The 55,954-nt window shown below is 42.0% G+C and overlaps 2 protein-coding genes and 1 long non-coding RNA gene across 4 annotated transcripts; 1 reads left to right on the top strand and 2 right to left on the bottom strand.

The window, feature by feature from the left end:
* Positions 1–2,840: 2,840 nt before the first annotated feature.
* On the bottom strand, positions 2,841–4,278 carry LOC112262350. The gene is made up of 3 exons (XR_002955341.2): positions 3,811–4,278; positions 3,504–3,656; positions 2,841–3,259 (listed from the first exon to the last, which is right to left on the bottom strand). It is a non-coding gene; the product is annotated as an uncharacterized LOC112262350 (long non-coding RNA).
* A 6,292-nt stretch (positions 4,279–10,570) lies between these two features.
* dcdc2b (doublecortin domain containing 2B) lies at positions 10,571–28,443 on the top strand. Its single transcript, XM_042330191.1, has 15 exons — positions 10,571–11,084; positions 13,016–13,070; positions 20,289–20,359; positions 20,442–20,573; positions 20,705–20,839; positions 22,052–22,091; positions 22,226–22,291; positions 22,420–22,588; positions 22,918–23,024; positions 23,565–23,636; positions 23,781–23,834; positions 24,016–24,126; positions 27,064–27,171; positions 27,313–27,453; positions 28,108–28,443. The coding sequence occupies exons 1-14, from the start codon at positions 10,801–10,803 to the stop codon at positions 27,433–27,435; spliced, it is 1,527 nt and encodes a 508-aa protein (XP_042186125.1). The 5' UTR covers positions 10,571–10,800; the 3' UTR covers positions 27,436–27,453; positions 28,108–28,443.
* Positions 28,444–30,506: 2,063 nt separating this feature from the next.
* LOC112262081 (transmembrane protein 234-like) lies at positions 30,507–34,779 on the bottom strand. Of its 2 annotated transcripts, none has more exons than XR_002955286.2 (4): positions 34,498–34,779; positions 33,928–34,055; positions 32,215–32,323; positions 30,507–30,707 (listed from the first exon to the last, which is right to left on the bottom strand). XR_002955286.2 is itself a non-coding variant. In XM_024437775.2 (4 exons), the coding sequence occupies exons 1-4, from the start codon at positions 34,508–34,510 to the stop codon at positions 30,589–30,591; spliced, it is 300 nt and encodes a 99-aa protein (XP_024293543.1). In that variant the 5' UTR covers positions 34,511–34,767; the 3' UTR covers positions 30,507–30,588. The 2 variants fall into 2 exon arrangements, 1 of the variants encoding a protein (XP_024293543.1); XM_024437775.2 differs by having other exon boundaries at positions 32,215–32,254; positions 34,498–34,767.
* Positions 34,780–55,954: the final 21,175 nt, after the last annotated feature.

Genomic DNA, 55,954 nt, shown 5'->3' with positions numbered 1-55,954 from the left:
CATTTTTCAGTGTTTTTCATAAAAGTGTACTGTACAGAAAAACATTTGAAATGCAATGACGAAAGCTACTATGGATTTCTTGATTGTTTTTGTTAAAATGTTGTTTCCTTTAAGAAATAAAAATGATATTAAATCTGTGGGCCTTCGTGTGATTCTAGCAAGGATGGTGGGGATAGATATTTCCCTATAAAATATACAATCCTATACAATATACAAAAATAATAACCTAGACTACCACTTTTATACAAAAAAAGTTTCATTAGTCAAGTCCAAACATACAAAAACAGATCAACATCTGTAAAGTCTGGCTTTGAACCGATATGGTGCCAGTGAGCACAGAAATGGCACCAGACTACAAATGAGGCTATTGAAACCTGAATGTTTGGAGGCATGAGGTTACTAGACCCCAGCTCAGTGTTGTGCCTGAGGGAGCAGGAATCACCAGAGGAAACATCCTGAAAAATGACCCGATTCACACCGACATCAAGTGTGTACATTTCTTTCATGAGATCAAAATGCATAGTCTACAAAAGAGGACAAGGGGCACACCCTTTTTTTCTTGGGAACAAATATTCTTCCCCCATGACAAGGGAACAATTGGGGGCTCAGCTACAATCAGTTACATAAACCCTAACAAAAGGGAACCATGCACCATTTATCACCATATCAGGCTGTTACATGGATATTATGCAATGCCCAGGGAGAGGCAAACCTATGTAGGTTACACCAGTTGCCCTCAACATTGAGTAAGACAATGAAGGAGATGCTTGCTGAGGCAAACTTATGTTGTGGCCATGGCATCTTGTCTAGACCATCATCCAAGAGACTTCCTTACAGGGAAACTGAACCGGCCACGCTCAAATAGAACTTGCATCTATTTGAGAAGCTAGACTCAAAATCAAATTTATTTATATAGCCCTTCTTACATCAAAGTGCTGTACAGAAACCCAGCCTAAAACCCCAAACAGCAAGCAATGCAGGTGTAGAAGCACACGCTGCAAGTCCCGCCTATCCTATCTCATTGGTTTTCACGAGCATACAAACCCAGGAGAGATTCATCAAAGATAACTAAAAACTAACTAGGTTTCCACTTTTATCGCTGGAGTAGAGAAACACACAACTCTGTATGACTCCGGCTCAACATTCTGCAAAGAACCAGGAAAAATATATAAGACCATAGCAGTGGAGGTTTGATGGGAGGAGCTACACGAGGACAGGCTCAATGTAATGGCTGGAATGGAATAAATGGAACGGTATCAAACACAAACATGGAAACAACATGTTTGACTCAGTTCCATCTATTCCATTCCAGCCATTACAATGAGCCCGTTGTATAGTATCTGCCTCCACTGGAACATAGGCGTGTCGGGTTAAATAACAACCCAACGTTCATCTCCCAAGTCAAACTTAGCGAGCTAAATGTCCATTGAATGTTTCGTGTGTTTCGACCCTTCCCGAAATGAATATAATTGATTCATAGTTGGTTTTAGTATTTCAACCTGCGTGTCATGATCACATCTGGTGTAGATGGACAAAAATCAACATGCACATGATGGCGCATACAACTGCGTGGCCAGTTTGGTCAGGGTGTTAAGAAATGCAGCACTTCAGACTAGAGTTGGTGCACTAACTAGGGCCTGTTATTCAGCAGCACCACAAGGGTCCAGTCTCCTCCTGGCTGAGAATTAATTTCTCCGATTCCCCTAGCAACCAGTCACTTCAGCTCCAGTGGCTTGATGGCTGTTGACAGTGGTTGAGGAGTAGTTTATAGCCGGATAACATCTTCTCCATTTTAGTTTAAGGTTTTACTTGAAACCACCCCCCTTTTTTTTAACATAAAAACAACCAAATTGGACATTCTAAGTCTAAAATGCTTAAACCACATCGGGAGACCACTTTTGAGGTCTGGGTAAAATCAAACATTGTAATATTTGGTTGTAGATACCCTTTAATTAAACTGTGCACCAGTCAAACACTTGTTTGGTTAGTGGTGTTTCTGTAGCAAACGTGATTGCAGAGCTTACTAAACAAATCGTCACTGAATTTATGCAAATAATCATGATATCATTGATTGATGTATTGATTGTTACAAATAATCATGATCATCATTCTGCCAGGTAGGCTATGCTTGTAGTTAGCATTTAACCGAGAAAAACCTTTCCACCTACCAGAAGACGATTAGCATTATCGCTAACTGCTACACAAAACTCCCAAACACGGGCAATATGAATCACTGATGCATTTTGTTAATGTCTTATGATAAATCTTGGACAAATTAATACACTATTCAATAGATTTAGTTGATTTCAAGACAATTTTGAATATTGTTGAATTATGTTTTAATGTCTGGATTCCGTGAATCCATCCAAGTTCTCCACGTGGCAGATTTTATAGGACACTTGTAGTTGCTGGATTGGGCCTTTGCTCTCAAGCCAAAGCATTCTACTACTCCAGCCATTTGAGACAGAATAGTGAGATGGGTGCTACAGTACAGAGGCCTCCACTCCTGGGATTAGTCTCTAATGAGTGAACACTTCAGCGCACCGTGAACTCATTTGCACTGACAAGCAATTGTTTTAATTTATTTAACTAGGCAAGTCAGTTAAGAACAAATTCTTATTTACAATGACGGCCTACTAAAAGGCCTCTTGCAGGGACGGGGGCTGGGATAAAAAATATATATGACAAAACACACCACAGCACTACATAAAGAGAGACCTAAGACAACGACATAGCAAGGCAGCAACACATGACAACAACATGGTAGCAACACATGACAACAACATGGTAGCAACACATGACAACAACATGGTAGCAACACAACATGGCAGCAGCACAAAACATGGTACAAACATTATAGGGCACAGACAACAGCACAAAGGGCAAGCAGCCACAACTGTCAGTAAGAGTGTCCAGTGCACCCTGGGATGTAGATTTTTGTTATATCTTTAGAATGAATTATAATGAATTAAGTCATGTCACACAGAAGGAAAATGTACTTCCAAGAAGCGAAGAAAAAAAAAGAAAATCCTGCAATGACAAATCTCAGCCACAAGATGGAGGCATACCAAAACAAATCATGTCCCAGGGTCAAAAGGGAGGCCACTCCTTTAATGCAGGGTTCCTTTAATACGAGCATACAAACCCAGGAGAGATTCATCAAAGATAACTAAAAACTAACTAGGTTTCCCCTTTTATCCGTGGATTAATCGTTGGAGTTAGAGAAACACACAATTTTGTATGACTCCGGGTCAACATTCTGCAAAGAACCAGGAAAAATATATAAGACCATAGCAGTGGAGGCTGATGGGAGAAGCTATACGAGTATGGGCTCATTGTAAAGGCAGAATTGGAATTCATGGAAACAACATGTTTGACTTCGTTCCATTCCAGCCATTACAATGAGCTCGTCCTCCTATAGCTCCTCCCATCAGCCTCCACTGGTGCTAGGATAGATACCTGGCAATAGGCGTGATTCCCTAGCCTCGTCAATCTCCACACACCTGACCAGCAGCGTGGGGCAGGTGTCTCGAGACAGGTCGTTCACCAACACCTGAGGAGTGAAGAAGAAGATGTGCCTGGACCTCCATAGTGCCCGCCTCTGCAGTGACTGAGCGCTCCGTGGTGGACAAGGAATGGAAATGTCAGAGAAGACCCTGTTCAAACATGTCTTATATCCTTACCTCGGCCCTGTTCAAACACTTAAGATACATGTGTTGCAATTTACCTGTCAACTCAGCCTGGTTTTATAGACTAGACATAACATAGCAAATGTAAATTCGGGACACTCAAATTAGTATGATATGTTACCTTTGCTGATGAGCTGTCAAGGCTTGGGAAGTCATTGTAATATGTTGTTCTACTTGAGGTTGTCCCTGTGAGGCTATTAGTGTTCTCAATATTTGGTATATGTTGTTGTCCATAGCTAACTTATCAGCCTCGTAAACAGTAACTACCATTAAAACATAATGATCTTCATCAGCAGCAGCTTCCTCCTCAATATGTCTCAGCTCACTGTCAGTTGTGGAGCCTTGACCAAATTCACCCCGCTGAGAGTTACGGCGCATAGGGGGTGGCAAAGTTATGTCATTCACCTTCCGACTCTAGCCTGTGAATGCTGCGCTTCGGTTTGAGGTTGTTTTTCGCCAGCCCAACAAACTTACATTATTCATTATTGACCAACCTTTTGCGGTACTGATGCACCGCAAGTCATTTGGTTTGTAGCAGTCATTTTCACGTGTGGTGTCATAACGAAAATGGTAAACAATTAAATATATAAATAAGTACTTCCGGGGTCGCAGGTAAGCCTAATAATGGCTTTAAATAGTTTATGAAAAAACATTTCGGTTTTCATATCTTGCTAATACAGACGCATTTCCAACTTTTAATAGTTTAAAAAAAAGTTTTTTTACAAATTTCACTGGGGACTTTTGTTTTTTAGTTCATGTGGGCTGGGACACTGTAAAATAAATAAAAAGTTGGTTAAACTCCCACAAATGTTGACGTTCACACGTTTTCATGTAAAAGCAGCTAGCTAGGTAAATCACAACGTTTCCAAAAGTGTTGTTCCTCCTCTGCTTATCGTATGTGTTGTCTTGCTGTGCATATTGCTGTTAAGCAGCTTCAAAGCTACTGTTGTTAGTTAGCATTGCCAGCAGGGACTGTGTGGGGAGGGGGAGGGGGTGGTGTCCACCCACTGCTCAAAGGGTTAAAACGCACTTTGATGATGAAATGTAACTTCCTTGTGTTATAAAATACATTTTACCAAGACAAATATGATTATTCATGTTCTTAATCGTTCAGAGGCGTTTTTCTCTAACACTGCATATGGAATTGTTTTATGATGGTCATATAGTACCATGGATCATTTAGCTATTTGATTTTGAATTTTAGGACCCCTGTAGGTATCACATTTTAAAGTATTACATTTGGACTGTAGTACTATAGCTCATAGAAACTAATTGAAAAACATTAATTTAATGGCAAAACAGACAGCCCCCCCCAAAATCATAAGGAGTAAGGTTTTGAAGTCTTTGTCCTATATCTAGGAGATAAGAAAGCTCAGGAAATAATTTTGTTTTTTGGACACATATTTAACAAAAATGTTTTGTTGTTACAAAACTACCTCTGTACTTCCATCATTTTTTTATTCCTGGTATGACACTTGTGATTGTCATAGAGCAAAACGGAGAACACCATCATGTTCGTGAGAGTAGTGGGGTCATATTAGTTTGTAGCCCAAACGGTTCAGGCACCACAGACAGAAGTTGGCACATTGGAGGTATAAACTAAAGATGAGTCCAACGGGGGTAGCAGAGCAAAACTGGCGTTTTCGTGAGAAAACCGATTCTCGAGATGTCTCCTCCTCTGACAAACAGCACTGTAGCTCTGCCACTTTCACGCAGATGCGGACGGCCAACATAAAAGTAGCGGAAGGCCGACATGCAGATATCTCTATCTTAAACTGACGGATTTTGATGGGGATTCTTTTATTATGTTACCTAGTTTGACACACGGTGGATCAACATACTCTTTTAAGCACCGAGCTCTGTAGGTTTCTCCAAACTTTTGAGTATTTTACATTTTGTGGTCATTGTCTTCAAAGTTGTTTACATGTGTCGCAAAAAATACAATTAGAATCATGACATGAGCTGAATTAGGAACAAAAATATATATGAAATTTGCAACGATTTCAAAGATTTTACTGAGTTACAGTTCATATAAGGAAATCAATTTAAATAAACTCATTAGGCCCTAATCTATGTATTTCACATGACTGGGAATACAAATATGCATCTGTTGGTCAGAAAAAAAAAGGGAAAAAAAGTAGGGGCGTGGATCAGAAAACCAGTCCGTATCTGGTGTGACCACCATTTGCATCATGCAGCACGACACATCTCCTTCACATAGAGTTGATCAGGCTGTTATTTGTGGCCTGCGGAATGTTGTCCCACTCCTCTTCAATGGCTGTGCGAATTTGCTAGATATTGGCGGGAACTGGAGCACGCTGTCGTACACGTCGATCCAAAGCATCCCAAACATGCTCAATTGGTGACATGTTTGGTGAGTATGCAGGCCATGGAAGAACTGGGACATTTTCAGGATTAGGTACAGATCGTTGCGACATGGGGCCATGCATTATCATGCTGAAATATGAGGTGGTGGAGGCGGATGAATGGCATGACAATGGGCCTCGGGATCTCATCACGGTATCTCTGCATTCAAATTGCCTTCAATAAAATGCAATTGTGTTCGTTTGTCCGTATCTTATGCCTAACCATATCTTAATCCCACAGCCACCATGGGGCACTGTGTTCACAACGTTGATATCAGCAAACTGCTCGCCTATAAGACTCCATACACGTGGTCTGCGGTTGTGAGGCTGGTTGGACGTATTGCCAAATTCTCTAAACCGATATTGGTAAAGAACATCTTATGTGGTAAAGAAATTAACATTACATTATCTGGCAACAGCTCTGGTGGAGATTCCTGCAGTCAGCATGCCAATTGCATGCTCCCTCAAAACTTGAAACAACTGTGGAATTGTGTAGTGTGACAAAACTGAAGATTTTAGAGTGGCCTTTTATTGTACCCAGCACAAGGTGCGCCTGTGTAATGATCATGCTGTTTAATCGGCTTCTTGATATGCCACACCAGTCAGGTGGATGGATTATCTTGACAAAGGAGAAATGCTCACTAATAGAACAATAAAACAAATTTGTGCCCAACATTTGAGAGAAATAAGCTTTTTGTGCATATGGAAAATTCCTGGGATCTTTTATTTCAGCTCATGAAACATGGGACCAACACTTTACATGTTGTGTTTTATATTTGTGTTCGGTATAAAAGGCTTTGAAAATGAAAGGCTGGTATGAGCTCATTGCTCCAATGATATTTCATAGAGATGTACTGTTTTTGTGAGAAATCGTTAAAAAAAAAAAGTCATTTCTAATTAATATTTTAGTGTATACTAAAATATGAAAATACTACATGTTATGTCTCAATCGATATCCATCTTACCTCTAAATTGTTTTTTGTCCTGCGGATTCAAGAAGACAAGTTCATCGGGAAAGTGAGCCTGTCAGGTAGCCAGTATCGTTAGTTCTTATACAGAATCCAGCCTAGTTCACAGATGCAATTTTTCAGATTTTTGAACACGTTTTTTTCCCCTGGCCTCTATTGTTTTAGTCACCCTAATTCTGGCCTCTATTGTTTTAGTCACCCTAATTCTGGCCTCCATTGTTTTAGTCACCCTAATTCTGGCCTCCTACAAATGTAAAAACTCCAAGAACCTTTGAATGGATTATGATAGAGACATGAGGTTTGAACCATTGACCAATTATCCATTGGTCAAAAGATGCGTTTTTGATTGGACACCCTACACCTAGCTAATTGTGTTTAAGCTAAATGACGTTACAATGTTGTAGGCAGCAAACCTGTTATGAATGAATGCTCTGAATGCTCTGCCTAAATGGTCTGGATCATTAATGGCACAGACGTGCACAACATGATACTGGAACAACCGAGTTGCAGGTTCAAGACCTGTTCCCCTCTAACGTTACAGCGGTTATTTTCCCAGCATTCTTTTTTTGGATGGAAGCATTCCCATTTGTATTGGGGTTTGTGAGGGAGGTGACCACCCTGTATGACTGTACTACGGCCTCTGAACCGTCATGGCACAGCAGGTAGTTAGCTAATGTTCCTGCAATGCAAGGTTTCTGATTCAAGGTTTCTGTTTTCCCCTCAATTGCCTCATTAATGACAAGTTGTATCACACCTGGTTCTGTATTTAAGTGTTTCAGTGATTACCTGATCCCACAGGCACACACTCGTGAATATTTGGTGAGATAAGAGATTCACTGTTTGAAATTTGTAGACAGTGTGAGAGATATCGACGGAGACGTGAACCATTTAGATTGGAAGGGGAATATTATTCCCAAACCTCATTTCAAAGACTTTGTAAGTAGTGTTTGCCCTTCTCCCGAAGACCATGAGTTCTGCTAGTCATTTCTGCTCAGTTGGTGTCTCTAACCAACGTTATTGTACTCTACCAGCAGGATGGCACATCTTCACCAAAAAATTCACATTCTCACTATCTCTCTCTCTCTCACTCACTCACGCTCACTGAAAGAGAGACTGAATATTTCCTAATTGCAAGACCAAGGAAGACCAAGGAGAGGCTTTTGCTCTAAAATGGACATTATTTTATCATACTAACATTTTCCCTGTTTGGATAAATCCCTTTACTTTGTTTGAAATTATGTAAGTAAGTTTAGTCCAATATCCAATTAGTAGGGGAGAGTGGGGTAAGTTGAACCAAAGCCACCCCTGTTTCTAGGAAACCATACATAGTATTAATCATGTAACCACATTTTTAGAAAGAGGTCATCATTTCATGGAGTCTGTGAAGGAAGAAACCACATGGAAAAAGTGGTAAGTAATTTAGGCCCAAAATACAGATTTTCAAGTCAAATTAATTGATTGAATTATAGGTTTCATGATGTTTTTATCTAAACCAAAGTAGATCATTTTAAAATACTTTTGTACATCAGTTTGGGTCTCTATAAGCTACAATATGAGGTTCTAAAACTAGCATGAAAGTGCATCCTTGTAGCTGTGTGGGCTAATATAGTCAAAATGTTTGTCCTTGGGTAAGTTGAGACAATGGCCACCATACCCCATACAAATGAGGATTTCATTTTGTCAGTTTATGCATAACATCTATAGTATTTTTGCAATGTGTCATGCATATGAACTACAGATGTGTATTGTTACAGAGCAGACATCATAATGTCCCATGTTTATAAACATAAAACAAGCAGGGTTCTAGCCCCTCTTGAGTTTCTAGAGAGAGCAGCCAAGGAAGTGAGAAAAGGGAAGAAGTCCATTCAAGAACCAGCAAGGGATGTCAAAATAGACAGAATGACACTGAAGAGGGACATTGACGAAAAAGAAAACAAACATGTATCTGTGTGAAAGAGAGGCTTTTACAGAGTAGCAGAGGAACACAAGGTCTTATCTGAAGACATGGAGTCTGAGCTTGATAAACATATGAAGAATCTCGCGGACCAGCTGCCTACGAATTGGCACAGCGAAACAACATCCCTGTCCCGGACAACTGGTTAAGAACTGGAAGGGTAAGTGATATTGAACAGAGAGACCTATATCTGAATGTAAGCATGCATTTAAGATTTACAATACACCCCCATTTCATGAAATCAACTTTGACTCACCATCAGCATCACCCACTGTCACAGGACACCACCACCCATTTACCACAAGGCATATCAATTTACCCTGTCCCTTTGCTCAACTTACCCCGTAAAAGAGACCACATTTTTTGCACCAGCTATGTTTTCAAAACTGTTATATTTCCAGGGATACACGACATCTTGAAATATATGTAGATATCTTTGGTACATATTTCCCTTGAGGTAGTGATGCTGAATGTAAAAAACGTCTCAACATACCCCACTCTCCCCTAGCTTTTGTATATCTCAAATGGTCAGTAAGTTGTCCAGGAGGGCAGCCAGGTGTGTTTCGAAGCAGAGGATCACTGATTTGAGCCCGGTATGGGGCAGTTGGAGACTGGAGGAAGTTAATCTGTTAGCAGCACACTGACCCCCATTACAGGGGTGCCTGTGGCCCGGATTGGCAGCTGGGCTCAGCTCAACGGCCGGGGTAGCGAGTTTAGAAGGTGTGAGTGTAATAGAGTTAAGAACTTACTGTAAGCTCACTCCACATCTAGTTTGAAATGTTGCCGATGTAGCTATCCAATTGGTACATTTTGTTTAGCACAAACGGTTGGTATGTTGTCAAATACACATTGTCAAATTAAATATCAATTTAATAAAGATTATTTTTGTAAGTATCCATTGACAAAATTTGCTAATGTTTTTTTTAACTCGTAAATACTGTTGTTGCTACAGTACATGTGATGTTCCTCTACATCACTATAATTGTTGTCTGTATAACTGCATTTAACTATGGTGACCTCCATTGTTTTCAAAGAAGTTATGGAAAGGATTCAAGGGAACTCCCTGCCATAACCAGTTTATCCCAGGTGATTCACACAAATGTTTCACAGTGAGAGCACACACTCAACACAATCATTTCAAATAGTGCAGTAATATTATACAACATACTGTTCCTGTCTATGTGGGTATCAAAATAAACACAAATGCTGCATGTGCTTTCCTGACAGTCCATACAAGGTCAAGGGAGACTGTTTGAAATGGATGTATGGAAATGGTATTCCTAGACCCTCTTGTTCCCTCCCAGAGCATTAACTTCTATTGTAGAAGGGTTATCCCTGAGATTTTACTGTTAATACTACAGAACTAGCAGCCATTAGGCTACATATGTGAATTCAACAGGCTTTCGAATAGTTAAAAAAATATATGTAAAGATGATGCATAGGAGTTTTATGGTTTTTATCATTTATTCAGCTTACAACACTTGCATCTTCTGTCTCTCGCTCTCCCTCTTTTGTTGTCGTTCGTTGCTGCTAATGGTTTGGCCCACAAAGCCAGTCATTGCTGGCTCTGCTGCCATGGCTACCAGGAAATACTCTCGGCCGCCAGAGAGTAGTGTGTGGAGAGAGAGAGAGGAGAGAGAACGTGACAGTCCAGAGCTGTGAGAGACCACCTGAACACAACAGATTAATTAGAACAGGTTTGAGTAGTAGTGGTAGTAACCAGAACAGACAGGGACCGGAGACGGCAGACAGGGACCGGAGACTGCAGACAGGGACCGGAGACGGCAGACAGGAACCAGAGACGGGAGACAGTATCTGGAAAAATGGCTTCCTGTGGGTCAACAACCCTCCTCTTACCTCCAGTCAAGAGTGTGATGGTCTACAGGAACGGGGACCCCTTCTACTCTGGCAGGAGGTTTGTGGTCAACCATCGACAGGTGTCCACCATGGAGGCGTTTCTCAATGACGTGACCCACTGCATTCAGGCTCCGCTGGCCGTGAGGACCCTGTACACCCCCCGGCAGGGTCACCGGGTCAGGGAGCTGCATGACCTCCAGACCGGGGCCCAGTACGTGGCCGCAGGCTTCGAGAGGTTCAAGAAGCTTGAGTGAGTAGCCTATCAGGTAGAGTTGTCTAGATTAGAAAGGGCAATTAAAGGGCATTTCCACCACTTTTCCACAGTTTCATTATCTCCAGCACAATGCCAGTGTCTAACTTAAGTGAAAATGCGATGACATCATCAACATGTAAAACATTTTTAAAACAGTGATTTTCAAACACTGAGATTCGCGGTGATGTGAGTAGCAAGAAAATACCCTCCCTCTGGTTAGAAACTGGCAAAAAAAAAACATTTTTTCTACTTTTAATCCTACCCTATCATATCACAGATCATTATTTTTTAGGACCTTCTCAACTTTTTAACCGTATATCATAGAAACGTACCATTTTTACATAGACACTGGTACAGTGATGGAGTTAATGAATATGAGGTTGAAAAGTGGTGGAATTTCCCTTTAAGGTACTTTTAAATTGTTCAGATATGGTCCTATAGGGCTAACATGTACTGTATGTTTGTGTAAATGTCTAGATATGATGTTGTCAAAATATTTTCTTCGATATTTATTGCTGTGTGCAGTAGATAAATGTAGATAGTAACCATTATATAAATACAGTCAGTAATAAAGTCGGTAATAAAGTCGGTAATACAGTCGGTTATACAGTCAGTGATACAGTCGGTTATACAGTCAGTTATACAGTCGGTAATACAGTCTATAATACAGTCGGTTATACAGTCAGTAATAGTCAATAATACAGTCGGTAATACAGTCAGTAATACAGTCGGTAATGCAGTCGGTTATACAGTCAGTAATACAGTCAGTAATTCATACGGTAATACAGTCAGTCACACAGTCAGTAATTCATACGGTAATACAGTCGGTTATACAGTCAGTAATAGTCAGTAATTCATACAGTAATACAGTCAGTAACAGTCAGTAATTCATACAGTAATTCATACGGTAATACAGTCGGTAATACAGTCAGTAATACAGTCAGTAATTCATACGGTAATACAGTCAGTCACACAGTCAGTAACACAGTCAGTAATTCATACGGTAATACAGTCGGTTATACAGTCAGTAATAGTCAGTAATTCATACAGTAATACAGTCAGTAACAGTCAGTAATTCATACAGTAATTCATACGGTAATACAGTCGGTAATACAGTCAGTAATACAGTCAGTAATTCATACAGTAATACAGTCAGTAACAGTCAGTAATTCATACAGTAATTCATACGGTAATACAGTCGGTTATACAGTCAGTAATAGTCAGTAATTCATACAGTAATACAGTCAGTAACAGTCAGTAATTCATACAGTAATTCATACGGTAATACAGTCGGTTATACAGTCAATAATAGTCAATAACACCGTTGGTTATACAGTCAGTAATTCATACAGTAATACAGTCAGTAATACAGTCAGTAATAGTTAGTAATTCATACGGTAATTCATACGGTAATACAGTCGGTTATACAGTCAATAATAGTCAATAACACCGTTGGTTATACAGTCAGTAATTCATACGGTAATACAGTCGGTAATACAGTCAGTAATTCATACAGTAATTCATACGGTAATACAGTCAGTAATTCATACAGTAATTCATACGGTAATACAGTCGGTAACACAGTCGGTAATTCATACGGTAATACAGTCGGTTATACAGTCAATAATAGTCAATAACACCGTCGGTTATACAGTCAGTAATTCATACGGTAATACAGTCAGTAATACAGTCGGTTATACAGTCAATAATAGTCAATAACACTGTCGGTTATACAGTCAGTAATTCATACAGTAATACAGTCAGTAATTCATACAGTAATTCATACGGTAATACAGTCGGTAACACAGTCAGTAATTCATACGGTAATACAGTCAGTAATACAGTCGGTAATACAGTTATGTGTTAAGCTGTGTCTCACTGAGGATGACATGTGAACCTTTATCATGTCTATTTATTTGTTCATGCAGTTATTTGAACACAGGGCTGAAGAAGCAGCCTGTCCCCATGGGAGAAGGAGCTCGGGTAAGCTTCAATATGGTTTTCTGTCTCTGTCAGCGGTACAGTCCGTTACTCATTAATCTAACCTATCAGGGGTAGGTCATGCTGACACACACACACCCTCAAAATCAGGTAGATCTGAACTGGTAACAGTTGTAACAGAGAACAGGTTCTCTCACTGCGCTTTGGTTATTATTTATTTGACCACACTTCATATTCATTGTGTTTACATGGATTTCGATGTGCTTTGCATGTCATAATACAGGACACTGTGGTAGACCGAAGTATGATAGACCAAAGCAATAGCATAGCATTGGCATAGCATTGATTTTCAGATACATGTCATCTGGAAATAATGGTCCTCAGCACCAACACAAACTCACAGAGCATGTAGACCACACATCAATAATAACAAATCAATGTTCTGTACCGTATTTCAGTCTTACAGTGTCTCGTGTCATCCTTGGCCCATTTCAATAGATCTCTTGTTCATCATCGGATACATTCATATAAGGAAGATTGATCTTGTGTTAATGAGATCATGGACACATAAACCCATTTCAAGCGCAGCATCTCAATTGCCATTCACACAATGGAAAGTGCTTGCTTTGTATTCAGCCCAAATGGCTGGCTGGATGGATAGAGATTCATGTATTTCATTTTCAGCTGTGGAGCGTGTAGTGATTCAGAGCAATATCATAGTCCTATCTTTTACAGCAGTGGGCTAAATCAGGGTCACACGGAGTGTTTCTTGGTAGTCTTAAAACAAATCTACTTTGAAACGAAGGTATACACCTCACACACATGGTTATGGGCTTAGAAAAAAGAAGACACCTGTACCATATCAGATATATAGTTGAAATGTAGAACATTTTGAGTTTGCAACCCAATATTACACTATACATCACAGTTGACTGAAATATATCAATACTGTTTGACATAGAAACAAAGGTGAAAAAATGTGTTAATTTGGAAATTATGAAAAATCGGAATAATATTCCACCCATGAGGCCACTAGAGGGCGAATTTGTCATTTGACTGCAGGAAAGCTGTGAACATCCATTGTCTGACTGAGACCAGAAGGGCCACCATAACTAACCCATCAACATTCATATGAAATAGTAGAAAGGCAATTGTGTGGCACTTGAATTGGCACAGATATCGTTTTGCCATTGTGTGAGTGCCCTGCCTGTACTGTAGGTGTGCGCTCATATGGTGTTGTATATTAGCAGAGACAGCGTGATTTTTACAGCTAACAAACACTCACAACTTTAGAGAACGTTTCCTTAAAAACTCAGACACACCGGTAGGATTGTTAAGCGTTTGACTGCCGACAGTACTTAGCACCTCTGTACAGTGTCAGAACTCTCTCTTTTGTGTTTAATTTAAAAAATCTAGATTTTTTTTTAAAACTAGGCAAGACAGTTACTTACAATGACGGCCTACCTGGGAACAGTGGGTTAACTGCCTTGTTCAGGGCCAGAATGACAGATTTTTACCTTGTCAGCTCAGGGATTCAATCCAGCAACCTTTTGGTTACTGGCCCAACGCGCTAACAAGGCCTTGGAAGTCATCAGCCAATCAGCCTTGTTAAAATACTCCACAATACAAGGTGGCAGTAGCGCTGTTTGGCAATGCATATGTGTGGGTATTGCTTATGGTCTAGGTCAAAGCTATCTGCTCTAATGTTGCTATTTTGTAGAACGCCCTTGTTGATACTAGCCAGATGCCCATAGCTAGATAACTACCTAGCAAGATGACGAAGAAACAATTTAATTCACTCTCCATAATCTCATACTGCCAGTGACAGCCCATATCCAAATATTTAGCTAGTTAGCTAACGTTAGCATATTCGCTAGCTAGCACAACAACAGACAGGCGTTTCATGAAAACTAGCTAATCCATTGTAATTTAATTAGAATGTCAATACTAGCTACAGTGGTTAGCTAGCTTGGAGGAAGTATTTAGTGTTGTGTGCATTGCATCTCTGCACTTTGCTAGCTACCATCCCATATTGCCTACATTGCATATGAAGTGTGACTGGCACATCTGTGAATGTACCGAGAAACAATCCTATTTATAACTTTTTTGTTGTTGTCTCTTCCATGTGGGGGTTCGTGCTGTCTGATTGGCTCAAAATCAAGTTTTTGGCCACTGACGAGCATTGGGATTTGACAAGTATCGACGCTACCTAGTCGGCACCAATGACATATACAAACCCTGAAGCTATGTTTGGCCATTGAGAGGCTTTGAAGCCACCGGTTGGCCATATTGGCACTCCCTAGTTGGAGCAGTCCTCCATAGGAATGAATGGAATTCTACAGTATTTCAATTAAATGTTTCAAGAACAAAATTACACTTTAAGGAAAATGTGTTTATACATATATAATTTAAAAGTATGCATTGGCGTGTCTGTTATAGATTACACGTGTCAAAAACGAATGTAGACATGAATAAATGCCTTTCTATATCTTTCAAACAATTATTATTATTCTAAAACATTTTGGGCTCTTTTTCTCCCACATTTCATGATATCCAATTGGTAGTTACAGTCTTGTCCGATCGCTGCAACTCCCGTACCGACTCAGGAGAGGTGAAGGACGAGAGCTATGCATCCTCCGAAACACAACCCCGCCAAGCCACACTGCTTCTTGACACACTGCTTGCCTAACCCGGAAGCCAGCCGCACCAATGTGTCAGAGGAAACACTACAGATGGCGACCGAAGTCAGCGTGCATGCGCCCAGCCCACCACAAGGGGTCGCACGAGTGCAATGGGACAATGACATCCCAACCGGCCAAACCCTCCCTTAACCCGGATGATGCTTTGTCAACAGTGCTGCGACACAGCCTGGGATCGAACCAGGGTCTTTAGTGACCAATATCTTTTTTTTTTACAATTGAGGAGGAGTACCTAGATGTCTGTGAGGTGACTTCAATGCAGTGTCCTACTGTCAGTCATCCAGGGTTTATCCACGTCATCGGTCAGCACACAGCAGATACCCCTTGTTCCAGCAAGAGAAGGAGCAGCCTCCCACTGTGATAAGTACCTATCGGTAGTCTATCGGCAGCGAGGTTCTTGGTGTGTTTCATGCTTGAGAGTCTCATTGGGTCATTACCTAAAGTTTTCATAGGAATGTGTCAGTGAGGTGCAAGGAATGAATAAGAACTTGTTCTTTAACTGACTTGCCTAGTTAAATAAAGGTGAAATATATATTTTTTTTATAAATAAAAAAGGACTGTTTCCAGGAGACCATTTCCTCAAACAGAACTTCGCTACACTCAATATAACATCTGCTAACCATGTGTATGTGACCAATAAAATCTGATTTGAACTTACCCAGAATGTGTGTGGGGGGGAGGTGGGGGGTCTCTGTCCAGTACACACACTTGCTTGTGCAAAAAAATATAGGCCTAATAATAAAGACGTCATTTAAACAGGAAAAATGTATTACCTTTTAATGTGGCATGAACAGAACCAGTCATGTTATTTTCATCCAATTGTCAAACAAATCACAAAAAGTAGGCTACCTGTGCACGTTCTTCTTCCTTTTCTTGGGTGTGCTTATAACAGAGCTGAGATGTATCTGATGTCAAAACATGCTCAATTGGTTCTCAGGAGGTTTTTGTCAAACATCTGGGGAACACTACAGGTAACAATACAAAAACATTCTCTCTCACTAGAATTGTTAGCTTGGTAACTCTGTTTAGAGAACTAAGTCATACAGTGGCCCCATCCTGTGTTATAAGGGCTCTGAACAAGCCTGGGCAGGCCTGATTCCCAGCCTACCCAGCCCTTTGCTGCCAGCCCCATGCCTACCACTCTGTTTAAATACAAAAACAACGTTGCATAGTGGCTCTTCAAAGTGGAAACATTGAAGAAACATTAATTTTCTGGCTGTGGTTGGATTTTGTATTGATTTATTGTTATTATGTGGTCAGACACAATGAGTGATTCATAGGGCTTGACTTCATAGGGCTTGACTTAATAGGGCCTGACTTCATAGGGCTTGACTTTATAGAGCGTGAGTTTTTTTTATAGGGCTTGACTTAATAGGGCTTGACTTAATAGGGCTTGACTTCATAGGGCCTGACTTCATAGGGGCTGACTTCATAGGGCCTGACTTCATAGGGCTTGACTTCATAGGGCTTGACTTAATAGGGCATGACTTCATAGGGCCTGACTTCATAGGGCCTGACTTCATAGGGCTTGACTTCATATTGCTTGACTTAATAGGGCTTGAGTTTTTTTATAGGGCTTAACTTAATAGGGCTTTACTTAATAGGGCTTGACTTCATATTGCTTGACTTAATAGGGCTTTACTTCATATTGCTTGACTTAATAGGGCTTGACTTCATATTGCTTGACTTTATAGGGCTTGAGTTTTTTTTATAGGGCTTGACTTAATAGGGCTTGACTTAATAGGGCGTGAGTTTTTTTATAGGGCTTGACTTAATAGGGCTTGACTTAATAGGGCGTGAGTTTTTTTATAGGGCTTGACTTAATAGGGCTTGACTTAATAGGGCTTGACTTCATAGGGCTTGACTTCATAGGGCCTGACTTCATAGGGCCTGACTTCATAGGGCCTGACTTCATAGGGCTTGAGTTTTTTATAGGGCTTAACTTAATAGGGCTTAACTTAATAGGGCTTTACTTAATAGGGCCTGACTTCATAGGGCTTGACTTCATAGGGCCTGACTTCATAGGGCTTGACTTCATAGGGCCTGACTTCATAGGGCCTGACTTCATAGGGCCTGACTTCATAGGGCTTGACTTCATATTGCTTGACTTAATAGGGCTTGAGTTTTTTTATAGGGCTTAACTTAATAGGGCTTAACTTAATAGGGCTTTACTTAATAGGGCTTGACTTCATATTGCTTGACTTAATAGGGCTTTACTTCATATTGCTTGACTTAATAGGGCTTTACTTAATAGGGCTTGACTTCATATTGCTTGACTTTATAGGGCTTGAGTTTTTTTTATAGGGCTTGACTTAATAGGGCTTTACTTGATATGGCTTGACTTAATAGGGCTTGACTTCATATTGCTTGACTTAATAGGGCCTGACTTCATAGGGCTTGACTTCATAGGGCCTGACTTCATAGGGCTTGACTTCATATTGCTTGACTTAATAGGGCTTTACTTCATATTGCTTGACTTAATAGGGCTTTACTTAATAGGGCTTGACTTCATATTGCTTGACTTTATAGGGCTTGAGTTTTTTTTATAGGGCTTAACTTAATAGGGCTTTACTTAATAGGGCTTGACTTCATATTGCTTGACTTAATAGGGCTTTACTTCATATTGCTTGACTTAATAGGGCTTGACTTCATATTGCTTGACTTAATAGGGCCTGACTTCATAGGGCTTGACTTCATAGGGCCTGACTTCATAGGGCTTGACTTCATATTGCTTGACTTAATAGGGCTTTACTTCATATTGCTTGACTTAATAGGGCTTTACTTAATAGGGCTTGACTTCATATTGCTTGACTTTATAGGGCTTGAGTTTTTTTATAGGGCTTAACTTAATAGGGCTTGACTTAATAGGGCTTTACTTAATAGGGCTTGACTTCATATTGCTTGACTTAATAGGGCTTTACTTCATATTGCTTGACTTAATAGGGCTTTACTTAATAGGGCTTGACTTCATATTGCTTGACTTTATAGGGCTTGAGTTTTTTTTATAGGGCTTAACTTAATAGGGCTTTACTTAATAGGGCTTGACTTCATATTGCTTGACTTAATAGGGCTTTACTTCATATTGCTTGACTTAATAGGGATTTACTTAATAGGGCTTGACTTCATAGGGCTTGACTTAATAGGGCCTGACTTCATAGGGCCTGACTTCATAGGGCCTGACTTCATAGGGCTTGACTTCATATTGCTTGACTTAATAGGGCTTAACTTAATAGGGCTTGACTTAATAGGGCTTGACTTCATATTGCTTGACTTCATATTGCTTGACTTAATAGGGCTTTACTTCATATTGATTGACTTCATATTGCTTGACTTCATATTGCTTGACTTTATAGGGCTTGACTTAATAGGGCTTGACTTCATATTGCTTGACTTTATAGGGCCTGACTTCATAGGGCCTGACTTCATAGGGCCTGACTTCATATTGCTTGACTTCATAGGGCTTGACTTAATAGGACTTGACTTCATATTGCTTGACTTAATAGGGCTTTACTTAATAGGGCTTGACTTCATATTGCTTGACTTTATAGGGCTTGACTTTATAGGGCTTGACTTTATAGGGCTTTACTTCATATTGCTTGACTTAATAGGGCTTGACTTAATAGGGCTTGACTTCATATTGCTTGACTTAATAGGGCTTGAATTAATAGGGATTGACTTAATAGGGCTTGACTTAATAGGGCTTGACTTTATAGGGCTTGACTTAATATTGTTTGACTTCATATTGCTTGACTTAATATGGCTTGACTTAATAGGGCTTGACTTAATAGGGCTTGACTTAATATTGCTTGACTTCATATTGCTTGACTTAATATGCCTTGACTTAATAGGGCTTGACTTTATAGGGCTTGACTTAATATTGTTTGACTTCATATTGCTTGACTTAATAGGGCTTGACTTAATAGGGCTTGACTTCATAGGGCTTGACTTTATAGGGCTTGAGTTTATAGGGCTTGAGTTTATAGGGCTTGACTTAATAGGGCTTGACTTAATAGGGCCTGACTTAATAGGGCTTGACTTAATAGGGCCTGAGTTAATAGGGCCTGACTTAATAGGGCCTGACTTCATAGGGCTTGACTTAATAGGGCTTGAGTTAATAGGGCTTGACTTCATAGACCCTGGATGTAATAGAAAGGTCAGGGGAAGTTTTGTGGACAGAGTGGCTATATAAAGTTTAGGTATTCAATGAAGTGGAGCACTCAGTCTGTCTTTTTAGATACAGTATGTTTTTGGCCAAGATGATGATGTGTGTTGCCCTGGACACAGCCCTCTGACTGACAAGCTATAATAATAATAATCATAATAATAGATCATAACCGCTTATTGTGATGTTCTGGATGTTCTGTTCTGAAATTAATACAATTGGTATTTACTTTGTTTTGGTAAATTATATCAAATGGCACACTTGATATCAATGTTTAATTTGGTATTCACTGATCAGAAGAAGAAGAAGAATTTCTTTCTTGTATTTTTTTCTGACCGACAAATCTATCTAAAACTACAGTGCAGTATTATTTTGTAATGTCATGTCTTTCTTTCCTAGGCAAGATTACTTCACAGACCGAATGTGTCAGCAAAATGGAGAAAGTATATTCCTCTACCCTGTATCATACAGTAAGATTCCCTGTTAACACACTCCCATTCATCATCTCAAATACTACACACATAGAAACACACTACGCTTGTTCCTTTACAGTGTTTTCCGCAACGAAGATCTTCGCTGCTCGCCATTCCGTTTCATAATTCCCAGGACCTGGCAGCACGACCTGGATCAGATCCTCAGTCTAGTCACAGAGAAGGCCAGTTTACGCACTGGAGCAGTGCGCAGGTCAGATTCGTACACACACACACCCTCACACAGCATGTTTGACCTATTAATGGCAGCCCAATGACCCCTCAGGTACACAGATGACAGTCTCTCTGACCCCATTAGTGACCCCTGACCCTGTGACCCCTCAGGTTGTGCACTCTAGAGGGAGTAACTGTGTCCAGTGCAGACGAGCTGGTGAGTGGCCAGTTCTATGTGGCTGTGGGAGCAGAGAGGTTCAAGAAGCTTCCCTACGTGGAACTGTTGGTTCCTAAAGCCTCTGAGAGGTATGGATGGAGTTATCCTAGTACAGACATTGTTAGATAATATGAAAATAGAACAAACAGCTTTTAGGCAGCCAAGACAGAAAATACTTTTATGAACTCACTTGACTCCCCCCCCCCCCTTACTATCTCTGACTTTGCTGATAGCTACTTTAGTGAAGAACAATTTACTTACTATGACTAAGATATGTGGTTGTCCCACCTAGCTATCTTAAGATCAATGCACTAACTGTATGTCGCTCTGGATAAGAGTGTCTGGTAAATGACTAAAAGGTCAAATGTAAGACTGTGTGGGTATTATATTCTAAAGATATATTGGTCTCAATGGGACTCCCTGCTAAAATAAAGGTAAAATAAATATAATATATTATAATAAACATAATGAATATAATATGAAATTATATAATATAATAAATATCATATAATATCATATATTTTAATATAATATGATACAATATTACATAATACATATAATATGATATAATATATTAAATACATTATGCTATAATATGATATAATAAATATAATATGAAATAATATAATTAATATAATATCATATATTTTGATATAATATATATATATATTTTGATATATATGATATAATATTAGAATATAGCATGATATATAATATAATATGATATAAAAAAATACATATGATATAATATAATTTTTTGATATAATATAATATAGTATAATAAATATTATGATATAATATATTAGAATATAATATGATATAATCAATATAATAATAATATAATAATAATAATATAATATAATTTAATATAATATGATATAGTATAATAAATAATGTATGATATAATATAATATGATATAATCTGATATAATATAATATCATATATTTTAATATAATATGATATATTATATGATATAATATATTAGAATATAGTATGATATAATATAATATGATATATTTTACAATAATATGATATAATATAATAAATATGATATGATATAGTATATTGGAATATAGTATGATATAATAAAATACATACATAAATATCATATAGTATGATATAATATTATATTATACATTGAATATGATATGAAATTCTATAATATTATAAATATAATATATCATATATTTTAATATGATATAATACATATGATATAATATATTATATGTTATAATATAATATATAATATGATATAGTATAGTATATGATATAATATAGATATCTATATAATATTTTCCAGAAATTACCCTGGAAATAGAAGACTGTCAAGGAGATATAAGGTAAGCTACTGTCTGTCTAACACCTACTGTAGGTCTAACACTTCATAGTGTAATATTTTGTATATTTATTTTGGTCTGTAGGACAATTGATCTTGGTTATAAAGGTACACCTTGTCTCCCTTTGTCTTGCTCAGGGCAGGAAGGCAGCACGTGGCCCTGAGGACAGTTACAGTGACTCTGCTCTCCTGGACTCTCCAGAGGTACTGTCAAAAAACTTTAGTGGAAAATAAAGTTTCTTATTGGACAAGTCCAAGTAGTCCAGCCCGGTTTCAGTCTGTTTTCTTCCATTTGGTGCCTAATGAACACGACCCTGGTGTTGTGGTCCCAGTCGGATGGGCGGAGGGTGAAGTCCACTGGGGATGAGGTGGGGGAGACGGCTCTCCCATCCATCCAGAGAAGACCAGTGAAGGAGGAGAGCTCTATCTTCTACGCCAAACCAGTGAAAGTCCGAGTGAGGAACAGAGGCCATCCCAGGCCTCCACTAAGGACTGGACCAGGTAGGAGCACACAGACACACACTCCAATTACCTGGGGGCCAGTGTCAGACTTGCTGTTCTCACTGAGGACCTGAAGTTAATAGGAATTAGATACCAGAAGGGGAGCCACAAGAAAGCAGCTTGTGGGTCTGGTGTGGCCCCTGGCATATGGTCTGGTGTGGCCCCTGGCATATGGTCTGGTGTGGCCCCTGGCATATGGTCTGGTGTGGCCCCTGGCATATGGTCTGGTGTGGCCTCTGGCATATGGTCTGGAGTGGCCCCTGGCATATGGTCTGGTGTGGCCCTTGCCATAGTGTGAAATATTGCATTCATGATTGTGTGTGTTGTAGCCCAGGCCAGTGTGTTTAGAGCTGTACAGAAGAAGAGAGAGGAGGTGCAGGGGGCTGAGGAGGTGCTGGAGGATGAGAACACAGCAGTAGATGTTCCTGTTGACCAGGTAGGCCGACACCTCATTCTTTTCTCTCTCCCCCACTCTTTTATTGTCCTCTTACCCAAAGCTCTCCCTTCAAGCCCTCCACACTGAGATCCAGCTCCTACCCTCAGGTAGGACTAAACAGCAACAGATACAACAGATACGAACACTCCTTTGTACCCACCACCATGAACATGTTAAACACAAAGCCCTGGTATGGAAAGGGAATCAAATGATCCTGATTTGGATAATAATTATAATTAATGCCCCCCCCCTTCATATAATGATGTTTCTGTGTACTTTGTGGGTTATTGTTGTTTTTTAACTCTTTTGTATGTGCTCCAAGTTTTTTCATCATATTACCCCTGCCTATAACCAAATGTCCTTCTGGGTTACAATCAAGTTTAAATGGTTCTTTCTTCCCTAGTCCTTTACCAGTGCAATGGGACCATTTTCCATTTCTCTCCTTGAAATAATGTATATGAGGGTTATATGTAATGTGTTGAGGTGTGGATTACAGATAAGCAAACTTTAGCATTGTGGTGTTGTGTCTTTATCTTTTAGAGAGTGGCAGAGACAGTAGAGGACGAGGACCTTATTGGGAGAAATCCTCCTCATTACAACAGCCAAGATCAGGTGTGTATCTGTATGGGATAGTCTCATTCCTTGAGTGACATGAGGTTTTGTAGAAGTCGCAGATTGTTTATCATACATGTTTATCCAGGATGTATGGTTGGTAGTGTGAAGCTACGAGAGCTTCTTTGTATTGTTCTCCTCTAGATTTTGACCAAGGCTACAAAAGATCCCCTTCCTCACCCAGAACACCCAGACAAGGTTTGTCTGGTTGAGGATCATCGCTCATGATTTGCCAAATCATTCTCAACATGTTTACCCTACTGAGATATGCTGTTACATTTACCTTTGTACATTTCAATCTGCTGTTAGATGTACATTTTTGTCTGCTGTTACATGATAGAACCACTCAGATAATTGTGATTTTCGTCCAATCACAAAGTTGGAATCATTGACTGAGAAAGACAGGAACTCACCTGAAAATACCAGCTCTTCAATCTGCAAAGAGGCTGACATTGATGGGAGCCCTACGCTTGATACAGAAATGCCACAGGTACAGAAGGCTTTCATTCATTAAGTACAGTGCAATTATGAAAATAGCTCATACCTTTCACTACTTTGGGGCTCACCTGTCTGTCTGTAGTTAGAGACTGAGGAAAAGGTGTGTGCGTGCGTGCTTGCATGAGAGAGAGAGAGAGAGAGACACAGACAACAGTGATCATACTGTGTACACTGAGTGTACAAAACATTAGGAACACCTTCCTAATATTGAGTTGCACCCCCTTTTGCCCTCAGAACAGCCTCAATTCGTCTTGGGGAATGGACTCAACAAGGTGTCCAAAGCGTTCCACAGGGATGCCGGCCCAAGTTGACTCCAATGCTTCCCAAAGTTGTGTCAAGTTGGCTGGATATCCTTTGGGTGGTGGACCATTCCAGAAACACACGGGAAACTGTTGAGCGTGAAAAAGCCAGCAGCGTTGCAGTTCTTGACACAAACCGGTGCGCCTGACACCTACTACCATACCCCGTTCAAAGGCGCTTAAATATTTTGTCTTTCTCATTCACCTACTGAATGGCACACATACACAATCCATGTCTCAAGGGGTAAAAATGATTCAAACGGTCTCCTCCTCTTCATCTACACTGATCGAAGTGGATCAATAAGGGATCATAGCTTTCACCTGGATAGTCAAAAGTCTTGTTCACACCGCAGTCCTTAATGTTCAAATGCATTTTGTTTTGTTCCAAATCTGTTTTGAACTACTGACGGTCTAAACAGCTACAAGTTACAAGTGACCAAATCAGAAGTGTGTTCAGACAGAAGTCATTTGCTGACAAGGCTACGCTAGTTGTCATAGTAACAACGGGTATGTGCGCAGTGGTGTAGGCTGATAGGAAGCACGAGCACCACGACCAATCACTCAGAAGTTACAGTGGGGCAAGAAAGTATTTAGTCAGCCACCAATTGTGCAAGTTCTCCCACTCAAAAAGATGAGAGAGGCCTGTAATTTTCATCATAGGTACACTTCAACTAACTACTACATTGTAGGATTTTGAATGAATTTATTTGCAAATTATGGTGGAAAAAAAGTATTTGGTCAATAACAAAAGTTTATCTCAACACTTTGTTATATACCCTTTGTTGGCAATGACAGAGGTCAAACGTTTTCTGTAAGTCTTCACAAGGTTTTCACACACTGTTGCTGGTATTTTGGCCCATTCCTCCATGCAGATCTCCTCTAGAGCAGTGATGTTTTGGGGCTGTTGCTGGGCAACACGGACTATTAACTCCCTCCAAATATTTTCTATGGGGTTGAGATCTGGAGACTGGCTAGGCCACTCCAGGACCTTGAAATGCTTCTTACGAAGCCACTCCTTCGTTGCCCGGTCAGTGTGTTTGGGATCATTGTCATGCTGAAAGACCCAGCCAAGTTTCATCTTCAATGCCCTTGCTGATGGAAGGAGGTTTTCACTCAAAATCTCACGATACATGGCCCCATTCATTCTTTCCTTTACACGGATCAGTCGTACTGGTCCCTTTGCAGAAAAACCACAAAGCATGATGTTTCCACCCCCATGCTTCACAGTAAGTATGGTGTTCTTTGGATGCAACTCAGCATTCTTTGTCCTCCAAACACGATGAGTTGAGTTTTTACCAAAAAGTTATATTTTGGTTTCATCTGACCATATGACATTCTCCCAATCTTCTTCTGGATCATCCAAATGCTCTCTAGCAAACTTCAGACGGGCCTGGACATGTACTGGCTTAAGCAGGGGGACACGTCTGGCACTGCAGGATTTGAGTCCCTGGCGGCGTAGTGTGTTACTGATGGTAGGCTTTGTTACTTTGGTCCCAGCTCTCTGCAGGTCATTCTCTAGGTCCCCCTGTGTGGTTCTGGGATTTTTGCTCACCGTTCTTGTGATCATTTTGACCCCACGGGGTGAGATCTTGCGTGGAGCCCCAGATCGAGGGAGATTATCAGTGGTCTTGTATGTCTTCCATTTCCTAATAATTGCTCCTACAGTTGATTTCTTCAAACCAAGCTGCTTACCTATTTCAGATTCAGTCTTCCCAGCCTGGTGCAGGTCTACAATTTTGTTTCTGGTGTCCTTTGACAGCTCTTTGGTGTTGGCCATAGTGGAGTTTGGAGTGTGACTGTTTGAGGTTGTGGACAGATGTCTTTTATACTGATAACAAGTTCAAACAGGTGCCATTAATACAGGTAACGAGTGGAGGACAGAGGAGCCTCTTAAAGAAGAAGTTACAGGTCTGTGAGAGCCAGAAATCTTGCTTGTTTGTACGTGACCAAATACTTATTTTCCACCATAATTTGCAAATAAATTCAAAAAATCCTATAATGTGATTTTCTGGATTTTTTCTCATTTTGACTGTCATAGTTGAAGTGTACCTATGATGAAAATTACAGGCCTCTCTCATCTTTTTAAGTGGGAGAACTTGCACAATTGGTGGCTGACTAAATACTTTTTTGCCCCACTGTATGTAGCAAGCTAAGGTGACAACATGGACGTTTCCCAGTTGCTTTGAATGTTTCAAATCATAGTGTAAGAACACTTATAACGCCTCAAACGATAAGATACAACTTTCAAAACGAGTCCTTTTTGGCTAGCCACAACTAGCTAGTTAGTTAGCTGTTTAGCTTTCTAGCAAATAAATCAGATTTGACCGTTCAGACACAAGTCACATGGCCAGGAATCAGATTTGTATCCGACTTCAAACCACCTACAAATGTGGCATGAAATATCCAATTCCATGTGCTTTTTGGCTGTTCAGAATGCAGGAAAATGAACAGATTGGAATCGGATATGCCAATGTGAACATGGCTTATGTCATGGAAAGAGCAGGTGTTCATAATGTTTTGTACACTGATGGTGTGTGTTCTTGTACGATATACACTGATATAGTCATTCACTACCACACTGAGGATGTTGGATACATTTTCATGGTTTACATGTTCTTCGTCTAACAAAGGCCAACACATCCCTGGAGCATGAGATGAACTCTACCGCAGGTCCATCTGTCCACAAAAAAGAAGGCGCTGCCTTAGAGAGTTGTGTGTCTGCTACTGATACACCAGAGGTACACACACACACACACACACACACACACACACACACACACACACACAGTTATTCAGTACAGCATGAATACATAAATACAGAGACGAACACACTCAATGTCTAGAAATGAATTCTGTCTGTACACTCACCCCTATTCAAGGAGCCGAAGACGGAGCCAAAGCCAACCACTCCACACTCAAGGGCTTCTTCGTCATCAACATCCTCCGCATCTCAAAGTTCTCCGACAAGCGGGGGTATCCAGGGAAACCGTTCAAGTATTTGATCAGGCTCGATTGAATAGGTGAATTCAAACAGGGGCGCAAGTTTGGTTTTAGAAGTGGGGGAGGGGACAAATTATTATGATTTTCTTTATCCAGTCGGATAAAACACTCCAAACAGCCGACCCGACCGCTCGGAGGCGTCCGCATGGTCCTAAAGCACACCGCTGCCAGTGAAAGTTGCGCCCCTGGATTTAAATGATCATCCTAGAGTGGTTTAAAGACATGCTCTGGTACTTTGACCCCTAACAAGCATTTTTTTTTTTAAACCTCCAACTTTGGTCTGGATGTGTCAATTTTAGTTCTACATGCATAATCTATGAGCAGAATTACTCTCAATGTACCACAAAATCCCTAGTTTGAAAGCGACAGTTTTCTGGAAGCTGTGCAGCACCATTTGACCTACATTTACCCCCGTGTGGGCCAGCACCCTAGCAATTAGAGTTTCAACCAATGAGCTTCAGCCCATCCCCATTTGAGTGACAGCTAGCAAGACGCACACACACACACAGTGTGCACATATCTTCAGGTGACGTAGTACGCCATTTTCGGGGAGCACTTTTTGGCTCGTGGGCGCAACTTTCAGAACTACTGGCTAAAAAGTATACAAAAGTACCAGAGAATATCCTTAAAAGAAAATATATTTTGGCCCGGTCTGATTGTTTTTCTCTTTTAAGGGAGTCCTCATACCCTCCACCAGACACCGTAATGAAGCAGTCCTCATACCCTCCATCAGACACCGTAATGAAGCAGTCCGGTCCCTCCACCAGACACCGTAATGAAGCAGTCCAGTCCCTCCACCAGACACCGTAATGAAGCAGTCCTCATACCCTCCACCAGACACCGTAATGAAGCAGTCCTCATACCCTCCACCAGACACCGTAATGAAGCAGTCCTCATACCCTCCACCAGACACCGTAATGAAGCAGTCCTCATACCCTCCACCAGACACCGTAATGAAGCAGTCCTCATACCCTCCACCAGACACCGTAATGAAGCAGTCCTCATACCCTCCACCAGACACCGTAATGAAGCAGTCCTCATACCTCCACCAGACACCGTAATGAAGCAGTCCTCATACCCTCCACCAGACACCGTAATGAAGCAGTCCTCATACCCTCCACCAGACACCGTAATGAAGCAGTCCTCATACCCTCCACCAGACACCGTAATGAAGCAGTCCGGTCCCTCCACCAGACACCGTAATGAAGCAGTCCTCATACCCTCCACCAGACACTGTAATGAAGCAGTCCGTCCCTCCAAAAGTCCCTCCAAAAGACACCGTAATGAAGCAGTCCTCATACCCTCCACCAGACACCGTAATGAAGCAGTCCCCATACCCTCCACCAGACACCGTAATGAAGCAGTCCAGTCCCTCCACCAGACACCGTAATGAAGCAGTCCCAGTCCCTCCACCAGACACCGTAATGAAGCAGTCCTCACCCTCCACCAGACACTCCACCAGACACCGTAATGAAGCAGTCCTCATACCCTCCACCAGACACCGTAATGAAGCAGTCCTCATACCCTCCACCAGACACCGTAATGAAGCAGTCCAGTCCCTCCACCAGACACCGTAATGAAGCAGTCCGGTTCTCAGAATGGGCCTGTGGCTTATGAGGAGAGCGGAGGAGAGTAACAAGATCATTGTTTCTATAATCTACCATCTATTGTTTTCATTAGTAAACTAAGAATCCAAAAATGCAAATGTATTCTTTATGATATTGACATATTTTACAGGAAATACTGTGGTACAGTAATCAGGTAATCTATGTAATGTTTCTTTAAAAAATTAATATTCATGACACACAATGCTTTTACTTTGATGGAAAGCGGCAAACATATTGTAAACAGGAAGAAGTATTTTTGAGACAATAAGAGAACAAGTAGGATAGGGTTCTGTATTATTCAGTTATAGAACACATACAATGAATGTAAAGTATTCTGTTTGATCAAAATATACTTTAATATCTAATGGAAATATACAATATGAAATACTTCATATCTTACAAAAAAACTACCGCAATGTCCTCTGTGGTTGTACAGTACAAGCATTTTGACTCAAATAATTCATATGCTATTATTTCTGAATAAAACGTGCAATACAACAGTAAACAGAATACAGTTTTTCCCACAAAACATACACTACCAACATATCATTTTGCACCTAACACTTTGCCGTTTCATATCAAAATAAGCTCTTTACATACATAAAAAAACATGATGTCATGTTTGTGATCTAGATGCACAGTAGCAGCATTGATTAAAACAACTGAACTCCTGTTGGTCCGTTTTCCAAACCAACACATTGACTGTGGTCTTCTGCAGTCCTATAGTGTTTCTATGGGCATTCACACAGCATGGCATCAGAATGACTAGAATAGTTGGCTGGAATGAACCCTAATTGAACTCACAGTAGTTATAAGGTATGGGATTAGCCACAGCACTGTGCATGCTGAGTTCCCGCTAAGTTAATTTACATACTCATTCACACAATGTCCAATCCCTACTGCCTGGTTGGCAGAGGCCAGGGTTGTTGCAGAGGTCAGGTTTGTGGCAGAGGTCAGGTTTGTGGCAGAGGTCAGGTTTGTGGCAGAGGTCAGGGTTGGGGCAGAGGTCAGGGTTGGGGCAGAGAGGTCAGAGGGTTGGGGCAGAGGTCAGGGTTGGGGCAGAGGTCAGGGTTGGGGCAGAGGTCAGGGTTGGGGCAGAGGTCAGGGTTGGGGCAGAGGTCAGGGTGGGGCCGAGGTCAGGGTTGGGCAGAGGTCAGGGTTGGGGCAGAGGTCAGGGTTGGGGCCGAGGTCAGGGTTGGATCTACAGCAGGAATAAAACCTTTTGAAACGGGGGAGGGAGCCTACTACCCGAACAGTCTAACAAGAAGAGTTTGTTTTCATTCTCCGTTACAAAATGTTGTGAAATGTTTTGGACCCTATGGACAACCTAAATACTACTGTAGTTGAAGAAGTATGTTATGTAGTATGAAGCCACATCTATTGATGATATAACTAAGCCTATGGAAAGTACCTTAGACTAGAAACAATACCTTGAACTAGATTGTAGGAGATAAAACCTGTTAAAATGTGTCCAGACCTTTTTTTTTTTGTCATCGCGCAAGACACCCAGAGATAGATGCAATAGGAGTGCTGCTACATATACTGTTTCTAATTGTACGGTGAGAGCTGTGTACCATTCTGCTGTCCTGTGCTTTCAGGCTCAGTGATGGGGCTCACTATGCAGAGAGTGATGCCTACCATGGTGAGAACCATTCCTCCAACAGCTCCTGCATCAACAAACAAACACACACACACACGGCATGTGAAAAATATGATGACCAAAACAACCATAGGCCAGCATTGTATGCCCATACCAAATAACCAATCATTCTCAATGCAATGTGTACTAAAGCTAACCAAACTGTCCAGAGAGCAACAACAATGTTGTGTCATAATGTTTGGAAAGTGGTGACATTATAACAACATTTCCCTGCAACTCCTCCCCGCTTCCCAGTGAGCAGGGTGAACAGGAAGGAGAGGGAGTTGGTCACAGGCACAACCAGAGACAGATCTGAATGAGGGGAGGAGGAGGAGAGATGAACACTGAACCATTACAGCAGAGCTAGAACACTATTTGTGAAATGATGTAATGTGATTTTAAACTGTTTATTGAAAGAGAATCCAATTCCCTTTAAAGTTGAACTAAGTCATGCCCCATGAGCACAAACATTGATCTGGCGTTATGGGACAGCCCTTTTCCACAGTTACGAATATAACCCCCACCTGAAGGAATTCCCTTCAGACCATGCGTACCTCAATCACAGAGGGGGCGAAGATTTGAGTAGAGACCATAAAAAAATACAGTATACGCTAAGGTTGTAATGGTCGTTGAAACTCTGAGACTATCGATTCCGACAGAATAAGAGCAAATCTTCGATACTAATTACTAGTCTGCAGCTAGAAGTTTTGTCAACCTGAAATGTGAAGACCGACAACCGCCGAAACATCTGTCCTTTAAGAACATTTCTGAATGGGACTCTGAAGTATCCATTCTAACCGCGAAAGCCTCCAGGGACGCAAAGAGAAGTTCAGATGAACTTTCCAACAGAAAGACGATTCCAACAGAGATCATGACGACACACTGAGCGTAAATATATATATATATATCGATTGCAATTATTCCAGAAAGAGTGAACGTTCATGTGCAAAGGATTAGTATTTCTATCAATATAATTATCAACTGTGTAGTGTGCTCGGTCTTTTGCGCCCTTCTCAGTCCCTTTGTCTACCAAGCCGCCATACCGATTTAGCCCACTAGGGCACATCCCCTATCATTTCCAGGTAACCATATCTACTGTTTGTTTGTTATGCATTTCTGTGATTATTTAGTTAGTTAGTAAATAAATGATTAAGACAATTGATGTATGGATGATTTATAGTGAAGGCTGGGTTCGTGCAGATAACCAACAACTTATGACGTTTGGAATGAGACTAACGTGAGGTAAAGAAGAATTCATTAATTATAAGACTAATTGATCAGATATTAAAATATCTGAAAAGTAATATTAGAAAAATTATAACTTTGTAATCTGAAGATTGATTAGTTTAATCACGTAATAATAATTACAGAGAATTGATTTGATAAAATAACAGTCTTCAATTTAATGATGCCAAAGCTGTCAATCATGTGATTTTGAGATAAAAGAAACCTAGAGGATGACATTATGAGCAGTCGATGTGTAAAACAGTCATACTGTAGTTCAATTTGTCATATTAGTTAAAGATGTAGCTCACCTGTGGTGGCCAGAGTGAAGTAGTACACCAAGGACCCACTCTGATGCAGTAGGAATGCAATCAGGTACAGCAAATGTAAAGGGACATGTTGTTATAGGCTACATCTGCTCTACAAAGAACAGGATAAGCATGGAAAGTGAGGTCTTCAATTAACGTACATACACTGCATTCAGACAGTATTCAGACCCGGTCCTTTTTCCACATTTTGTTACCTGACAGCCTTATTCTAAAATGGATTAAATAAAATAATTTCCTCATCAATCTACCCTATAATGACATAGCAAAAACAGGGTTTTAGACATTTTGGCAAATGTATACAAAATAAATAAACAGAAATACTTTATTTAAATAAGTATTCAGACCCTTTGCTATGAGACTTTAGCTCAGGTGCATCCTGTTTCCATTGATCATCCTTGAGATGTTTCTACAACTTGATGGGAGTCCACCCGTGGTAAATTCAATTGATTGGAGATGATTTGGAGGAAGGAATTGTCCGTAGAGGTCTGAGACAGGATTGTGTCGAGGCACACCTTACCCTGGGGAAGGGTACAAACACTTTCTGCAGCATTGAAGGTCACGAAGAACACAGTGGCCTTCTAAATTCTTAAATGGAAGAAGTTTGGAACGACCAAGACTCTTCCTAGAGCTGGCTACCCGGCCAAACTGAGCAATCAGGGAGGTGACCAAGAACCCGATGGTCACTCTGACAGAGCTCCAGAGTATCTCTGTGGAGATGGGAGAACCTTCCAGAAGGACAACCATCTTTGCAGCACTCCACCAATCAGGCCTTTATGGTAGAGTGGCCAGACAGAAGCCACTCCTCAGTAAAGGGCACATGACAGCCCGCTTGGAGTTTGCCAAAAGGCACCTAAAGGACTCTTAGACCATGAAAAACAAGATTCTCTGGTCTGATGAAACCAACATTGAACTCTTTGACCTGAATGCCAAGCATCACGTCTGGAGGAAACCTGGTACAATCCCTACGGTGAAGCATGATGGTGGCAGCATAATGCTGTGGGGATGTTTTTCAGCCGCAGGGACTGGGAGACTAGTCAGGATCCGGGGAAAGATGAATGGAGCAAAGATCCTTGATGAAGGAGTGCTCAAGACCTCAGACTGGGGCGAAGGTTCACCTTTCAACAAGACAACGACCCTAAGCACCCAGTCAAGACAATGCAGGAGTGGCTTCGGGACAAGTCTCTGAATGTCCTTTGGCGGCCCAGCCAGAGCCCGGACTTGAACCCGATCGAACATCTCTGGAGAGACCTGAAAATAGCTGTACAGCAACGCTCCCCATCCAACCTGACAGAGCTTGAGAGGATCTGCAGAGAAGAATAGGAGAAACTCCCAAAATACAGGTGTGCCAAGCTTGTAGCTCATACCCAATAAGACTCGAGGCTGTAATTGCTGCCAAAGGTACTTCAACAAAGTACTGAGTAAAGCATCTGAATACTTATGTAAATGTGATATTAGCTTTTTATTTTAATTTTATACATGATCAAAAATTCCTGCAAATTTGTTTTTGCTTTGTCATTACAGGGTATTGTGTGTAGACTGATGAGGGGGGGAAAAAACTATTTAATCAACTTTAGAACAAGGCTGTAATGTGACAAAATGTGGAAAAAGTAAAGGGGTCTGAACACTTTCCGAATGCACTGTAGAATAATAAATGAAACTGTTTTAGTCTCTCTCCAAATACAGGTGTAAATTTACCTTAATGTTTAAAAACAGGAACTTAACGTCAGCCAGGAACTGATGAAACTTAATCTCCCTTTTAACATGTTCAATCCCCTCTGTGCTTCTCTTCGGATATGGGTTGGTGCAGCCCCACAGCACAGCTACTGTATCAGCAGGAGGCAAAGTACCTGTCTGTCAATAACCTGTCTGTCGACCATCTTTCTTAACTAGCCTAAATATGATTCAAAGTCACAGAAGTCTATGACCAACACAATTTCAGTTGAAATGGGTACTCATATTGGACAGACAGCACTGCTGGTGGTGTAAAATATAAAAAGAGGTGTTAGACATGTGTCCCCACATTCCACATGATAACACTAGCATGCCTTACCTTAGGTCTGTTGAACTGTTAAAAATGTGCAAGTTGAACAATCATGTAAATATATTCAAAGTATTATAATTTGCTTGAAAGCTAGTGTTAATTTTTTTAAAGTGAATACATTTTGACTTTAATTTGCTAGCTAAATTAATGATTAAATCCAGACTGCTTGAGGATTGATAGAGAGCAATACGGTAGTCTACTAGACATGCTAGCTAGCTACTTACCTACGGACACCATAAACAAAAGTACTGAGTAGCATTCAAGTCATCTACAGTATGGTAAACAGTTCTGCAACGTTGGCTGGATACTCCTTCAAAGCTAGTAATTATATCTGACAGTTCATTTCAGAAGCTAACTGCGGCTTCATAGAGCATACAACTAAAATAACTAAAATATCTATTTTGTTCAAGTGTGATGGTCTTAATCAATTTAATATAACATCGTAAACTACGCCCAAATGCATTGCAATTGCAGCTCATTAAGCTCAATTGCAGACTCAAAATTGCCTACTATTGCCTATTGTCTACTTTCCATCAGATGAGGGCGCCAAATCTTTCATTTGCCAGTCATCCAGGAAAAAATATACCTCCTGTTGACCTGCCGTTTAAAGTAAATACATACTGTGTACTTTTCTATTGTTTGATGTGTGCATCTTATAATTAGGCAAGTGTTATCTTTGCATGCTGTCTGGGGTTTTAGGCTGGGTTTCTGTATAGCCCTTTGTGGCATCGGCTGATGTGAAAAGGGCTTTTTAAATACGTTTGATTGATTGATCTTGTCATCGATCTTTTCATCAAAACTGATGTTGTTCTCAGGCTTGACAGAGGCTCCAGCCATTTCGCTATTTTCGGATATAGATTTACTACATCCAAGTGAATCCGTTCATTTTCTAACAAATTTAGGCAGTGATATAAAAAGTGAATATGAAGTGAAAAATGTCACCAACTCACCTAGTTGTTCTATACAACTGTCCGCTAAATAGTGAAATGCAGATTTAATCATGTTCAAGCTGAAACACGCAAACACTTTTAGAAATATCAACATTTATTTTCAGTATTCATTTCAATGAAAGAACAACAAACCAAACAATCACAGGACAGGATAGGTGTAAAGTGCAAACTAGTTAGGACTTCCTATTTTCATAATTTTCTGCTATCTAGAGCTCCACTGGGTTCAAACTATTATTGACTTTTCACAGAAACATTCTGGTGATTTTCGCCTGCATGGTGATAACCATAACAACATTATTGTTACAAAACACACATCAGAGTAATGTGAATCAATTCAAAACCCCTGTCAACAACTCCCTCCCGTAGAATTTTACACACAATTGTACACACAATAACTAGACATGTCTCCTCCAACGCTTATCCTCATGGTTGTTGGAAGCACAGCTATAAATGCACAGACAGCAGGATAATTGCTTCCATGTTCTGAACACTATAGTCAAGAAAGCAGTCGTTTATGTCCACAGGAGTGGCCACAGATGTCCATTGCCTCCCTATGGCACCACTTTGTTCATCATTTGTTTTCGAGCATGATATGCTGACTTTGTTACCTGTCCAATAAATTAGAGGCCTGCTATGTATTTCCCAGTGATGGAGTATCATGCATGGTGACCACTGTCGAATTGCTCCCCGTACTCTGCTGCTCCAAGTTGTTTTGGTCCAGGCTACTTAGTTCCACTCGGGGTAGCCGGAATCCATTTTCTGACAGAGCAAAGCTGCCAGACAGATAGCTGGCTCCTAGATTTCCCAAGGGTATGCTGGTCTGCACTGTAGAGGAAGACATCTTCTGACGAGGTGGTCCTTTGGAGCCCCCACCCAGCACTCTGGAAGCATGTGTCCGCCTAATGAAAGGGAAAGACGGTTGATATGTTAAAAAATTTTTTTATCCAAACGCCTTAAAAATAATTGTCCTAAATTATTCTATTCTAAAAGTCAACTTTAGGACCCAGAGATTTCCCTGACCTTGTCACCTGACCAGGAAAAACTCTAAGCCCACATACTGTAGTTATAAATTGCATTTTTAAATGTTAGTTCATTTCTAATGAATAATCAGGAAAAGTCAGCGACTTCTGCATTAAGACAACATATACAATCGATACCATCTAGATTAGGACAACATATACAGTTAAAACCATCTGGATTAGGACAACATATACAGTCAATACCATCTGGATTAGAACAACATATACAGTCAACACCATCTGGATTAGAACAACATATACAGTCAATACCATCTGCATTAGGACAACATATAAAATCAATGCCATCTGGATTAGGACAACATATACAGTCAATACCATCTGGATTAGGACAACATATACAGTCAATACCATCTGGATTAGAACAACATATACAGTCAATACCATCTGGATTAGAACAACATATACAGTCAATACCATCTGCATTAGGACAACATATACAGTCAATACCACCTGGATTAGGACAATATATACAATTCAATAGTAAATGTGCTAAAATGTTATTTGTTATAGCACAGATATTTTCTGAGACCCATGAAATGTTCAGAAGCATCAACATCACCAGTGTGCTGGAGTTTTATGGCAGGGGAAACGGTGTTGCAGTAGTCTAGTGTGAGGGGTTATGGCAGTAGTCTAGTGTGAGGGGTTATGGCAGTAGTCTAGTGTGAGGGGTTATGGCAGTGGGAAACAGTGTTGCAGTAGTCTAGTGTGAGGGGTTATGGCAGGGGAAACAGTGTTGCAGTAGTCTAGTGTGAGGGGTTATGGCAGTAGTCTAGTGTGAGGGGTTATGGCAGTGGGAAGTGGAGGGGTTGCAGTAGTCTAGTGTGAGGGGTTATGGCAGGGGAAACAGTGTTGCAGTAGTCTAGTGTGAGGGGTTATGGCAGTAGTCTAGTGTGAGGGGTTATGGCAGGGGAAACAGTGTTGCAGTAGTCTAGTGTGAGGGGTTATGGCAGTAGTCTAGTGTGAGGGGTTATGGCAGTAGTCTAGTGTGAGGGGTTATGGCAGTAGTCTAGTGTGAGGGGTTATGGCAGTAGTCTAGTGTGAGGGGTTATGGCAGTAGTCTAGTGTGAGGGGTTATGGCAGTAGTCTAGTGTGAGGGGTTATGGCAGTAGTCTAGTGTGAGGGGTTATGGCAGGGGAAACAGTGTTGCAGTAGTCTAGTGTGAGGGGTTATGGCAGTAGTCTAGTGTGAGGGGTTATGGCAGTAGTCTAGTGTGAGGGGTTATGGCAGTAGTCTAGTGTGAGGGTTTATGACAGGGGAAACGGTGTTGCAGTAATCTAGTGTGAGGGTTTATGACAGGGGAAACGGTGTTGCAGTAATCTAGTGTGAGGGTTTATGACAGGGGAAACGGTGTTGCAGTAATCTAGTGTGAGGGGTTATAGCAGGGGAAACAGTGTTGCAGTAATCTAGTGTGAGGGGTTATAGCAGGGGAAACAGTGTTGCAGTAATCTAGTGTGAGGGGTTATAGCAGGGGAAACAGTGTTGCAGTAATCTAGTGTGAGGGGTTATAGCAGGGGAAACAGTGTTGCAGTAATCTAGTGTGAGGTGTTATAGCAGGGGAAACAGTGTTGCAGTAATCTAGTGTGAGGTGCGGGAATAATGACAAGCGAACCTGGGGAGCTTTGTGTTCACATTGCCCTAAAAAAGGGACCCGGATCGAGAAATTCAAGCAAACTGAACTCAGACCAACTCCAGAGATGGTTTCAGTTCGGTTCACTTTTTAAAAAAATATTTTTTTGAGGGGTCTGAGTTCCTTTGGAATGTTCACCTGGAACAAAAAATGAAGTGAACCACAGTGAGTTCACAAGAATTGGCTGAAAGGAACTAAGTGTGAAAACACCCTGAGAATGTCAATGTCATGGAGGCCTATTTATATGGAATGCAGCCTGACCTGTTGTATGTCTTCAGGATGACAAGCAGTATAGTTAGGAGGATAATTATACCAATTACGATGACAGCAATCATAGCCCCTGAACCTGGAGGAAATGAGCAGAGCGGTAACATGTTATTTATTGGTGAGAGTGAATGGTAATTTAGTATATTGTCATCAACATTCCTTCGTCAGCCATCTTGCATACTGTGTTGAGCCTCTCATTGTTGATAGGTAGCATATTTAGGGGGGATTGTAGATGTATCCTTTAGTGAAAAGGTTAAGTATCAGTTGTTGCCCGTCCCTTACAGTACATCATGATTAGATGGTGTGACGCACTGGGATGTTATTTATCAGCACATGCTTATCTTAACTTAGGCCATACTATCCAATTGATTTGAACTTCCATAGGGGAAGAGTTTTGTTTTGACGATAACCACTTGGTGGAATTTAGAAAATATTCTGAATAGTTTCTGAACTACTGAATCTTTTTTAATTTGAACTCCAAATAAACTGACGTGAGAAAAAAACACACACACTAATTTACAGTCACTCACACACACACACACACACACACACACACACACACACACACACACACACACACACACACACACACACACACACACACACACACACACGCACGTGTCACACACACGCACTCATAGTACACATGTCACACACACACACACACACACACACACACACACACACACACACACACACACACACACACACACACACACACACACACACACACACACACACACACACACACACACACACACACACACACACACACACACACACACACACACACACACACACACACGCACGTTCACACACACGCACAGTACACATGTCACACACACGTCACACACACACACGCACTCACAGTACACATGTCACACACACACACACACACACACACACACACACACACACACACACACACACACACACACACACCAATGGAGGCCGCTGAGGGGAGGACGGCTCATTATAATGGCTAGAACTGAACGAATGGAATGGCATCAAACCATGTGTTTGATGTATCTGACAGCATTCCACCGATTCCCCTCCAGCTATTATAATGAGCGTGTCCTCCCCAATGAAGGTGGCACCAACCTCCTGTGACACCCTCTCCCACTTACTCTGGGTGAGTATTTGTTCTTTGGACTTGGTGGTGGTCGTGGTATTTGAGACGGCTATTGTGAAGTTGGTCTCAGGTGAGACAGTTGAAGTCATCTTCAACAACAATATCCTGTGCAGAGAGAGAAAACACGCAGTCACATGGTACATTCAAGACCTGCAGTAAACCTTCACATTGAGAAGATGTTTATTTCTTCTATTTTAGTGTTTTATTTCATCTTTATTTAACTAGTCAAGCCAGTTAAGAACAAATTATTGTTTACAATGAGGGCCTACCAAAATGCTAAAGGCCTCCTGCGGGAACCGGGGCTGGGATTAAAATATATATATGTAGGACAAAACACACATCATGACAAGAGAGACACCACAACACTACACAAATAGAGACTGAAGACATCAACATAGCATGACAGCAACACATGACAACACAGCACGGTAGCAACACAACATGACAACTATATGGTAGCAACACAACATGGCAGAAGCATCGCATGATAGCAGCAGAAAACATGGTACAAACATTATTGGGCACAGACAACAGCACAAAGGGCAAGAAGGTAAAGACAACAATATATCACGCAAAGCAGCTACAACTGTCAGTAAGTGTCCGTGATTTTTGGAAGGCAGGTAGCCTAGAGGTTAGGGCATTGCGCCTGTAACCGAAAGGTTGCTAAATCGAATCCCTGAGCTGACAAGGTAAAAATCTTTCATTCTACCCCTGAACAAGGCAGTTAACCTACTGTTCCTAGGCTGTCATTTTAAGTAAGAATTTGTTCTGAACTGACTTGCCTATTTAAATAAAAAAAGATGTAATGAAAAAATTGAGAGAAAACTGTCCAGTTTGAGTGTTTATTGTAGCTCTTCCAGTCGTGAGCTGCAGCGAACTGAAAAGAGGAGCGATCCAGGGGTGTGTGTGCTTTAGGGACCTTAAACAAAATTTAAGTGACAGAATGGGTGTTGTATGTGGAGGATGAAGGCTGCAGTAGGTATCTCAGATAGGGGGGAGTGAGGACTAAGAGGGTTTTTATAAATAAGCAGTATACAGAGATGAGTATACAGAGATGACCAGTTTACAGAGGAGTATAGAGTGCAGTGATGTGTCCTACAAGGAGCATTGGTGGCAAATCTGATGGCCAAATGGTAAAGAACATCTAGCCGCTCGAGAGCACCTTTACCTGCCAATCTATAAATTATGTATCTGTAATCTAGAATGGGTAGGATATCATCTGAATCAGGGTTAGTTTGGCAGCTGGGGTGAAAGAGGAGCGATTACGATAGAGGAAACTAGATTTAAACTAGTGGTGTGGGGGCTGTGCTTTGGCAATGTGGGTGGGGTTATATCCTGCCTGTTTGGCCCTATCTGGGGATATGATCGGATGGGGCCACAGTGTCTCCTGACCCCTCCTGTCTCAGCCTCCAGTATTTATGCTGCAGTAGTTTATGTGTCGGGGGGGGCTAGGGTCAGTCTGTTATATCTGGAGTATTTCTCCTGTCTTATCCTGTGTCCTGTGTGAATTTAAGTATGCTCCCTCTAATTCTCTCTTTCTCTCTTTCTTTCTTTCTCTCTCTCTCGGAGGACCTGAGCCCTAGGACCATGCCTCAGGACTACCTGGCATGATGACTCCTTGTTGTCCCCAGTCCACCTGGCCGTGCTGCTGCTCCAGTTTCAACTGTTCTGCCTGCGGCTATGGAAACCTGACCTGTTCACTGTGATTACTATTATTTGACCATGCTGGTCATTTATGAACATTTGAACATCTTGGCCATGTTCTGTTATAATCTCCACCCGGCACAACCAGAAGAGGACTGACCACCCCACATAGCCTGGTTCCTCTCTAGGATTCTTCCTAGGTTTTGGCCTTTCTAGGGAGTTTTTCCTAGCCACCGTGCTTCTACACCTGCATTGCTTGCTGTTTGGGGTTTTAGGCTGGGTTTCTGTACAGCACTTTGATATATCAACTGATGTAAGAAGGGCTATATAAATACATTTGATTTGATTTAACCTTAGCTTGCAGCTTTGATATGTGCTGAGAGAAGGACAGTGTATCCTCCAGCCATACTCCCAAGTACTTGTATGAGCTGACTACCTCAAGCTCTAAACCCTCAGAGGTAGTATTCACACCTGTGTGGAGAGGGGCATTCTTCTTACCAAACCACATGAGCTTTGTTTTGGAAGTGTTCAGAACAAAGTTAAGGGCAGAGAAATCTTGTTGGGCACTAAGAAAGCTTTGAGCATTTAACACAAAATCCTGGGAGGGGCCAGCTGAGTATAAGACTATCATCTGCATATAAATGGATGAGAGATCTTCCTACTGCCTGAGCTATGTTGTTGAGGTAAATTGAGAAGATTGTGGGTCCTAGGATCGAGACTTGGGGTACTCCCTTGGTGACAGGCAGTGGCTGAGACAGCAGATATTCTGACTTTATACACTGCACTCTTTGAGAGAGGTGGTTAGCAAACCAGGCCAAAGACCCCTCAGAGACACTAATACTCCTTAGCCGGCCCACAAGAATGAAATGGTCTACCGTATCAAAAACTATGGCCAAGTCAATAAAAATAGAAGCACAACATTGCTTAGAATCAAGGGCAATGGTAATATAATTTAGGACCTTTAAGGTTGCAGTGACACATCCATAACCTGAGCGGAAACCAGATTGCATACCAGATAGAATACTATAGACATCAAGAAAGCCAGTCAGTTGATTATTGACAAGTTTTTCCAACACTTTTGATAAACAGGGCAAAATAGAAATTGGCCAATAACAGTTAAGATCGGCTTGATCTCCCCTTTGAAATAAAGGATGCACCGTGGTTGTCTTCCAAACACCTGAGACTCAGTGACCGCTTGCAGGGAGAAACTTTGTAGCAGGGCAGGGGAAAAAGAGGGAGGAGCATCGGGGCTAGTCGCATGAGAAGGGGTGGGAGGTGAGGAAATGTTGGACAGGCAAGGAGGCATTGCTGAGTCAAATAGAAATCCTGACTTAATGAAGTGATGATTGAAGACTTCCGCATGTGCTCCTTGTCAGTAACAACCAAATCATTAATATTAAGTAACATGGGCAAGTGTAAAGAAGAGGGTTTATTCTTCAGCTTTTCAACCGTTTTCCAAAACTTCTTGGGGTTAGACCCACAAAGAGAGAACTCCTTAAAGTAACTAACTTTGGCCTTCTGGATAGCCTGAGAGCACTTATTTCTATTTTACCTGAACTAGAGCCAGTCAGCCTTAGTATGTGTGTGCCGAGCCTTTCGCCAAATGAAATTCTTGAGGTGGAGTAACTTTGCCAGATCACGGTTGAACCAGGGGCTGAACCTGTTTTTAATTCTCATTTTCTTTATGGGGGCGTGTTTGTTAACAATTTCACTGAAAATATCAAAAAAGAAGGTCCAGGCATCTTCGACAGAGGGGATCAAGCTGATTCTATACCAATTTACAGAGGCCAGGTCATGAAGGAAGGCTTGCTCATTAAAGTTATTTTAGCAAGCGTCTTTGACAAATCAGGACAGGTCGTTTCACTGAGCAGCCATTACGAACACAGGCTGTAAAACAGTGATCACTAAGGTCATTACAGAAAACACCAGACTGATATCTATCAGGATTATTTGTGAGGATAACATCAAGGAGAGTAGCCTTTTCTGGGTGTTTGGAGTCATACCTTGTGGGATTGGTAATACTCTGATAAAAATGTAGGGAGTCCCATTGCTTTAGGACTTGGTCAGGTGGTTTAAGCATGTCCCAGTTTAGGTCACTTAGCAGGTCAAATTCAGACTTAGTGTATGGGGCCAGGAGAGAGTTTAGGGCAGGTAGGGTACAGGCCGGTGCTGATGGAGGACGATAACACCAAGCAACAGTCAACAACGATATATTTGTTTCATGCTTAAAACCAGCAAATCAAATTGTTTGGGGACAGACTTGGTGGAGACAACGGAGCACTGAAGATGTTCCTTGATTGACACTCCACCAACTTTGGAAGATCTGTCTTGCCGAAAAACATTATAACCAGAAATGTTAACATCAGTGTTCAAAACACTCTTTCTTACCACATCTCAGTAATGACCAACACATCTGGATTAGAGCTGTGAACCCACACTTTCAATTGATACATTTTAAGTAACAAACTTCTAGTGATAACCAGCAGAAAACCCAGGTTTTTACTAGAGCAGTAATCAGAGAAGCAGAAATCAGAGCACAAGTCAGAATTGGGGCTAGCAACAGTAGATGGGCCAGGATGTACGTACACATTTCCAGATATCATCAGCAGTAATACAATCAGGGCATGGTAGAGGACAGGGAGAGCTCTGCAGTTTTAATTTTCTATGACATTTAAATGTGCATCAAATGGCAACGAGATCATATTGTACAGCAATTTCATAAAGTAACATGAATACAAAGCCAGTGAGAGGTGGTTAGAATAGGATGGGAGGCCAAGAGTCCGTGTAACCAATAGAGAGTCAGAGTCCCGAGTGTGGGAACAAACATAGTCTGTCCCACGGTCGGGTAAACAAGCAAGTTCATAGTCAACACGCAAGAGTCATGAGGCAAATAGCATAAAGCACAAGAAAGAAATATAACGACTTGGGGCTAGCCATTGTAAGTTCAAAGAGTCACTCGTCCCAACAGTGTGTATGTGCTGGAGGCGAGAGAAAGCTTGGGGGAGAGGGGGGAGTGTGGCTGGGTTTCCTGTACCAGACAGGGGGAGACAGGCCATGGCAGACAGTGAACGGATCACGAGGTGGAATCCAAGCAGCAGTCCAGCAGGCAACGGGAGTAGGTGTCACACCCACTTGGGAGAAGCTTTTTTCAGGAGGCAGATTCCTTATAGAAAATCCCAGCTAGCTAGCTAACGTAGCAAGCAAGTCTCTGTCTACTGTTTTTTTCCACATAGAAAAGGAAGTCGTTAGCTAGCTATATCTCTTCAGTTTCGGCGACGGGTCCTTTACGACGTCCAAACAAAGTTGTCCTGTGACTGTTGTGTTTTTGGCGATTGCAAGGAGGATATCTTCTGATGTGATCAAAGCAACAATATGGTTTCATAATGAGGTAATTTACAATTGAAGTGTCCTGGCTGCATATCAGTTCAAAATAGAGATTAATCCAAGGGGTACTGTATTATAATGACCTCTACACAGAGGGAAGGGGCTTCAAAGGATTGGAGGCTGTGAAACTCTCCTGCCATAGTTGGGCTCAATGGCTTTGACGTCTCTCACTTCACACCTCAGTGCTAATTGAAGTTGCAGCCGGATCTGTTCTGTCCAATAGCAAGTTTGGTAGCCTTAACTTAGCATTCAGTCCTTATAAAGTATAATATATCATTGTAATTTATTTTTCTTCTTGGCTTTAAAAGTAAACTCAAAAATCAAAAGTATCAGTCAGTATCTGGTGTGGCCACCAGCTGCATTAAGTACTGCAGTGCATCTCCTCCTCATGGACTGCACCAGACTTGCTGTGAGATGTTACCCCAGAATTCCACCAAGGCACCTGCAAGTTCCCGGATATTTCTGTGGGGAATGGCCCTAGCCCTCACCCTCCGATCCAATAGGTCCCAGACGTGCTCAATGGGATTGAGATCCGTGCTCTTCACTGGCCATGGCAGAACACTGACATTCCTGTCTTGCAGGACATCATGCACAGAACGAGCAGTTTGGCTGATGGCATTGTCATGCTGGAGGGTCATGTCAGGATGCGCCTGCAGGAAGGGTACTACATGAGGGAGGAGGATGTCTTCCCTTTAACGCACAGCGTTGAGATTGCCTGCAATGACAACAAGCTCAGTCCGATGATGCTGTGACACACCGCCCCAGACCATGACAGACCCTGCACCTCCAAATTGATCCTGTTCCACAGTACAGGCCTCGGCGTAACGCTCATTCCTTTGACGATAAACGTGAATCCGACCATCACCCCTGGTGAGACAAAACCGCAACTCGTCAGTGAATAGCACTTTTTGTCAGTCCTGTCTGGTCCAGCGACGGTGGGTTTGTGCCCATAGGCGACGTTGTTAGCGATGATGTCTGGTGAGGGCCTGCCTTACAACAGGCCTACAAGCTCTCAGTCCAGCTTCTCTCAGCCTATTGCGGACAGTCTGAGCACTGATGGAGGGATTGTGGGTTCCTGGTGTAACTCGGGCAGTTGTTGTTCCCATCCTGTACCTGTCCCGCAGGTGTGATGTTCGGATGTACTGATCCTGTGCAGGTGTTGTTATACGTGGTCTGCCACTGCGAGGACGATCAGCTGTCCATCCTGTCTCCCTGTAGCGCTGTCTTAGGCATCTCACAGTATGGACATTGCAATTTATTGCCCTGGCCACATCTGCAGTCCTCATGCCTCCCTGCAGCATGCCTAAGGCACATTCACGCAGATAAGCAGGGACCATGAGCCTCTTTCTTTTGGTGTTTTTCAGAGTCAATACAAAGGCCTCTTTAGTGTCCTACGTTTTCATAACTGTGACCTTAATTGCCTACGGTCTATAAGCTGTTAGTGTCTTAACGACCGTTCCACAGGTGCATGTTCATGAATTGTTTGTGGTTCATTGAACAAGCATGGGAAGCCGTTTTAAACCCTTTACAATGAAGATCTGTGAAGTTATTTTGATTTTTACGAATGATCTTTGAAAGACAGGGTCCTGAAAAAGGGACGTTGTTTGTTGTTGCTGAGTTTAGCTTCAGACTAAACATTACTCACTCAGTTCCAGGCTGGATGGTGTTTTCAGGTTTCTGGTGTGCTTATTTGTGGTGATCGTTGCTGTATATTTGCTAGAGCATTTACTGTATAGACCTTGGAAATAAGAATCATTGGTAGTAGGACTACAGTTTGGCCCATAAAAACTGGCCCATAAAAACGGTAATAACATGTACTACAAAGTGGCTATATGTTCATTTTATTACCTAGGTTATTGTAAGATGATTGCTAATGAACTTGGTGCTTGGCGTCTCCCTGCGAGAAAGTCTGTCATATTAACGATGTACCTGCTGAACAGGTATTTTGAAATCTTAGCATGGAGGCTATTCAGTCATAGGAATGATATGAAACTTGACTTGAGTCAGAGTCATTCAATTGACATGAGTCAGAGTATGAGTCATGAATCATTTATGAGTCCAAGAGCCACCTGAGTCATGCCTGCCATATCCTCACCAACAAAATGGGCGAGCCACAGGAATAAAGTTGGCCTACCTTGGGCAGTTGGCCTACCATGGGAAGTTACTCTACCTTGGGCAGATGGCCTACCTTGGGCAGATGGCCTACCTTGGGAAGTTGGCCTACCTTGGGAAGCTGGCCTACCTTGGGCAGCTGGCCTACCTTGGGAAGTCGCTCTACCTTTGGAAGTTGCTCTACCTTGGGAAGTTGCTCTACCTTGGTCAGTTGGCCTACCTTGGGAAGCCATTTAGACATTTCTGGGGGGAATGGCCCTAGCCCCATCCCCCACCCTCCGATCCAACAGGTCCCAGACGTGCTCAATGGGATTGAGATCCAGGCTCTTCGCTGGCCATGGCAGAACACTGACATTCCTGTCTTGCAGGAAATCATGCACAGAACGAGCAGTATGGCTGGTGGCATTGTCATGCTGGAGGGTCATGTCAGCATGAGCCTGCAGGAAGGGTACCACATGAGGGAGGAGGATGTCTTCCCTATAATGCCTGAGCATGAACTATTAATAGGACCAAGACAATAACGATGTGAGACGTTGTGTCTCTCCTTGTTCAACAATGTTGATTGTACAGTTTACAGAACAATGTAGATGGCACAGTCAGCACTATCTATTTCGGTACGGAACCTTCCCTTTACAAACCTTCCCTTTGCTCGCCCTAAATTAGAAACTGTTGCGTAGTTTGAGGTGCTCGCCCTAAATTAGAAACGGTTGCGTAGTTTGAGGTGCTCGCCCTAAATTAGAAACGGTTGCGTAGTTTGAGGTGCTCGCCCTAAATTAGAAACTGTTGCGTAGTTTGAGGTGCTCGCCCTAAATTAGAAACGGTTGCGTAGTTTGAGGTGCTCGCCCTAAATTAGAAACGGTTGCGTAGTTTGAGGTGCTCGCCCTAAATTAGAAACGGTTGCGTAGTTTGAGGTGCTCGCCCTAAATTAGAAACTGTTGCGTAGTTTGAGGTGCTCGCCCTAAATTAGAAACTGTTGTGTAGTTTGAGGTGCTCGCCCTAAATTAGAAACTGTTGCGTAGTTTGAGGTGCTCGCCCTAAATTAGAAACGGTTGCGTAGTTTGAGGTGCTCGCCCTAAATTAGAAACGGTTGCGTAGTTTGAGGTGCTCGCCCTAAATTAGAAACTGTTGTGTAGTTTGAGGTGCTCGCCCTAAATTAGAAACTGTTGCGTAGTTTGAGGTGCTCGTCCTAAATTAGAAACGGTTGCGTAGTTTGAGGTGCTCGCCCTAAATTAGAAACTGTTGCGTAGTTTGAGGTGCTCGCCCTAAATTAGAAACTGTTGCGTAGTTTGAGGTGCTCGCTCCATAAGCCTTTCAACAAACTAAGGAAGGAATAAGTGAGCAAAGCAAGCAATAGGGGCACCTGTTAATCTGTTAATGTCCTAACTGACCTACTGTAATAAACCCTAAGGGCTGTAATGTATATTTACTATACAGGGTGGAGAAATGCATAACGCTTGGAAAATGAGGATTCTTGACCAATCATGTATATGTGCAGGGTTACGAGGTAGTTTAGGTGATATATACATGTCAGTATGAGTACAGTATGAGGCAATCAGGATTTATAATAAACAGAGTAGCAGCAGCGTTTGTGAAAGTGTGTGTTCGTGTGTGTGTGTGTGTGTGTGTGTGTATGTGTGTGTGTGTGTGTGTGTGTGTGTGTGTGTGTGTGTGTGGGGGGGGGCATCATTCAAGGGTGAAAGTAAGGCGCTGTGGTCCAGAAAGGCTTCCCGCCAAAATTAATCCTTGGGAAAACATGAGCCTGTCACAATAATTAAAACAAAATGTAAAACTTAAAAAAAAAAAATTTAAACGGTAGGCTATTAAACTACACCATTATTCATCATTAGGCATGACAATTAGGGAATGGACTTGGAAACAGGTTGTATAGCCTACGTTCCAAAATGCGATGTGGTTCGATGAGAACACAGAAATTTAGCCAAGGCAGAGATGAATGTCTGACACCCGAGACACGAGAAGACAGCGGTGGAGGCATTCATTCTGGCCTCATGATGATTCGCCAAATGTCATGAGACTTTGTGGTGTTTTGTGTAACAGATGACTCTTTCCATTTACCATTGTTTAGAGGCTGGAAATATGTTGGATGAACGTATGCAGGCGCCTCGTAAAGGAGCCCTTTGAAGTGATGGTTAGACAATCAGATGAAAACATCATGACTGGTTGTGTTTATGCCACAATAAAAGGTCATACGTTTTTTTTTTTAAGTTAAATGAGAAATCTTTACAATGAGGCCCACAGATCCTATTGAATTAATAGAGGTTCTATATGGAATTCTATGATTGCATACATAGGAGGTCCCCAACCGGAAAGAAATTAAATCTACTTTCACCCTGTGAATATGCACATGTGTGTCTTTGGAGTGTCAATGTAAGTATGTGTGAGTGTGCATAGAGTCAGGGTATAGAGTCAGGGCATGGAGTCAGGGCATGGAGTCAGTGCATAGAGTCAGGGTATGGAGTCAGTGCATAGAGTCAGGGTATGGAGTCAGTGCATAGAGTCAGGGTATGGAGTCAGTGCATAGAGTCAGGGCATAGAGTCAGGGTATAGAGTCAGTGCATAGAGTCAGGGTATGGAGTCAGTGCATAGAGTCAGGGCATAGAGTCAGGGTATAGAGTCAGGGTATGGAGTCAGTGCATAGAGTCAGGGCATAGAGTCAGTGCATAGAGTCAGGGTATGGAGTCAGTGCATAGAGTCAGGGCATAGAGTCAGGGTATAGAGTCAGTGCATAGAGTCAGGGTATGGAGTCAGTGCATAGAGTCAGGGCATAGAGTCAGGGCATAGAGTCAGTGCATAGAGTCAGGGCATAGAGTCAGGGCATAGAGTCAGTGCATAGAGTCAGGGCATAGAGTCAGTGCATAGAGTCAGGGCATAGAGTCAGGGCATAGAGTCAGTGCATAGAGTCAGTGCATAGAGTCAGGGCATAGAGTCAGTGCATAGAGTCAGGGCATAGAGTCAGTGCATAGAGTCAGGGCATAGAGTCAGTGCATAGAGTCAGGGTATAGAGTCAGGGCATAGAGTCAGGGCATAGTGTCAGTGCATAGAGTCAGTGCATAGAGTCAGGGCATAGAGTCAGGGCATAGAGTCAGTGCATAGAGTCAGTGCATAGAGTCAGGGTATAGAGTCAGAGCATAGAGTCAGTGCATAGAGTCAGGGAATAGAGTCAGTGCAAAATAGCTACTCAGAGTAGCCATTTGATTAACTGATCAGCAGTCTTATGGCTTGGGGGTAGAAGCTGTTTAGGAGCCTGTTGGTCCCAGTTTTGGCGCTCCGGTACCGCTTACCATGCGGTAGCAGAGAGAACAGTCTATGGCTGGGGTGGCTGGGGCCTATGATAATTTACCTGGACTTCCTCTGACACAGCCTGGAATAGAAGTCCTAGATGGCAGGGAGCTCAGCCCCAGTGATGTACTGTGCAGTCCGTACCACCCTCTGTAGCGCCATGCGGTCGGATGCCAAGCAGTTGCCATACCAAGCGGTGATGCAGCCAGTCAAGATGCTCTCAATGGTGCAGCTGTAGAACATTTTGAGGATCTGAGGGCCAATGCCAAATCTTTTCAGTCTCCTGAGGGGGAAGAGGTGTTGTCGTACCTTCTTCACGACTGTGTTGATTTCAAAGCTAAAATGCCTTCAGAAAGTATTCATACCCCCTGACTTATTGCACATTTTGTTGTGTAACAGTCTGAATTCAAAATGGATTCAATATTTTTTTTTCTCAACCATCTACACACAATACCCCATAATGACAAAGTGTAACCGGTTCCCCTCTTTCCACTGGGATTCTCTGCCTCTAACCCTATTACAGGGGCTGGGTCACTGGCTTGCTGGGGCTCTCTCATGCCGTCCCTGGAGGGGGTGCGTCACCTGAGTGGGTTGATTCACTGTTGTGGTCATCCTGTCTGGGTTGGCGCCCCCCCCTTGGGTTGTGCCGTGGCGGAGATCTTTGTGGGCTATACTCAGCCTTGTCTCAGGATGGTAAGTTGGTGGTTGAAGGTATCCCTCTAGTGGTGTGGGGGCTGTGCTTTGGCAAAGTGGGTGGGGTTATATCCTTCCTGTTTGGCCCTGTCCGGGGTGACCTCGGATGGGGCCACAGTGTCTCCTGACCCCTCCTGTCTCAGCCTCCAGTATTTATGCTGCAGTAGTTTATGTGTCGGGGGCTGGGGTCAGTTTGTTATATCTGGAGTACTTCTCCTGTCCTATTCGGTGTCCTGTGTGAATCTAAGTGTGCGTTCTCTAATTCTCTCCTTCTCTCTTTCTTTCTCTCTCTCGGAGGACCTGAGCCCTAGGACCTGAGCTCCAGGACTACCTGACATGATGACTCCTTGCTGTCCCCAGTCCACCTGGCCATGCTGCTGTTCCAGTTTCAACTGACCTGAGCCCTAGGACCATGCCCCAGGACTACCTGACATGATGACTCCTTGCTGTCCCCAGTCCACCTGGCCATGCTGCTGCTCCAGTTTCAACTTCCACCTGACTGTGCTGCTGCTCCAGTTCAACTGTTCTGCCTTATTATTATTCGACCATGCTGGTCATTTATGAACATTTGAACATCTTGGCCATGTTCTGTTATAATCTCCACCCGGCACAGCCAGAAGAGGACTGGCCACCCCACATAGCCTGGTTCCTCTCTAGGTTTCTTCCTAGGTTTTGGCCTTTCTAGGGAGTTTTTCCTAGCCACCGTGCTTCTACACCTGCATTGCTTGCTGTTTGGGGTTTTAGGCTGGGTTTCTGTACAGCACTTTGAGATATCAGCTGATGTACGAAGGGCTATATAAATAAATTTGATTTGATTTTGATTTGATTTAACTTGGCACTCGAGAACATTCACTGTCTTCTTGGTAAGCAACTCAAGTGTAGATTTGGCCTTGTGTTTTAGGTTATTGTACTACTGAAAGTTGAATTCATCTCACAGTGTCTGGTGGAAATCAGACTGAACCAGGATTTACTCTACAATTTTGCCTGTGCTTAGCCTCATTCCGTTTCTTTTATATCCTGAGAAGCTCCTCAGTCCTTAACAATTACATGCATACCCATAACATGATGCAGCCACCACTATGTTTGAAAATATGGACATTGGTAATGTGTTGTATTAGATTTGGCCCAAACATAACACTTTGTATTCAGGACAAAAAGTGAATTGCTTTGCCACATTTTTTTAGGCATTACTTTAGTGCCTTGTTGCAAACAGGATGCATATTTTGGAACATTTGTATTCTGTACAGGATTCTTTCTTTTCACTCTGTCAATTAGGTTAGTATTGTGGAGTAACTACAATGTTGTTGATCCATCCTCTGTTGATTTCTCCTATCACAGCCATTAAACTCTGTAACTGTTTTAAAGTCACCATTGGCCTCATGATGAAATCCCTGAGAAGTTTCCTTCCTCTTCGGCAACTGAGTTAGTAAGGATGCCTGTATCTTTGTAGTGACTTGGTGTATTGATGCACCATCCAAAGTGTAATTACTAACTTCACCATGTTCAAAGGGATATGTAATGTCTGCTGTATGTATGAGGTACAGAGGTGAGGTAGCCATTAAAAAATTATGTTAAACACTATTATTGCACAAATAGTGAGTCCATGCAACCTTTTATGTGGTTTGTTAGGCACATTTTTACTCCTCAACTTATTTAGGCTGCCATAACAAAGGGGTTAAATACTCATTGACTCAAGACATTTCAGCTTTTCATTTTTTATTAATTTGTAAATATTTTGAGAAACATAATTCCACTTTGACATTATCGTGTATTTTGACATTATGGGGTGTGTAGGCTAAATCTAAATTTAATCCATTTAAAATTCAGTCTGTAACATAACAAAATGTGGAAAAAGTCAAGGGGTGTGAATCCTCGACCCAGAATGCACTGCGCGGTCTATTGAAAATAAACGGTTAGTATTCTCACAGGCGTTACGGCTAATGCTAATAGGTGTAGCATCTCCCCCTTTCTTAGAATATTAGTAGATCACTGACTTACTCCTAGTGCTCAAAGGGATAGCTTACTTTTTTGGGAAGTTTTTGTATATTTTCAACACGCTCCAAAAATGCTTGCCAGCTAAATATCAAAACTAAAAATGACTTGGATGAAATAACAACGCCCTAAGTTAAGCTAACACTTCTTAAACGTGACCTTAAAAATGAACTAATCAAACAGTAAGTGTGTTTTGTGTAACAGCTTCATCCAGTAACCTGGCTTCTGGGTTATTGTGTGGCGGCTACTAAGAGTTCAATACAATATAATTCAATCTGAACGGGGTGCTTCAAACGATAACAACATTTGCATCGGCTATAAAAAGCTGAAAACCCTGGAACACGGAAGAGCAGCCGTTGTACCATTACATGCAGCCAGTACTACACCCGCACACTCTCTCACACACACACACGGAAGCTTGCACACACGTTAAGGGAGAGGTTATTTTCCTGGCACCATTCCGCCAGGGGCCCTCACCTCCACAACGACGAAACAGCCTACAAGGAGGAAGTAAGGGCCCTGGTGGAGTAATGCCAGGAAAATAACCTCTCCTTCAACGTCAACAAAACGAAGGACCTTGATCGTGATCTTCAGGAGACAGCAGACGGAGCACGTCCCCACCCACATCGACAGGGCTGCAGTGGAGAAGGTAAAAAGCTTCAAGTTCATCAGCGTGCGCATCACTGACAATCTGAAATGGTCCACCCACACAGAAAGTGTGGTGAAGAAGGTGCAGCAGTGCCTCTTCAACCCCAGGAGGCTGAAATAATGTGGCATGGCCCTTAAAAGATGCTCACAAACTTCTAGAGATGCATAATTGAGAGCATCCTGTCTGGCTGTATCACCACCTGGTATGGCAACTGCACCATCCGCAACCGCAGGGCTCTCCATGGGGTGGTGCGGTCAGCCAAACGCATCATCAGGGGCACACTGCCTGCCCTCCAGGACATCTACATCTACTGACATCACAGGAAGATCATCAAGGACCTCAGCCACCCGAGTCACGGCCTGTTCACCCCGCTATCATCCAGAAGACGAGGTCAGTACAGGTGCATCAAAGCTAGGACTGAGAGACTGAAAAACAGCTTATATCTCAAGGCCATCAGACTGTTAAATAGTCACCACTAACTGGCCTCCGCCCAGTACCCTGCCCTGAACTTAGTCACTGTCACTAGCCAGATACCACACGGTTACTCTAACATGCACCTTAGAGGCTGCTGCCATATGTACATTCATGCAACAATGGTCACTTTAATAATGGAACACTGGTCACTTTATGAGTGGTTGCTGCCCTATGTATAATGAACAAAAATCTAAACACAACATGTAAAGTGTTGGTCCCATGTTTCATGAGCTGAAATAAAATATGTTCATTATGCACAAACACCTTATTTCTCTCAAATTTTGGCCACAAATTTGTTTAATATACCTGTTAGTGAGCATTTCTCCTTTGCCAAGACAGTCCATCCGCCTGACAGTTGTGGCATTTCAAGAAGCTGATTAAACAGCATGATCATTACACAGGTGCAGCTTTTTTCTTGGGACAATAAAAGGCAACTCTAAAATGTGCAGTTTTGTCACACAACACAATGTCACAGAAGTATCAAGTTTTGAGGCAGCATGCAATTGGCATGCTGGCTACAGGAATGTCCACCAGAGCTGTTGCCAGATAATTTAGTGTTCATTTCTATACCATAAGCTGCCTCCAACATCGTTTTAGAGAATTCAGCAATACACCCAACTGGCTTCACAACCGCAGATCACTCCACATCCGGCTTCTTCACCTGCGGCATGGTCTGAGACCAGCCACCCAGACATCTGATGTAACTGTGGATTTACACAACTGAAGAATTTCAGCACAAACAGTCAGAAACCGTCTCAGGGGAAGTTCATCTGCCTGCTTGTTGTCCACACCAGGGTCTTGAACTGACTGCAGTTCGGCATCGTAACCCACTTCAGTGGGCAAATGCTCACCTTCAAAGGCCACTGGCATGCTGGAGAAGTGTACTCTTCACAGATTTCAACTGTACCAGGCAGAAGGCAGACAGCGTGTATGGCGTCGTGTAGGTGAGGGGTTTGCCGATGTCAACATTGTGAACAGAGTGCCCCGTGGTGGCGGTGGGGTTATGCTATGGGCAGGCATAAGCTACGGACAACAAACACAATTGCATTTTATCGATGGCAATTTGAATGCACAGAGATACCTTGACGAGATCCTGACGCCATTGTCGTGCCATTCATGCGCCGCCATCAACTCATGTTTCAGCATGATAATGCACAGCTCCATGTCATAAGGATCTGCACACAATTCCTGGAAGCTGAATATGTCCCAGTTCTTCCATGGTCTGTAAACTAACCAGACCATTGAGCATGTTTGGGATGCTCTGTATCAACGTGTACGACAGCGCGTTCCATTTCCCGCCAATATCCAGCAACCTCGCACAGCCATTGAAGAGGAGTGGGACAGAATTCCACAGGCCACAATCAACAGCCTGATCAACTCTATGCAAAGGAGATGCGTTGCGCTGCATGAGGCAAATGGTGGTCACACTGGATACTGACTGGTTTTCTGATCCACACCCCTACACCTATTTTTTAAGGTATCTGTGACCAATAGATGCATATCTGTATTCCCAGGTATGTGAAATCCATATATTACGGCCTAATGAAATGATTTCAATTGGCTGATTTCCTTCTATGACCGTAATTCCATTATTTTACTCATAGATTTGTGTGTATTGTTATGAATTGTTAGATACTACTGCACTGTTAGATACTACTGCACTGTTAGATACTACTGCACTGTTGGAGTTTGGAACACAAGCATTTCTCTACACCCGTAATAACATCTGCTAAATATGTGTATGTGACCAATACAATTTGATTTGATTTGACACACGTGCACACACACACACACACACACACACACGCACACACACACACACACACACACACACACACACACACACACACACACACACACACACACACACACACACACACACATACACACACACACACACACACACACACACACACACACACACACACACACACACACACACACACACACACACACACACACACACACACACACACACACACACTCAGAGAGAGAGCAAAAAGTCAGCCCCATTCCTAGCTGATTACATTCAAATGGCTTCACCACCACAAAACATGCAAAACACAATTTCATAACAGCAAGAATATTTTCCACGCTGGGGGCGTAGATAGCTAGCTCCTCTCCTAATGCAAGGCACTGAGCAGGGCAGAACCCGGGAGGCCCCACATCTGTTTTCCATAAATCCAAACTTCTGTCCAAAGTGATCAACATGTTGGAAGTCAATGTACATGCAGACACTATGTCTCTACTCCACAGTTATCAGTACAACAACCTCATAGTAACTCCCTCCCAAAATAGTAAAAGCCAATAAAGTACAGTATATAAATTCAGCATCCAATCAATTGGCCAGTTATAATAAGCCATCCATTGGTTGAAAAAGTCAATCACTACCTAAGGCCATAAAAATATTATTAAATGTT

Source organism: Oncorhynchus tshawytscha, linkage group LG11, assembly GCF_018296145.1.
Source record: "Oncorhynchus tshawytscha isolate Ot180627B linkage group LG11, Otsh_v2.0, whole genome shotgun sequence".
Lineage (NCBI taxonomy): Eukaryota > Metazoa > Chordata > Actinopteri > Salmoniformes > Salmonidae > Oncorhynchus > Oncorhynchus tshawytscha.
This window is presented reverse-complemented; position numbering and strand designations above follow the sequence as displayed.

What these genes read in the sequence shown, in the direction of transcription:
- dcdc2b (XM_042330191.1), top strand. Translation starts at nt 10,801, where the DNA reads ATGGCTTCCTGTGGGTCAACAACCCTCCTCTTACCTCCAGTCAAGAGT. An exon ending in CTCTCCTGGACTCTCCAGAG is followed by an intron (nt 22,292 to 22,419) that starts GTACTGTCAAAA and finishes TTGTGGTCCCAG; the next exon opens with TCGGATGGGCGGAGGGTGAA. An exon ending in ATTACAACAGCCAAGATCAG is followed by an intron (nt 23,637 to 23,780) that starts GTGTGTATCTGT and finishes GTTCTCCTCTAG; the next exon opens with ATTTTGACCAAGGCTACAAA.
- LOC112262081 (XM_024437775.2), bottom strand. An exon ending in TCCTGTTTTTAAACATTAAG is followed by an intron (nt 32,255 to 33,927) that starts GTAAATTTACAC and finishes CTACTGCATCAG; the next exon opens with AGTGGGTCCTTGGTGTACTA. An exon ending in CTTCACTCTGGCCACCACAG is followed by an intron (nt 30,708 to 32,214) that starts GTGAGCTACATC and finishes TTGTTGATGCAG; the next exon opens with GAGCTGTTGGAGGAATGGTT.